A 72,089-nucleotide genomic window follows, 5' to 3' on the forward strand; every position below is an offset into this window, starting at 1 on the left:
GAGTGAGCTTCACCCCAAATCAGCATCTTAGCACCATTCTGGGGGCCCAGTGTTGCATGAACCCATGAAAGAAATACTCCACCAGCAGGAGCAATCCATTTGTCAGGCTACCCTCTTGGAATGAGGCCTGGCCATGGGGCCAAGAGCTCTTTGTGTCACGTGGTCCACTTCCAACATGGGTAGGGGGATTGGGGTAGAGAGTTAGTATGTTGGTGAACATCCCCAAAGGGGATGCAACAGAAACGAGGACCAACAAAGTTCCCTGTTTGGGCTCCTGCCTGGATGGTACTTGATTCTGGTTGTTCCCAGACATTGGAAGGGAGCTCAAAGGAGGCATTCCAAAATATAGGGATCCCTTGAGATGGGTCAGGTTCGAAGGGCAAGGCAGCACTGCTTCCAGCAACTAACCTGACCAAAGCTTAGCTTTCTTAGCCTTTATGTAATATCTCAGTAGAGTGTAGTTCAATGCCCTGTTAGAGTTTTCCCTGATTAGGCAGTGGCATGTGACAGCACAGAGGTTTCATTTCAGCCAGCCTTGGTTCAAAGTCCAGATATACTCCATATTGGCTGGATGACCTTGGACAAGATACTTAATCCCATGAGTCATAGTCTTTTCACCTGTATAGTAACATGAAGGCAATTATAGTGAACATTGGCACACAAAGGAATGACAGATATCATAGCTGCTTTACACCCCTATCTGCTTATTTCCACCACTAACACTGTGACGATCAAGGGAGATGGCATTTGTAAAAACACTTGGAATACAATAAGCATTCCATAACTTTCAACAACAAACATTAACTGAGCCTAGTGGTAGGCTGACAAATGTTTAACAACTGGCTCTCTGGGGGAGGAGAGGAGGAGGACTTGAAACATTTGTCAATTTCCATGGTGCACATACTCCCACGATGGCTAATTTTACACTACCAACATGGTGTCACTCATCAGGGAGTTGTGAAGTGATGCTAATAGTTGAGTCGCCTGGGAACGTGGGAGCCAGCTCTAGCACCCACTGGTTGGGCTTTTATTGTGTGCCAGGCACAGTGTTCATGCTGGAGACAGTCAGTGATGGAAATGATGGAGCTCATAGTTTTCTTCTTTGTTCTCTTCCCCTTTCCCAACCAAAAGTACAGTCCTCCAAAATACTTTGTAAATAAGTAGTTCTAGGTAGAGAAGCATGAACCCAGTAACCTCTCAAGGTGTCTCTCAGTTCTTGGCTGAACCAGTGGAGGAAGTGTTATTTCTGGCTTCTTTGCAAGCCATCAGTCTTGTTTCCATAGAGCTGAGTGGGGTATGATTAAGGCCAGAAATGCTGCTCCTCTCATTGGTTTGGGGTTTGGGGTTTGGTGGAGACGTTTCATTTCCTGGAGGCCCACTCAGCAACACTAGGAGGGGAAGGTGCTGGCTCATCCATTCATTGTTGTGGGGACTGAATGCCCCTGTGAGAACTGGAGTCATTTCCCAGTTGTATGGTGTCATACCCCCTAGCCATGCCCATGCTTCATTCTCCTGGGGCACTTCAAGGATGCCAGGGATTCCATTATGATTAGCATCTGGTAGTCTTAATAGGAAAGCAATGTAACTGTTTCAAAGTGGGAAAGATATTTTCTGAAGGTTGTAGAAGGAAACAGTTTGAAAAATGTCTATGTGGAGTACTTGGAAATGTGTAAACTGGTAAAACGAGAGACCAAGGAGAAGTAGGTTGTCTCTACCTCACCATCTTGAGTCACTGAACTCATATACTGTAAGTTGCATTATACCATTTCTCAGAAGCCAATCTCTTTTCTCAGGTTAAGTTTCCATGTAAGGTGATGATATTGGGGGGGGGGGGGAAGCACAATGCAAGCACTGTTGTTACTAGTGTTTTAAAAGGGGCCATTAAAAATAAGGTTAACATCTGCCCTGCTTAATACTACAACCAACTGAAAGGTAATATAAAAGCTGAGATCATGATGGTTTTCTTTGGTGTGTGTATCAACTTACCACAAAGTGTACTTGGGATATTTGAGATTTTATTTATTCATTGTTTTTAGCAGACCTGGAAAATTGAAATATGTATTCATGCTAAATACCCAAGTTTTAGAGTAAAGGACAAACTGTCAGAATTTCAGAATGGCTCTACAATATAAATAAAAAGAACAAAGTAAGACTCAAAGATGGTACAAAGGAGAAAAACAACTACAGTTTATTTTTGGAGCAGCATGGGTATGGGTGGGGGTGCTTTCATTTCACTAAGGCATAGGTGCCAGGTGGCTCATTTTTAAGTTTTTCCATTCTAGACAACTCTAATTGATTACTCATGTGTCGAGGAATTAGCATTGTTAGTTTCCAGAAGAACTTTTACATTTATTATAGAATAAAATATCTTCTTCCAGGTTGCAGCGTTTGGGTTCAATACAGCAAATGTGTGGTAAGAACCGGATCAATATTTTGCTCTATTTAAAAATATTTCACCCACTTTCTTTTTTTGAAGTATTATACAATTACAATATGAGGGCAAACATTTATTGAGTGCTTTCTGTATAGATATTATTACTTTTTGTTTCTGTTATGAAACTTTAAGGATAACAAGGCATTCTAGAAGTTGGCCTGTGCTGACAAGATCTGGGAACAGGGAAACATGGAGTTATGAGGTCAATGAATAGTATAAATTCAACTGAGAAAAATTAAGTTAAAATGCCAAAATGTGATTTTATGAGGATATGGTTATAGCCTTGAATGCTAGAGTAGGCTGCTTGTATTTTAAAATCATCAATGAATTTATTTTGCCTGAAAAACTTAAAGGTAATGATGGTGTGATATGATCAGAAGTATATTTTGGAGATATATATGGAAATATATAAAGGGGGTATTGTGACAAAGGGAGGATAAAAACATGATTTAGAACTGGGATCATCAGAAAAAGTACAGGAAGACCAGTTAAATTTAAATTTCAGACGAGCAATGAATATTTTTTAAGTATAGGTATGTCCCAGGCAATGTTTGGGAAATACTAAAAAAGTGTATGTACTTTACCTGAAATTCATACTTAATTGGGTACCCTATATTTTTTGTTTGCTATATCTGGCAACCCTATTTAGGAGGCTATTATAATAGTCCAAGTAAGAAGTAACAAAGGCTAACTTGGGCAGTGCAAAAAGAAGCTGATAGAAGGGTATGGATGTGAAAGAACTGGAAAGGAAAGATTGATGTGGCTTGCAATACTATAATGTGGTAAGATAAGCCAGGATCCAAAAGACTAATTTTCTTATAGAATATTCAGATATTTTAAGGAAAGAAAATTGGCCAACTTGACATAGAATAGTGATTCTGCAAATTGATAGCCTTGATTAGTACAGTGACACAAACATTAAAAGACATTATTGCAACTTTAAATTAAGTTGAATTAAAAATTTAATAAAAGTTATAGTCTTTGAAGAATAATTAACATTTTCGTAGATGTGTCACACAGTTTAAATATTTTATTAATAGCATTGGGGATATAAGTCTGCTTTTTCATAACCCAGATAAATAAAAGCTCATGGATCTTATTCTCCCAAGGCATTTAAAGTTGTACCCTAAATCAAACAACAGCTGTGCGTTTCATTTCTGCTGAGCCTTTGAAATGAATCTGTTATCAAGCTGGGCAAAATAACTTGTGTCTCATATCCACCAGTAGGATTAAAGGGTGTTTTACAAAATCCTACATCAAAACTATTAAACAATATTCTCATGTTATTTTAGCACAGTAAACTGGGCCATTATATATTTTAAGCCTTCAATTTCTAGATATACCTATTATTAAACATATATAGGCATATATCCTATTTCAAGATGGTAGAATAAATCAGAAATTATAAAGATGTCCCTTGAGACCCTTTACACTCTTGTAAAGTCCATTGACATTTTTCAATAAATATTTATTGGGTACCTTTGTGGACTTAGTTTCTACCAATTATGAGGAAGACAGATCCTCTTTGTCTTAAAGAACAAATAAATTATGGAGTAACTAACTTGGAACAGAAGCTTCAGAAAAAAAGCCTTGTTTCTCTTTTTTCTGTTACTCCTACCCCTGTCTGCTGTGGTGCTGCAGTAGCCACCTGTATCTGCCAGGGTCCAGTTAGGGGACAGAAACCACACTATTTTTTTTTAATATATGAAATTTATTGTCAAATTGGTTTCCATACAACACCCAGTGCTCATCCCAAAAGATGCCCTCTTCATTACCCATCACCCACCCTCCCCTACCTCCCACCCCCCATCAGCCCTCAATTTGTTCTCAGTTTTTAAGAGTCTCTTATGCTTTGGCTCTCTCCCACTCTAACCTCTCTCTCTCTCTCTCTCTCTCTCTTTTTTTTCTTCCTTCCCCTCCCCCATGGGTTCCTGTTAAGTTTCTCAGGATCCACATAAGAGTGAAAACATATGGTATCTGTCTTTCTCTGTATGGCTTTTTTCACTTAGCATAACACTCTCCAGTTCCATCCGTGTTGTTACAAAGGGCCATATTTCATTCTTTCTTATTGCCACGTAGTACTCCATTGTGTATATAAACCACAGTTTCTTTATCCATTCATCAGTGGATGGATATTTAGGCTCTTTCCATCATTTGGCTATTGTTGAGAGTGCTGCTATAAACATTGGGGTGCAAGTGCCCCTATGCATCAGTACTCCCATATCCCTTGGGTCAATTACTAGCAGGGCTATTGCTGGGTCATAGGGTAGGTCTATTTTTAATCTTTTGAGGTACCTCCACACAGTTTTCCAGAGAGGCTGCACCAGTTTGCATTCCCACCAACAGTGCAAGAGGGTTCCCGTTTCTCCACATCCTCTCCAGCATCTATAGTCTCCTGATTTGTTCATTTTGGCCACTCTGAAAAAACCACCCTATTTGAGCAGAGAGAATTTAACATAAGGAGTTTACCAGGCCTAGTGATGTGAACTAGGTAAATGAGAAGCAAAAAGAGAACTCCAATGTGCCAAGGAGATAGCAACTGCAACTACCACCCAGGGCAGGGTGAACAAGATGAAGAGGTTAGAATCACTAAAGCTTAGGTACTTACAGAAGGACCCTTATTTGTCTGGGACCCAGACCTCTGAGGAGGGGTCTCCAGTTGGTTAGTGCTGGTATCTCTGAGGAGTAGGGGTGAGAGCAGTGGAGCTGGCTCTGCAAGTGTTGGAAAAAAATTCAAAGTGGATCCAGCTGATGCTCATGGAAGAAACTGCAGCTGCAAAAGCAAAGTGAATCTTGGGTGATGTTCACACAAACATGGAGCAGACAGGAAAAACCAAGTCCCTTCTTCCTGCTTCAGCCTTGCAGTCTCCTTTAACACCTTCTATTGACAGAGCCTAGCACGGATCCCATTGTTGAATGTAGAAATATTTGCAGACTCTCAGCCTCAGCATCACATTGGGTAGTATAGAAGAGTCGATGTGAGATGAGAGACCATAACTTAATGGCCAGCACGCCTCTTAAATGCTTCTCTTGAATCACCTCTTGCTTTTTCCAATGGGAGCTCTGTCCTGCACTGGAGTGTGATCTTTCCAAAGCTCTTCAAAGTTTCTTACCATCTCAAAATAAAGGCAAAGATTTCTACTATGACCCATAAACTCTGCATCAGTTGACTCCTAGACCTCTTTGTTGCCTGGTTGGTCTCCCTTCCAGTCCTAGAATGTGCCATGTCCTTTCCCCCTCCTGGGCTTTTGTCCATACTACTCCCTGTACCTGGAATGTTCCTCCCTTCCTCTTTGTGGAGTTTAGTCCTGTTCAATGTTGAGATCTCAGCTCAGGAATAATTACTCTCTTTAGGAGAGACTCCTTTGCTCCCTAAACTAGATGATGCTTTTCTGTTAAATGCTTCCAGGGCTTCCTTGCTTTTTCATGATTTTAAATGGCATTGTTGTATTTAACTAATGTTTGTTCCCTTACTATATTGTGAGCAACACAAGTTAGGGATAATGTCTGTTTTGCTGACCACTATTTTCTCAGTGTCTACAAGGTGTCTGGCATATAGTAGGTATTCGACAAATATTTATCGCATGACTGAGTGGCTGAATGAAATTCTTTTGTGAAGATGAAGGATTTATGTTCACACTTGAGGATGCCATTGTCATAGTTACTGTCATTTTATTATAAAGAAAAACTGTTGGTAAGGAGCACTCTGAAAACATGTTGGTTTTTCAGGGTCCAGGTTCAAGGCAGTGAGTCCCGAGTAGTGGAAGACTTTTCTTTTGCAGCTCATTCCAAGGTCCAGTTTTCCAGGGCTTTTTTATTTCCTAGATTGGCCTATTTCTAAATGAGGTCACCTTTATCCACGGGATTGATTACAGACAACAGAACATAATAGGCCAGTATTGTTACAGATAATGCACATACAGTGGTATATGTATGTGGGTAAGTGTGTGTTTGTGTATTTATTATTCCTTTCTGAATCCCAAAATTAAAGGGCAGATTGCTTGCTTGCTTGTTTACTTAGTTAATTTAAATCTTTCTCAGAGTTTAGGTCACTCAGGCTTTAGTAACACACAAGTTGGATTGTAATCTTAGAGTTCTGATTGCATGCCACCAGGCCCAGGGCAGTTTACTTTAACATGAAATGAAACTGGGTCTGTATACCCTTCATTTTCAAGGTCCCAGCAACAGATTTTCTGCATGCGTCTCTTCATACAAAACACTGCTCCATGAGAATAAGGGCAAGTGTGCAGACCCAGCATCATCCAAGTTCATTCTTAGAAAAGAAACATTTCTTCAAAGGAAACATGGTCTGCTTACCCTACAGACAACCTTTCACATTCTCAGAAGAGCAGTGTGTGACATTATCTGGTGTGACATTATCTCAGATATGTGTATTTATGATTAGGGTCTTTGTTCTATAAATGAAAAGCCTACTTGAACAATTTTATGGTCTGTATCAAAGATTTGAGTCTCCACCTCGCAAGACAGAAAAGTGCTTACAACCTTGAAATGGTGGTTCCAGTTTGTTTACCCTTCCCATCAATGCCTCAAAGATGTGAAGACTAAGTTACGGTCAGGGCTTAGGTTTAAAGTACCATGAGTAACACATCCCCCCACAGTCTCTGCAGAAAGAAAGTTTCTTACAAGCACATTTATCCATTCAGTCATCCACTCATTCAACACCCATTTACTGAGTGTTTACTATGTATGAGGCATTGTTTTGGGCACAGAAACTATTGAGTTGATGAGAAGAGAAGATCATAAATAAATAAGATAATGTCAGGTAATGATGAGAACCATGCTGAAAATAGAGTGATTTGTGGCCCTTCATTAAGATAGGTGCCGTTGATATCATTGATGACACCACTACTTAAGAGGAAATCTGAATGATAAGAAGGAACCAATCTTACCAAGATATGGGGGAAGAGTCCTTCAGGCAGAGGGGACAGAATGTGCTAAAACCCTCATGTGGGAATGAATATGGCTCAGCATGCATACAGCGTAGGGAGTGGGAGTCCTGGGAAGAAGAACCCAACCCAGAGATTATGGCAGAAAGGTGACTTCCCGCTTCTACACTCTGTATCACGTTGCCTTTACCCTGTGCTGGAGTTATTGCATTTTCTGTTATGTCCAGTCATGATTTCTGCTTAGGTTCAGCTGGATCATCCAGTTGCTTTACTACCATACACTGTCAGTTAAACTTCAAAAATATTTTCAGAAAATGATAATACAGTTCTAAGCTCAATCTTGAAATATTTTGTAAGGTAGCTACTACATTATACACTTGGGATATTGGAAAATAAGATTAAAACTAGCTATGGGACCACGTATTCTGCTCAGTACCCGCCCCCCCCCCTTGCCCAACTTTAATAGAATTACTTCATTTATAAACGTTATAAAAACCTAAATAACAATGAGATATAACTACATGTCTTTTATAATGATTTAAAAAAAGTGCTAATGATACCAAGTGGTGGTGAAGAGGCAGAGCAACCGGAACTTTCATACATTGCTGGTGGGAAAGCCAAATGGTTCAGCCAGTTTGACAGCACCTTATGAAGAGAACATACACTTTCCATATGACCCAGCAAATCCTACACCTGGGTATTTACCATAGAGAAATGAAAACTTATGTTCACACAAAAATCTGTACTTAAATGTTCATAGCAGCTCTATTCATAGCCACTTAAAAATAGAAACAACCTAAATATCCTTCAGTGGGTAAATGGGTAAATTATGATACATCCATCCAATGGAATACCACTTAGCAATAAAAAGGAACAAATGTTCATACACACAACCTGGATGAATCTAAAAAGCATTATGTTAAGTGAAAGAGGCCAGTCTTAAAAAGTGTATGATGCCATTTATTTGGCATTCTCCAAAAGACAAAACTATAGTCCTAGAGCAAGTGGGTGCCAGTGATCAGGGCTGAAGAAAGGCATGAAAATAAAGGATAGCATGAGACAGTTTTTTGGGATGGTGGAATTGTTCTGTACTCTGATGATAGTGGTGGTCTATATACGTGTAAAAACTCATAGAATTGAACACGAAGTAGAAAAAGAGTAGATTTTATTGTGTGTTAATTTAATAAATCAGATTAAAATAAAAACCTAAGCAACAATCATTAAGTATGTTGGTGTGTCTGAAAAAGAAAGCACAAATCTTTTAATTGATAGGCAACAGAGAAAAATCTTAAAATCTTGGTTGTAATCATTTCTGCATATAGTAAGTTGTTAATCTTTCCAAGCTGAAAGGTCATCACATTGATGTGAATTCAAAAGTACTATTTACCCTACAGCCAAAAAATTCTTATCTATTAATGAAATATAATCAGATTCACATAAATTAAAAAACTACAACATAGTCAAACTTGGACCAGTTCAATTGACTAGCACATGCTATACGGTGTTAAGTAAAGGTACTTCAAGGAATAAAAAACAAGTAAGATTTATCTTGGCTCCCAAGTAGCTTGTGATCTCATAGGGAGATGACAAGAAGACAAATAACAGCAATACAAGGCAGTTTAGGAACTCAATGAAATAAGGATGCTAAGAGAAGCACAAAGTACAAAGTATCCCTGGATGTTGAAAGAAGAGGTCGTATCAGATTGGGGATCAGACGTCCAACTGAACTGTTGATTTACTGATCTTATTTTCTGTAGTCCACCCTTGGGAGAAAGAGGTAAACAATAAGTTCATGTCAGAGATTTTATTAAAAAAATAAAAAAGAATTATTCATACGGTATCTTTGAGACATTATGGAGTAAACCCTATCTCCAGGGAAGATTATTTTTTATGGAATATCTAGTGGGTCTAAAACACTTTGGGAAATTTTGGGAAATTAAGGCTCAGACAACTTTCAAAAGTAGTTTTCTGAACATTTTGATCCTGGTGAGTATCAGGAAATAGAGAAGAGGTTTGGGCTAATGCTGAGGATTGATCTTCACCAGAGGAAGGGAAAGGGAAAGTGGGTCACTGACCCAAAGATCGGAGAGAATGGTCTCAAGAGGAACTAGGCTCTCATGCCAACTTCAGCTCCATTTTGGGACATGGACTGCAGGTTGCTAATTCTCTACTAGATTTTACAGCCCATAAGAATAAATTCACATGGTTATTAAGCCTTCATCAAAGCTGCTCAATGACTTCCCAGCTTACCCTAGAACCGAAGAGCCTGGGTTGGGATGATTCTCAGAGGTCATCTAAGAATCTACACCAATGTCCCTTTAATTCAGATATTGTTTTATATCCTGATGAATGATCATCCTGCCTTTGCTTACCGTACCCAGTGCTATTGTCTGTTTTTTGAGGAGGCAGCTCATCTCATTGTTGGATAGCTCTGGTTATTAATACAAAGAATGCTTTCTAAGTTGAATTCTTCCACCCTATCTTTTACCTGTTGGGCCTCATTACACCCTCAGAGCCTTCATGGATGTCTTATATGCTATAGGGAATTACTTCATTTTTTGAACCTTACTTCTACAAAACCAGGGCAGTAATAACTACTCTGGTTATTCTGGTTACTCTGTGAGGAGTAATGAGATAATATACATTATTCATCTGGCATGGTAGCTGGTATAGTAGACATTCAATATATTTTAGTTTCTTCTCCCTCTATGGACATAATCGACTTTCAAATAGTCATTATTAGGTGTCCATGTTTTCTCTCTGTAATAAAATATTTCCTTGTTTATTCACTTACCCATTCATTCATTCATTCATTCATGTGTTCATTTTACAAATATTCGTTGAACAGCTACTTTATGAAAGCCCCAATGTAGGCACTGAAGGTACAGTGGGGAGCAGAACAGAAAGTGCTCCTCCTTATCCTAGTCTCATGGGCGTCTTAAGACAGGCAAATAAATGATATTAATTGAGTGCTGTAAGTTCTGTACCAGGTGTGTCATGGAGAAGGAAGGAAGAACTTTTCCAGGTTGGAGAGTGTATTAATTTTTTAAGGTTTTAACAAATTACCACATAAACTTTGCGGCTTAAAACAACAGAAACGGATTCTTTCATAGTTCTGGAGGCTAGAAATCCAGCTGGGCTGCTCTCCTTCTAGGGATCATAAGGGAGAATCAGTTCTTTGTTATCTTCCAGCTTCTGGCAACTGCCCTGGCATTCCTGGGTTTGTGGCTACATCACTCCAACACCTTCCTTCATCGTCATGTGGCTGGGTCCTCTGTGTTATCTCCCTTTGTCTCTCTTATAAGGACACTTGTATGCCCACATGGACAATCTAAGGTAATATTCTTATCATCATAAGATCCTTAATTACATCTGCAAAGACCCTTTTTCCAAATAAGGAAATTCCAGGGATTAGGACATAATATCTTTGGGTGGCCATTATTCAACCTACTATGGAGGGGTAAGGATGAAGGAAGGCTTCTTAGAATAAAGCAATGTCTAAACCAAGACATAAAAGATAAGTAGAAGTTCTTCAAATGGGGAGATGCCAAGAGTGGTCCAAAAGGTTCCACAAAGAAGAAACTGTGTGGTAAAGGCCTAGAAGTGACAGGGGATGGTGATTCTGAGAATGTGAGTGGAGTGTGGTTATAACTGGAGAACACAGTAGATGTGCATGCATATTTGGAGGAAGGCTGGAGAGAGGAGGGGTAATAGGGGAGTCTGAAGACATAAAAACACTCGGTAGAGGGGCCTTGATGGCCGTGCTTAAGTTTTTGGATTTTGTCAATGTAATGGAGATCCTAGAAGGGGTTTAAGAAGTCTTCTCGCATGATCATATTTGTGCCAGCCTCTGGAGGAGAGGTGAGTGGCATGAACAGATGCTGCCGCAGACATTGCTGCCCCTTCTATCATGATTCCAGACGCACCACAATCCTTGTTCAGAAATCAGACCTCATTTACCACTGTTGTTGTTGTTCCTACTCATCCTTGAAAGAGGTGAAGTGACAGGGTCACAGAATACTAAGACAGTCCACTATTATTTGGTTTCCAAAAAGCCATGGGATTCTAAGCTTAACTGTAGAAGAGAAGCTTACTCAAAGATTCCATAAATGACACTTCTCTATGTCTATGTCAGCCCCTTGCCAGCATCATACCAAAGACAGGGGTGAGAAGCAGGGGTGGAGAGAAGGCTACTCAATGAGACAAACAAAATAGGAACTTCCCAGTATGTTTTCTGCCCTTTTTCATCGGAAGTATGGTCTAAGTGAACACACACACACACACACTCACTCACTCACTCAAAGGCATATGTAAAATTGGAGTTAGGTTAAAATTTTATTAGAGGACCTTGGGAAGGATCCTTCTGTCACAAGTCTGTCTCAAATGCTTGGTTGTTCTCAAAACCAGTAGAGGTGTTAAGCCTGGGTGTTTCTGTTGAATTATATACATTGGCCTGTCTTATGGCTAAGAATCCATAAGTACCAAATTCTTTACTTTAGATCGCTTGGACCTAGAAGCAGACCTTTATATATTCCTCTCAAAATAGGGCAGGGTTTCCATAGGGTGGGGGTTACAAATATTGAGAAAAAGTGAAAATATGCTTGTAATATGCTGTAGTTTGGCAAAATGGTGATTCTCATACTGGGATCTCTCCACTCCATTGCAGACAAATCACCTTGGATCATTTTTAAGTGTGCAGATTCTCATGACTCACTTCAGTCAAATGAATTCAGATTTCTAGGGGAAGGGCTCAGGAGTGTGAATTTTTAACAAGGTCTTCAGGAAAGTATAATGCTCACAAAAGCTTGAGAACACCTCTATGAAAGCTCAAGGAAAAGGAGAAACAAAGGAATGAGCAATAGTCCTGATGAAGAAGGAGGGAGGAAAGGCCACCTGTCAGTGAGCTCAGACAGAAAAGGAATCCGTTATGTAAATTTTAGTATAAATGTGTGGGGGATAAGCTTAGGAATCCCCCGGGCCTACACCAATGGGTTAACAAGGCACAAAGAAACACAAAGTCCTAAAATGCTCACACCCGAGTTTGGGTAACCAGATTGGCACTCCAAGAATAGGTAGGCACCAAGGTGCCAAGAATAGGGAAGTGCAAAGGCACCCCAAAATAGGGAGGGGGTGCTGAACCCCCAAAAATATATAGAGAGAGGCAAAGGCCTGAAATAGAATAGGCGCAAAGGTGCCCAATACATAGGAATAACAAGATTAGATACTTAGGGTGAAAGCACCCCAAGTTTAGTACTACAGCAGAAAGCTGCTTTCATAGGAGAATAGGGCCAGGGCAGTAAATTGGTGAACTGGACTTTGGACCACTGCACTGCAGGCAAAGCAGCCCAGAGCAGAGATGGTTAACAAAAGAAAAGGTGTCTTGTTAACCCTGAGGTTATTCCCCCTGTCTGCCTCATCCCCTAGGCTGGCAAAGATAAACAGGCACGGCGCCTCCTGTCTGCTGTTAACAGCCATCTACCCATCTGCCCAGCGCCTGGAATTTGTTTTATATTGACCCAAACCCCAAACACTGTATATCTTCAAAATCCCCTTTTCCCCCCTCACATCCACAAGTTAATGTCCCTAGTTTCTTTGTCTCTTTGTACATGTCCATCACGTTTGCAAGCCTTCTGATCTGAATAAATACAGGGCAAGGACCCTTATTTGGGGTTCTTGTCTTTTCCCCAGACATTAGCCATCTCCCTTTTTAATCCTGTGTCTGCTCTTTTGCTAGACAAAAGAGAACTTTAGACTTAGAGTCTACGACATAAATGACCATCATAAAATACAGCAAATAATGCTGTAGATGAATATATGTTGACACAAAAATATGTTTATAATATACTGTCAAATGCAAAATAGTATGCATGGGTTAATTCCATTTAATATGTATAAATGCATAGAAAAATATCACAAATCCAATCATCTTAAGAATATTGAGTTAACAGTGGTGAGCAAGACTAATAGAGTCCTTTGTCCACAGTCTAGTATGTATACATCTATCATAGTGTTAGCATACTATTTATTGGGATATAGGAATTTCTAGTTTATATGTGGTTATCATGCATTGTTTTTATAATAAAAATGAATATACATTGCCTTGATTTTATAAATCATGTTCTAGGCTGGTACATAAATTTTTAACAGAGTGTTTTTCTGCCCTCATCTTCTTTCAGTTTTTCTTCTTCTTTTTTTCAATCATGATCTACTCTTTCTTTTTTATATCTGACTTATCAGCCATATTCCAGAAGCTTTATGTGAAGAAAAATCAAGTTCATTTCATTTATTGCCCACATACTATGTATGTGGATATAAATATCTGGTTGCATAAGTATTATTTATGACATCTTTCCTATAGTCTCTTCTTCTCTACGGTGCTTTTTTTTTTTTTTTCTAGCTCAGACTACCTGCTACACAAATGAGTAATAATTCTTGATAAAGAGGGTAGGAGTCAGGGGCGATACATCTCAGTGTATTTCAGGTAGGTCTGTAGAGTGTGAGCACTCCCTCCAGTTTTATGTTCAACTTGAACTAGACCCTCTTCTAGGACTAAACAAGGCTGGACAGGAACTAACAGTAATCAAGTGACTTTAGCAGGGAAACACCTTCAACTCAACTGTCCTGGCTGGGAGGGGCCATAGAGAAAAGGGGAGAAAGAGGAATTATGTCAGGCAGACCTTCTTCCTTCCCCTTCCCACCTGACATGACTTGGTTTAAAGATTCTCTTTTGTTTCATAGACATAGTATCAAAAATCCTGAATTTTACAAGCTATAGAAAGACTGAATAGGTGCATTTCTTTTCAATTAAACTTTATTGGAGCCTGAAACCTGAGGAAGCCTATTGGACAAAAATTCAGTTACTCCAGATGATACAAATCAAGAAATGAAAAACACATTTTCTTTCCTTTTTCCTTCTTTCTGGCTTAGCAAAACCCCTGAAATTCTAGGTTACCATGTTGTAATATGTTTTCAACATATTTTCAGCTCACAAATAAATGCCTTTGATTGCTTTTCTTCCAGTAGACCCAGTTCCTCCTGCATTTCTAATGCTAAGTCAAGCATATAATAAGTTTTAGGTTTCTTCTGGACCCGTGTGAGGGCTTAAAACTGTGGGACAATGTAGGTGGAAAGGGGGTGGTGTTTCTTCTTGGAGCCTCCCTCCCATACTCCATGCTCACTGTTCTGGGAATGAGAGAGAACATTGCTGAGATGTTTTCTGTGTGACCAGGTTGTGTGCATGTATGTGTTCACGGGAGTTACAACTTCACTTCAGGGTTGCTTTCACCTGTAAAAAGATTGTGATGTGGGCATCTTAAGAATATCGTTCTATTATTGTTGAATTCATTTCTCAGTCCAAACTATTGAAAGTCCCTTTCCGTGGACATCTGGAACCCATTTGGGATCTTCTCCTTATGCATATTGGAGGCTCAGCAAGTGCGTCAACTCTAATGCACTTTGGAAACTGCAAATTCATGAGAGCAGCTGTGATCCTTAATAACATTCCTTCCAGCTTCCTAGTGAAAGTAGGGCTGTGTCCAGACCAAGATGGAAAGTTCTGATTTGGCATCCACATGCTTTTTCAATTTGACATTCCAGATCTAGATTTTTAAGAAGTCTAGGTGCATGACTGTTAGAATACTTGTTGTGATTTTTGATACCTGTATGGAACCTCCAAATCATGTGAACTCAGACTAATTACTCTTTTGGAAAGGTTTGATTGTTGCCATTGACAAGCCACCATAATGGAGGTCAGCCTGATAGGGTGGATGGACACCTGAATGTGCTGATTGATCAAAGAAAAGAAATGCAAAGAGGACATAAAAGGAGGAAAAAAAAAGAATATAAAGGTATGTTACTTTACCCCCCTCTCCTCTCAGAGATAATCTTGAAGCATTTTATGTGTTCATTACATATACACTCGTCATTCGAAATGCTGATGACATTAAGACAAAAGTGATATGATCTCTGCCTTTAAGGAATAGAATATGGGGAGAAGACCTGAAAATTATGAAAGCCAGTGGAGCATTGTGGATGCTGATAGAAGTATCTATAAGGTACAGCAGTGGCAAAAGCAATGGTAAATCTATTGGGGTAGAAATAAGGGAGGAGGGAAAATGTATTCATGGGAAAAGTAGGCACTTGCCAGGCTAATGAAAAGGTAGGGCAGCCCAGGCAGAAGGGGGTCACATAAGGAAAATCAAAGTTTCAAAGATTCTGGTAGGTTCAGTGGATTCTTCAGACCAAAGAGCAGGGTGCAAAAGGACAGAAGATTCAAGAGCAGGCAGCAACTTCAGAGAAGTGGATTCTCCATCCTCCTGGCCATTCTGGGCAAAATTATTGAACATTTCCCAGACACCAGCACCCCAGGTTGCTGTTGCTCTTTAATCAGTTAATGCTCAGTTTTATGACCAAAAACTAACTAAAAAAACAGATTAAAATAATGCAAAAATGTTCACATTTATGAAATTAGCAGATATAGCAAGAAAAAAGCTAGAAGTGCCAGAAAAGCTGCAGGATTTGTATCTTTACGATGGGAATACAAAGCAATACATTTGGTTAGGACTTTATATACGTATATCAAACGCCATAAAGTTTGTTGACTCAAGATCCCGTTCCTGGCAATTAATCTTAAAGAATAAAACTAACCTGTAATTTTAAGACAAAATCTAGGATTTAGTTTTTTTTGCTTAAGTTTAGGAACATGAATGACTGTTACATCACCCTTGAAGTGGAGATCATAAAAATTATGTCTTGCTATTTGTGGGAAGTTTCAAGGAAGCCTACACGTGAGTGCATGGAGTTTGAATCAGAACTACCTGCGTGGAAATAAGTAACCCAGACCAAGGAAATAACATTAAAAGTAGTCTTTCTCTGGTAAAACACTTAAGATTCAGCAGAAGCAAATGAGAAACTGCTTGATGGGGACGTCTTCGCGCCTGAAAACCCTGGGATGCCAATAGTAAAAAATTTCAGTGAAGATGATGAGCTCATGTAAAACAAACAAACAAAAAATCACACAATTCTAGGCTTCAAGACCTTCAACTACAAGGAGCATAATTGATGAAGGTTCTTACATTCTGTACTCTGAATCTATCACTCTTCCTAAAGCCATGCTTCCCAAGGGCAACTCCCGGCCGATGACTGAGTGTGGCAGAGATACTGGGGCAGGCCACTTCTTGAAAGACACAGGACCTTTGATAGCTCTCTTTAGAGTGCAGATTTCCCAGAGGTTTTTCTGAACCCCCACCCCCCTTCAGACTATGGAACCATTGGGAAAGCATCCATTCAGCCTTCCTTCCCTCCCTTCTTTACTCATGGTTAAGGTTGCGTAATAGTCTGATGGTTCTCCCAGCATTCTCCAGCTCCTAAGTTGTATTAATGGCCTGCAGGAAGATATAGGCAGACTGAGGACTGTTAGGAAGCACTATTGCTAAGTGTGAGAGTCAGAGAATTTCTGTGGTAGCTCTCAAAGAGGCCTTTATCCCTTGCAGTAGAGGAACAGATATAGCTAAGAGGCAGACTGAGACCTAATCATTAGAGTCTCAGAGCCAGAGACATTTGAATGTTCAGCCAAGGCAGGTCTATTCAGGGATCTGGTGTGGAAATGTACAATACTGAAATGTGGGATAAAGATATCTGGATGATGCCTCAAGGATGTTGACTCTGCAACTTTCCCAAACCTCTGGGCTTGTGAGGTGGCCCACCTTCCCTAATAAGGGCTAGTAGTTCTATGGTGCTGGAATATGCTGTAGAAACATCACCTCCATTACAGATGCCACCTTCAGGACCACCCTCATCTCCTCTCCTTTGGGTTAAGCCATTAACTAGGATTAAGCCCCAGTGTACTATGGCTGAGGTTATGCTGGGCCTGGTAAGTAAAGAGACTCAATAGCCAAAGAACTGCAATAATTAGTCACCATATATTTGCAGGAGTCAGGAGAATTCTCCTGGGATTGGATTTTGAGGAGCCTTGATAAAGGGGCTGGAATATAAGCTGGGATAAGATAGAATTAATTGACTTAAGAGCACTTTCTTGAGGCAGGGGATTTAATACCCTACTGAAGTTGTTAAGGGATGTGGCAAACTCACTGCTGGGGTGCCTCTTAGAAGACTGGATAATGCAGTGCCCCAAACTCATGAAGTAGAAATACCTGAGTTGCCCTGGCACATGGAAAGGAAGGAATAAAAAAAAAAACAGGAGGTCGGCATGCTGGAATGGATATATTCTATGAGACCAGAAGAACCATCAGAGGATGCTATTCCATCAGAGAGGCCAGAGAATAGCCAAGGCTATGATATGCTGGGAGAGGGGCATCAACATCTCAGTGGTTGCCTCCTCTGTATACCAGAGATTATGGTAAAAGAGGGAGTCACAGTGCTGGGGTTATTGACATACTTAGGGGTGATGGAGCCCTGGAAAGCTATGCAACTGCAAGAAAAACAAAGGCAACAGCGGAGGATCAGGAAACTGAGGAAAATTACCGCCATAAAAGGTCACAATCCCTTGCTCAATTCCTCAAATGATCTAATTTTCAGATCTGGAACCTGCTGACTGAAGAGGTGACCAGGTGCTTAGGAAGATGGACCCATTAGCACCATGGCAAGAATATACTAGGACAATTCCTTCAGTTCTTTCCTTGAGAGACTAGGACCACTTACTCAAATGGGGGAAGGGGAATAACCAGACATATTGAGAATTAATGGGCACAGAGTCTGAGATGACATCAATATTTGGAGTCCCAAAGTGTCATCATGGCATCCTTTGTTAGAGTGAGAGCCTATGGAAGCCAAGGGATAAATAGAATCCTGGAGGATTGCAAAATTGGAGTTGATATACTTGGAAATTGGAGAAACCCTCCATAGGGGATTTATGGTCTGTGGAATGAGTTATCTTTGGAAGGCCATGTAGAAATCTTAAAATTTCCCAACCTTCTTCTTCCCCATCCAAGATAGTAGACCCCGAAAATATTATATCTTGGGGTGAAGGAATGGTGGAGATTAGTGCCATCATGAAAGATATAACGAATGCAGATCTAAATGTCTCCATTTAATTCACCAGTCTAGCCCCTTCAGAAACTGGATGGATTCCAATAGTTCTATAGACTACTATGGCAGTAGCAGCCCCAAGTACAGCTGCAGTACCAGATAAGGAGTCATTCCTAGAGCAGACTGTAAGGGCTGAGGCTCAAGGTAGGCAGCCATTGTTTTGATAAACACATTCTTTTTCATTCTAATTAGAAAAGAGGGTCGGTGGGGCGCCTGGGTGGCGCAGTCGGTTAAGCCTCCGACTTCAGCCAGGTCACGATCTCGCGGTCCGGGAGTTCGAGCCCCGCGTCGGGCTCTGGGCTGATGGCTCGGAGCCTGGAGCCTGTTTCCGATTCTGTGTCTCCCTCTCTCTCTGCCCCTCCCCCGTTCATGCTGTGTGTCTCTCTCTGTCCCCCCCAAAAAAAAATAAATAAATAAATAAACGTTGAAAAAAAAATTAAAAAAAAAAAAAGAAAAGAGGGTCGGAAACAGTTTGCATTCTCATGGGGTGGAAAATAATATTCACTTGCAATTTAGCCTCAGTTCTATGTTTTTCTCACCCTCTGATATGGTATAGTCTGAAGAGGCCTTGACTACCTGGGCATCCCACAAAACATCACACTGATTTATTTCATAGATGACATCATGATATCATGATGACATCATGACAGGTTGAACAAGAGGTGACTAGTATGCAGGCCTTTGGTAAACCATGTATGCTCTAGTGGGTATGAAGATTCAGGGTCAGGCACTTCAGTGAAGATTTTAGGGGTCCAGTACTCAGGGGCATGCTGGAATAGCTCCTTGAAAGCGAAAGACAAATTGCTGTATCTTGTATTTTCTATCACACGAACACAAAAGAAAATGAAAAAAAGAAAGAAAGAAAGGAACAGCATTTGGTAGGACTCTTTGAGTTCTAGAGGCAACTCACCCCACATCTAGGGATATTGCTCTTACCCCTGTATCAGGGATATGGAAAGCTGCTAGCTTCGAGTGCAGTTCAGTGCAGAGAAGTATACTATATCACATCTAGAATGTGGTGCAATCGGCCCTGCCACTTGTGTCATATCACTCAGGAGACCCTGTGGTGGAGAAGGGATCACTGGTGGAAAAAGATGCAGTATGGAGTTTATTCCACACTCTAGCAGGAGAACCATAATGCAGACCTCTGGGATTCTGAAGTAAGGCCATGGCATTTGCAGCATTACCTTTTGAAAAATAGAGAAATAGTTCTTGGCTTGTTACTGGACCCAAACAGACATAGGACAGTTTACCGTGGGACTCTAAGTGACTGTGCATCTGGAACGGCCAACAATGAGCAGGGTTCTACTAGAGCCACCAGATTATAAAGTCACATGGCCCCAAATCAGTCTATTACAAGATGGAAATGGTATATCTGGGATTGAGCCTAAGAAGAGCTGGAGGCCATGAGTAAGCTGCATGATCAGATGGCTCAGATCCCATGTCATCCACCACGTTCATACCAGTGCCTCTCTCCCAGCTTGTACCTATTGCCAAATGAGTTGCTTATGGGTGGCTCTGCCTGTACTTGCGTGCAAGCTGAATGTTGACAGTGGCTGCTTTATAGCTTCATTTAGTATGGCCCTGGAAGACAGTGGGGGGAAAGAATCTTTCCAGTGGACCGATCTGTGAGCTTTCCTTCATCTTGTGGAAAGTAAAGTGGCCTAAAGTGGGAATATGGATCCTGGCAGGTGGCCGATGGCCTGGACATCTGATAAAGGACTTAGAAAAAAAGGATTGGGAGATTGGAGAAAAGGAAGTCTGGGGTAGAGTCTTGAGGCTAAACATTTGGAAGTGGGCACAAAGCACAAAATTTTGTTTCATACATTAATGCCCATCAGAAAGCATTCACCATGGAAGAAGAGGCACTGAACAACTAAGAGGATACAATTATTTGGGCAGTTGACATTAGCCAGCCTTCATCATTGGTGGAAGAAATGGAGGCAACATATTCGTCCAGTAGTATGGACTTCTTACCAGTGTAGATAGCTAATGCTATCTATGAATGTCCAAATTATTAGCAACACCATGCCTCCCATATGGCACTATTCCTTTAGAAGACCAACTGGCTACTTGGGGGCAAGTTGACCACATTGAAACTTTTCCATCCCAGACAGGCCAGAGGTTCATTCTCACAGGAACAGATACCTGTTCTTAGGAAGACTTGCTTTATCTGCCTGTAAAGCTTCCTATCAACACTACTATCCAGGGACTTCTAGCATGCCTGATCTACATGCAGAGTATTCATTCTGAATATCATGTGACCAGGGAATCCACTTCACATCGAAGGAGGTGTTGGAATGTACTCAGGTCCATTGGTTGTATCACATATTGTACCCAGACGCTGTCAGCCTCATAGACTGTGGTAATGTCCTTTGAAAGCAACAGAAGTGCCAGCTTGGAAAAAACACTCTGGGAGGATGGAGTGACTTCCTTTAGTATGCAATGCATTTACTAAATCAGAGCCTCCTATTTGGTGCTGTGTACCCAGTAGAAAGGGAACATGAGTCAAAGAATGAAGGGGTGGAAGAGGAAGTGAGCCCATTTACCACCACTCCCATTGACCCATTAGAAGATTTTGTGCTTTCGGTCTCTGCTACTGATGAGGAACACTTTCTTGCTAGAAGACACAGAAAGACTCCCCAAGAACTACAGATTATGGCTGCCATGAGGATGCCTTGGAGTCCTCTGTCCCAGGATCAGCAGGCAAAAAGAAATTTCACCACACTGGTAGAGGTAATTGACAATGATCACAGGAGGAGATAAGGCTGCTTCTACACAATGGGACAGGGAGGATTACATGTGGCACACAGATGATCTACTTGGATGTTTCCTGGTACTCTTGACCTATTTTAACTATGAACAAACATGTGTAGCTACCCAGAACTGTGAAGGATATGATTTTCAAGGGCTCAGATAATCAGAAATGAAGGTTTGGGTCACATCAGGAGGTAACTCACCCAGGTCTACTGAAGTGATAGCTAAGAATGTGGGGAAGGCATTTAGAATGAAGACTGGGGGAGGATGAGGAGGAAGACTCGTTATGGTCTTGAGGTCAATTGCAATGATGAGGGTTGTTGTTCATCCATTAACTTCCCTCTTTTGAGTTTTCCCTCAGGAAGAAAGGCTCATAGGAAAAGTGGAAGAGAAGCTGCCTGAACCTAAGTGGAAAAGTGGATCCATGTGGCACAAGGGGTGGATTATGAAAATAAACCTCACAAATCCCCTACTGTAAGGAGGGTAATGGACCAAAGACCCAAGCTGGGGCACTCTGACATCCATAGCCCTGTTTATACTGAGGCATTGCCTCCCATGGGCTGCTCCTAGCCAATAACTCTGAGTGGCAAAAATTCTAAAGCAAGCCTGTTCCAGATGGTTCACCTTGGCTCAAGGACCACTGACACTCTTGCCAAACCTCTCCTAGACTGTATAGGGGTCTAGCATGTTTCCACCCAACCTTCCCTCCCACTCTCCTTCCGTTAGGGGCCAGCTTTGCATAAATATCTGATGGTTCTTCCAGCTTTCCCCATCTCCCTCCCCATTTTCTTTCATAGATACTTCTCCTAATAAGACCTTTGCATGCTTAATCCCATTTTGGTAAAAAGTGTCAATAGTTCTGAAGTTGAGAAACTTTGGCTTACAGAGATAATAACAGCAGGAGCTGAGTATCAATATTAGCTCAACTACTTTGTGATTCCCTGGAGATAGAGCTCCTGAGGATTGGGCCAGATGGCAGATGCTGCACCAAGAAAAATGATATTTCTGAGAAGCAGTTGGACTAAGATTAACAGTATTCTGCTTCCAAGGGGTTTGGTCAGAACTGACTTTCTCTGAGAAACCATGGTCTTAACAACCCTTGTCCACTCTGGCTTCCCTCCTTCCTTCCTCCCTTTCTTCTTTCGTTGTTTCATTCCTTAATCCCCATACCCCTTCTCTCTTCTCTTTCTTTTTCTCCCCTTCTCTCTTTTCTGGCCCCAGTGACTTTTTGTCTCTTGCCTTAATATTGTATAGTTAGTAAATGACAATGATTACTCAATAGTTCCATCATGAAAACACAATTCTCATGCAAGCAGTTTACAATGACTTTTAGTTTGAAATTTCTCATGGTTCGGTTTCGGATAAAAGGTGAATGTTCTTGGAAAGTTTGAACTTAATCAGAAAAGTTATTTTAGAATTATGATCTTAGGGTAATTGCTGGGCTTTTAGATCTGGAAATATTTTCTTACCAGTTATTGTCCACTGATTGCAAGGAAATTTGGGTTAATAAATTTATCACTTAATAATTTTTTCCTCCTCTTCAGTTCTTACGCATTTGCACATATTCAGTTTCACTTCTACGGTTAGCACTGCACCCCCAAATTAAAGCCGATTTTAGTCCAACGTCAGGTTCTAACTGGGTCAGGTTTGCTAAGAATCAAGCCCACTTTTGTCAATTCTTTTCATAAAATTGGTCTGGGTTTCAAGAACATAATGAAACCAGAATGTGGGGGAGTTTAGAATATAGTCTGGTCTCAATTCGTCTGCTCTTTGAAAACCACGGTCTGGTTTCAACCCAACTAAACTTGGATAGTTTAATTTAAAAAAAGTAGTGACTAGAAAATCCCATCAATCCATGGAGCACAATAGCACTCTTCTAAGGACACTAAACCCAGAAGAAAAGGAAGCATGGAAGTTTTCTTGTTAGGTTTGCCAATAAAGTGATAGATATTCTAAAATAATGTTTCAGAATTTATAAGTGATAGCCTCTTCAGAAAGTGATCTTGGGTATGCAGTCAGCCCTATTTATGTCTCATATCTCTATATTGATCAGTTTTCTTCATCTGTGTTCCCAAATGTCTTGCCTCACCTGCAGGCCCTGTTTTTCCTAACTGAAGTTTTAAGGGTTTTAAAATTCTCAGTTCTTCACTGAATGAGGCTTGCATTAGTCACTATCCAAGACTTAGATCCAATGAAGTTCTGACCATGGGACTGTCACTTTGGAAAATGGCCACTGGGCTCCTGCCATACTCAGGTAAGACTTAGATTTCCTCTAAGTCCCTTTGTCTGCATCTCAGAGGACGGAGTTTCTGCTTTGAGACTTTTGAGTGTCTTGCTCTGTCTTGCCCTTCCTCTGGGGCCAGAAACCCTGACCTGATCTCCATCTTTGTATCTTGGAGCCTGGGGCTCATCAGTATGTGGACAGGCTTTCTGAATAAAGAAGTATCAGGCTACTAGCTGCCTGGAGTCCTACTTTTTGTGCTCTACTCACTGTGTACAATCTCTTTTCTGTGGGCTCCAGTGCTGTTACTTAAATTGTGCCCTGCGAAGGTTTGGCATAACTCACCATCTAGTCCCCCGGGGCCTGAAGTTCAGCTGCAGTTCTGCAGTAGTGATGGCTCATGAGAGAATCAGCTTTCCTCCCCATGTTACACTTGCTTTTTGTGGCCATGGAGTAGGGTCATGACTCCCACTCGAATCTAAGATGTTCATCCCTGTTCTAGTGCTGCCACCATTACTGAAAATGTTCTTGGTATTTGAAGGCCTGTATATAGCACAATCCTTCCAACATCTTCAAAGGTAACACTTATTTATATGAATAATAATTTGATATTCCTTCCCACCGACAACAATTTCCTCATTATCTGAGGGATGTTGGTGGTTAAAACACCAAGATATGACCATACAGTAATAAGACACTGCATTTTTCCCCCTCCATAAAAATGAGAATAATTCCAAAAGTGGCATCCCAGGGATTTTCTGAACAATGACAGTATCACTGGAAAAATATAACCTTCCAAGACGACATATTTGAAGGGCTGCAGTCATTCGAGTTTACAATTTTAGATAAAGCGATTGAACCTTTTATCACTGAAAGTTTTTGTTTTGTTTTGCTTTTTAACTATAATGAGTTGTGGGAAGCCAGTCAGCCTTACATTTCCTTGGAATTCTCTTTGTGACATAGTGGAGCATCGCCTTGAATGTAGGGCCCCAAGAAGAACTTCTCTTTCTCTTGCTTCCTTCTGCCAGGGAAGAGGCTGGCATGGTTAGGAGCCTTCAACTGGACTCCCATAGCACATCAAAAGATACTTTTAAGTAGGAATTCTGACATAGAGGAATTGGCCAGATAATTTTAAAAATGCTTAAGGTTAGTTCTTGAATTTTCTGTCTTTGTATGCTAAGTATCGTGTCTAATTTATATTACTGAATATCTGATTCTGACAGATTTTCCCCATGACACCTGAAGTCCATGTTCAACTGAGAGTGATCTGTTTGAATGACCTGCATGGTATGTCTTGAATGATTTCTGTCAAGTTGGAAACCAAGGACATACACTTAGAGAGTGCAAAGTCTGCAGATGATATGAAGCCAGGCCTAACCATCTGCCTGTGAGGATCACTTTCTCTTTTTCACAATCAGAGGGCAAGAGATGGACCTTAAAGTTCTGATTCCCATATTCAGGATCTCAGTATATTAGGGCCTGGATAACTTAGACTACTTCCTCTTCTAAAATTTACCGCACTAATGTCTTTCTCCTATACTGGTCACACAATCCATTTATTTGCATGTCCAATTAACCATATCCAACACATTACTTACATTTGGGAAAAGGAGTGTGTTTCTGAACGTATACGATGTTCTAGGAAAATTAACACAAGAAGTGCTTTCAGAGTATTGTGATGCCAATGCGGTCACAAAAGTAGAGAAGCTGATGCTACAATACGTTGTGCTGGTGAAATTGCTTCTTTGGTTGATATTTCAGAAACCAGAGTTCTTGTATAAACTCATCTTATATTTCAAATGTCTGCATGAATCTTCTTTCAATTTTTTTCCCCCAAAATAGGAATGTTCAAGCTCTGATGAACGGGTATATACTTAGTGTTCTATAAACAATAAAGACTTTAATTTATATGGCTTGTAATATCTTATTTTTCTAGTCACAAATAATACATATACATTCAGAAAGATGGAAAATAGAGGTAAGATAAGAGAATAAAAATTCTATAATCACTGGTAGCATGTTGCTGTATATAATTCTGCATGTATTTTCACTTTATTTTTACAAAATGAATCATATTCTAAATACAGTTTTCTAACCTGCTTTTTCCATTTACATATCATGAAGGGAAAATATGCTTTTAATTAAAAATTATTTAGGGCTGAAAGTTAGAGTTTCTTTCTAATTGAGCCTCCTCATTTTCACAGATGAGAAAATTAAACTAGCGAGATTATATAATTAAACTGATTTCCATTTAGGTAGCATTAGAACCACATCTATAATTCAAAACTCTTAAATCCCATGTCACCATTTTATGCATTTTACTCCTTATTTGCTACAACCAACCCTGAAACAATAAATCAGAGTTAGAGAGTGTGAGAAAATCATATCTTCCCCTGATATGTTTTAGCTGGGCTAAATGTTTGCTGGAAAACACAGTGGTAAAGGTCAATTGTCTCAGAATTTATTGAAAATATCTTATAGAAAACAATTTGTAGATTTTACTAATTAGTTTTCAATCTTTAAAGCTTCAAATTGAAATCCGGGTACTGGAACAACAGGGCTTGAGGCAGTGAATCTAGGTGACATCCCAAACTGCTAGAAGTCTATAAAAAATTATTGTCTAACCAGTGTCATAGAAATATGGCTAAATCTAAGTAAGAGTTTCCTGACTTTTAAGTTGGTGACTTAAAAAAAAAAACAAAACATTTATGCTGCAGCAATTTGAGTTAAAGACTTTTAAAACCGGTTCTATGAGTCTTATCAATCACAATCATTTTATTTGCTAAATTTAGTACTAGAATGACATTATCTGCACATTCTTTGTATAAAAACATCTAGCAGAGCATCTTTTTAGGGGCTTTGTGATTTCAAGAGGTTTTTGGAATTTTATGAAAGTTCCACCCACAATCAAAACAAATGTTCTCTTATGGTTGATTAATTCTGTCAGATGGGTCGGAATTGATATTTCTTTGAATATATGCAAATTATCCTTCATTTAAAGTTTCTGCTTTGTCTTTTTTTTTTCTCTGCTCCATTTGCTTCTCATTTCTCTTATTCTTTCTTCTCATTTTCCTCTTTACTTCCATTCTCTTAAATTAAAAAATCTTGTGGATTTCCCTTCCAGTTTATTTTTTTGATATAGGAGATATTGAAGTCCTTGAATATATTCAGATTTACAAAGGACATTCACTTACATAGACAGTTTATGATGCTAATTAAAAGAAGGCCTGCATATCTAGACAGAGTCAGATGATTTGCAAGTAATTTGTTTTCTCAAATAAAAACGGTGGTTCCAAGTGGTAAGAAAAAAAATTGCATTTGCTCAATATATTTATCACCACAAACTTGGTTCCTGAATTTGTCTTACAAATCAGGATAGTAAATTCCAGTAGCAAAGATTTAATTTTGAAAAATCATAACTTCCTTTAACTTTCTTGTATCATCATGAATTAAAAATTTCTAACAACCTCATATGTTCTTCAGTACACATCGTCTATCTTATCCAAAAGGTAAAATGCAGGGGATACAGTTGACTGATGTTTCTTGACCTGCTTATGTTTTGGGAGGACAGGAAACAAATGTTTGTGGTATATTCTACTTGTCAGTATTTTTTAACCAGATAACACAAATGACCAGAACTGCAAAGTTTGCATGTAGGGTAAGAACTGTATGTGATCAGACTGAACTCAAATAATGTTGAGAAATAACAAAAATGATAAGCAATGGATTCCTCAGGATTTTAAAGTCAGTGTCATTTCTGTAACAGGATTCTCTTAGATGGGCATGGAAGCTGGGCTCTATGTATGTGCCAGACAAAGACTGCAGACCCTGGGTTTTCATTTCAGTGCATTACTCTTACTGCCTTCAGCAGGCCCTGATGTGCTCATGTAAGTGCAATTATTCAGTTTCCTGCTCATGGATGAAGCTCTGGGACAGAGATTTTCCTCTTAGAGCATAATCCATGGTATGGGGCCTGCTAAGGAAAGCTGCTAAATGCAACCAGCTGCTCTCAAATTATATTCTCCTAAAACATGCTTGAATCATATAGTTCACTGAGCCAAAATTTCCTACATGGCCTCTCTCCATCTCATTTAGTTATTCCACAACTGAGTAACCTGTTAGAAAACTGTGCCCAGGGAAAGGCAAAGCCAAATGATCCATATCTCAGATTCTTGCTGGTTATGATTCAGTGTGATGTGTGGTCAGAATTGTAGATGATGAGGAAAAACAAGAACGTTTCTCCCTTGCCTCAGCCAGTTAATGATGCATTTACCACTTCATTCTTTTTATACTTGGAGTATAGTCAACTTGGCTATAGATTTTGTCTAGATTACATTCAGAGAAGAGCAAAACGTATGGTCAACACATATCGTAAGACCAGTGGTATGCTTTCTAAGATGGTTAATGCCAATTGAATCCATCATCATAACCATATTGTATATGTATATATGTGTGGTAAAGGACACATAAAATTACCATTTTAAACATTTAAAAGTATATAATTCAGTGGTATTTAATACATTCATTATGTTGTGCAACCATCACCACTATCTAATTCAAGAATGTTTTCATCACCCCCAAAAGAAATCCTGTACCATCAAATAGCCACTTTCCATTCCCACCTCCCCACAATACCTGGCAGTCAATGGTCTGCTTTCTGTCTCTAAGGACTTGCCTATTCTGGGTATTTCATATAAATGGACCAGACAATATGTGGCCTTTTGTGTCTGGCTTCTTTCACACAGCATGATGTTTTCAAGGTTTATCCATATTCAAGCATGTGTCAGTACTTCATTTCTTTTTATGGCTGTATAATATTCTATTGAGTGGATGTAGCACATTTTCTTTATCCATTTGTTAGTTGATGGTCACTTGGGTTGTTTCCATCTTTTGTCTGTTGTTTTTGGTATTGCCGTAAGACCATAATTTTCAATTTTTACTCAAAATCTGACTTGCTGATTTGTGTTTGTCAGTACCTAAAACCTATGAGGAAGTTTGTTGGGGCTGGGCTTCAAGTTGTAAACTTGCAGGAAATTAAAACCAGAAGTCATGTTAATTTAAGAGGTCTTGGGAAGATGGTGGATGGTAGTGAAGGCATAGTGAGAAGAGACTTTAAGTTAAGGACTTTGGGGCCTCATTTTGGTTCTGCCACCAATAGGCTATGCATGTAATTTGGGGTAGATCACTTCACCTCCCCGGGTCTTTCTTTCGTCCTCTGTAAAATGGGAGAGCAAAACTAACGTTTCTTCTAGGATTCAATGCCTGTAATAGGCTGTGCAAATACACTGTGCTCCTTATTATCTAATACACATTTCTCCACCATCATAGCTGCTAATGCTCACACTGCAAAGGAGCAAAGACACTCCTTTTCTATGCTTAAGGTGTGAACATAAAAGTTTCCTATGAACTGGAGGTGTGAAGGAGGTCATGGCCTGAAATCATTCAAATGCTACGATGGCAGCAGGGCTAGAAATAACACAGCTCAAAATGTGAAAACAGTGATTGCCTCTGTAACCAAGAAACTGAAATAAGTTCTTGAAGCTCAGATTATACAGGCCACAAATATCATTAGAGAAATGGATTCCATCAAATGTTTGGTACTTCCAATGTTACTCTTTAGAGAGAGCTTGTAACTCTTTGAGGTTGGGTGGTTATTCAGCATTAAAGACAATTTTCAGTCACACTCTGAGCTTGCACTAGGACAAGAAAACATTAGTGACTTGTGACATTTCTGCTTTTGTAAAATGGAAATAATCCTGGGCTATCTCAACTTGTTCCAAATGGGAATCGGGTGTACTCTGGGTTTATCATTCAGGTGGGGTGAGCTGGGGTGCATCATAGGTCAAATACAAGGCTATTTACCCTTCCCTTTTTATTTTTTCTTTTTATTTCTTCTTGATGATAAAGAAATAAGACCTACATGCACAGGGATAAACCCTAAATGTGTGATATTGGGCAAGTCAATTAACTTTCAACATCAGTTCTCTGATCCGTAAAATAAAGAGGTTACCTATTTTGAAAATGTCTATTCCTGGCTTTTGATAAAGTCCCTCACCCAAATTATTCATGGTTGGCTACGTTGCAACAGGGGTGAAGGATTAAGACTAAAGCCCAATCCAAATTTAATCTTAGTTTTAGGTGTGAGAAGTTAAGGAGATTGAGGGAAAATCAGAGATGATAATGGCTAAATCAGAAATATAATAAGAGACCATTATATATAAATGGAGATAAGATATTCAAAAAGGTTTAATCATATAAAGTAAGGAGCTTAGGCAATTGGAACGTAGATTCTTCCTACAAACGACTTTGTCATTTATTCATTCAAAAATATTTGTTTTCATCTCTACGTAAGTGAAGCTCTGACAGACAGGATTAACCTTCAACTGAAGTGGTTTCAGCATTTCATTTTGTCATTAAGATCAGCAAATAAAACGTAGCTTCCCTGACAACCCTTTTCACTTTACCCTCAGCAAGGTGGCAATGTAGACTGAAAGGACAGCAGTAATCTATTTCCCCACAAAGGGGCTGTCAGAAGGTCCACAGCTCAGAAGCATCCATTTTTACCTGACTTTATGATGTAGATTACAGCTCCCTAGGGACTGAAAATTAATCTACCACATTTATTTAAGTGAGTTCTTGCCCAGCCCATATTTTCACCCTTTAATGGTAATGAAGCTAAAATTTCTTTCCAGTCACTTTGCATATCGTTTCCTTTCTCTTAGCTCTCTTTCGAAGTGAGATGATTGATAGGTCCTTCTTTAGCAATCACTTGAGTAGATGATTTTCTTTTTCCTTTGAAGTCAATTTTGAAAGGAGTTGTACTGTGATGAGCTAATTAGCACAAAAACAGAGTATATAACCTTAATTAGGCATGATAATAGGCTCAACGTAATGGGATGTCCTGAAACTGCAGGCTATGCAAATATTAGATTTTTCATTCCTCCCATTACATCTGAAACCATCAAGCAAAGGATGTTTTGCAGTGTGTACCGCAGTCAATGCCAGGTGCACATCTTTCAACAAAAGGTTGGTTTTGGGGTAAGCTAGTTGGGGAAAGGATAATAGGAGGAGGGTTAGGGAAAAAAAAGCTTAATAAAACTGAAAAGTCCAATTAATCTCAGAATGAGCTTTATAAATTCAGAGGAGTTTTATAATTAAGTAAAATAATGCAGTTACCCTACCCAAACTATATCTCATCTGGAATTCTGAAGACACCCACTGTAGGCATCACTTGAAATTATGCAAATCTTGAGAGATCTTTCAAATCCAGTAACCACTAAGAGTACTACAAAACCAGTCTGGGGTTTACTCAAACTAGTAGGATACAGGAAGATAGTGAGGAAATGAAATCACAGTGAATCCCCGAGCCCTAATTTTAGCCAATTATTTTCATTTCCTCTACCACCAACCTTTTTTGTTGTTGTTGTTGGAGTGGTAAAAGTAAATAACAAAACCGAGTTTCCCCTTTCTACCCTGAAATGAAAATATCCAAGGATGTAGTACCCCCAGACATCTGAGTATTCAAGCACTGAATAACTGAGAGCTTACAATATCCTTAGGTTATGTCTAATGTGAGTTATAATAAGCTATTTGGTTTCAGATACTGATGGGAACACCGATAGCAGAAATTTAGTAAGTATGTGAGTATTAGAATAGTCAGTCCCTGGTTTAAGTCTGATGTACCACTCATTCATCAGAGATGATAATGAAAGGGTTTATATAACAGCTGAAGTTTGTAACCCATAGTTTTCTCCGTATTTAACCTATAAGCTAACATTTACTGAGCACATACTATAGTCTAGGCAGAGTTTTCAACATTTTATTGGCATAGTCTCACTGAATCATCACAATAACCCTATAAGATAGCTACCATAATTAGCTATATTTATTTTACAGATGAGGAAGCTCAGGATCAAAGAAGTTCAAAAACTGTACCTAAGATCACACATCATGCAGTAGAGTTAGGATTTGAACTCCAGTCATACTCTTCACCACTGTGCTGGGCTTGTTAGTATCTGTCAGTCCCCTGATTGAATCCTTACTTACTAGCCCTTTTCCCAGAGCTGGAAATGAGATGCCAGAAACATAAAATGGGTTGAGACCTAAACTGAAATGCAGAAATTCTCTATCACCTATTATGTACAAAGGAGGCCCTAGTTAGATGCTAGGGTGAATGTGTGAGTGCCGTGGAAATAGAATTTGATATAGGTGAGATAGAAGAATTGCACAGAATTGACTGTAATAAATATGTTATTATTGTACATGAGATAATAGGGAAAAAGTAAGTACTGGATGGGAATGAGACCAGAATTTAAATCCAGTTTTTGCTGCTTATCAGCTGTGGGACTAAATCAACCAGGGACTCTACAGCAAACAGGTGGTTCAAATGAGAGATTCAGCAAAAGGACTATTTTAAGAGGTATTAGGAGGGTCAGGAATAGAAGATGTTAATGCACACAGATGCTAGCAACCCTGGAAGGTGGTCCACTCCCAATACTGAAAGGACCGGGGAAAGAAATAGTGAGAATTGGCTCATAGAAGGGGCAGGCGGTACTCAACAAAAGCTGTAGCTGTGCAGAGCTACTGTTACTGCCAGAGATAAGGTCCTGAATCTGGGAGACAGAAGAAATATCCTGATCTCTGCCCTCCTTCCTTTGGATCTTCTTCAGGTGCTTCCCATCTGCTGGTCCCTCCCAGAAGCCAATCTGCCAGGGAACCCAGTTGTCCCTGTGGGTCTGCCTCCCAGGTGGAAAATGGATGTAAGGAAGGGGGGTGGAGAATAACCTTGGGCAAGTCACTTCCTTTCTCTAAATTTCAGTCTGCTTATCTGTGGTATAGTGCCTTCCATAGTAATAGTGGTTCTACAATTTTTGCGTTCAGCTTTTTATTTTGAAAAACTTCAGTCTTGCAAAGAATTTTTAAGAATGTATCATGAACACACAGATATACTCTTCACTTAGCTTCACCAATTGTTAATATTTTGTCTCTGTTGTTTTATTCTTTTTCTCTCTGGGCTAACACAAGCATACACCCGTATTTTTGTTGAGCCATTTGAGGGTTACTTACTGACATCCTGAGACTTTATCCCTGAATGCTTAAGCAAACATCATATAAAAACAGAATGTTTCCCTACAAAACCCCAGTTAAATGATCACACTCAGCAAATTTAACATTAATACAATCCTATTGTCAAATATAGTCTAAATTCAAATTTCCCCAAGTGTCTCTATAACGTGCTATGTAGTTATTATTTTTAAATCAAGGATCACACATTGGATTTTATCATCATGTCTCCTTAGTCTCCTTTAATCTAGAACAATTTTCAAGGTTTTTTCTTCTTAAAATCTTTCACGATATTGACATTTTTGAAGAAGCAAAGGCCCATTTTGAAGGCCAGTTGTTTTGCAGAATGATCCCAACATGGATTTGCCTAATTGTTTTTTCACGATTAGATTCAATTTAACCCATTTTGGCAATACTACTACAGATGTGTCGTGTTCTTCTCAGTGCGTTATATCTGGAGTCACATGATGTCAAAATGTCTCATCATGGGTGATCTTTAGTTTGATCACTTGGTTAAAGCAGTATCTGCTAGATTTATCCATTATCTTTTCCCCTTTGTAATTATCAAATAATCTATGGGATGATACATGGGAAAAGAATATATCTTTTTCACCAACATTCTTTTTATCTAGTGTTTTTCAAAACAATCGAATTTTCTTGCTATTGCAGAAATAGTTTCATGAAAGTATAATTAGGGAACCTGGTAAGCTTCTTTGAAAGTTCCTATTACAACCTTCATGTCTTCTTATATTAAACTGTTTTCACTCCTTTATCTATTCATTTAACAAATGTTTATAGAGCGTTCACCTGAAACCTTGCCTGTGAAATTTTCATCAGTGGCTTCATGGTTGCCTAAACTAATGTCTTAACTCAGATCATTCTCCTGTGCTCCAGACCATATTAGCAATCGTTTTGGAGTCTTTCCCCCTTACATTCTGTAGATAAACTCAATGTACCCAAATGGAACTCATCATCTTTATTTCCTGATCTGCTTATGTTCCCTATTCCCGGAAATTGTACCTCTGTTTTCTCAATGAGCTTTCTTGAATGTCCAGATACCATAGTAGTTCTTTTATACATGCTATATGCATTATCTCATTTAATCCTTACAACAGCCTTGAGTTGTAGTCACTATTTTCTGGAAGACATTGGGCTCTGAGCCCCAGATCAACAGCTAGCAAGTCTTCATACTAGGATTCAAATCTAGTTCTCTTGGACATTAAAACCTTTTCTTTAGTGCAGTGATTAACAGCATTTCCCACTTCAGATCCTGGCTCTATGGGGGATTGGATAAATTCAAGTCTCAGTGCCTTGGTTTTATCTTTTATAAATTGAGAAAACCTATGATCCCTGCCTTGTTTTGAGACCTGAATGAGATAAAATTGACAAACATTTGAACTGTCACAGTACGACAGTACCTCTTAAGCTGTAAATTTGGTGTTCTCTATGCATTCACTGCCTTTGGAATAGTCCTCTTAGGAACCTGTCACCACTGCTGTCACTGCCTTACTTTACACCAGGAATTGGCAAACCATGGTCTGCAGGCCAAATCCAGCCTCCACCCATTTTTGTAAATAATGTTCTTTTTTTTTTTTTTAATTAGGGTATAATTGATATTGTGAATAATGTTTTATTGGAACATAGCCATGCCCTTTCATTTATGTATTTTCTGTGGCTATTTTCACCCTATAACAGTGGAGTTGAGTAGTGGCAACAGGGACCATATGACTTGCAAAGCCTAATATATTTACTGTCAGTCTTTTTACAGAAGAAGTTTGTCAATTCCTGGTTGCCTGGGGTATCGCAATAGCCTCCTTTTTGGTTTTCCTGGTTACATCTTACTTCTTCTTGAACTTATCCTCCCCATCCTTTCTCCCGTGCGAGTGGGAGTTCCCCTAAAATGTGAACTCAGCCATGCCAATTTGCTCCTTTTTGGTGCATTCGCCCTCAGTGCTAAGAGCATCAGCTTCCACCTACTGTGGATTCCCATACTTGTCTTGTCCTCTGGCCATAATGAGTGCTTTATGCCCTTTCCAATCTTGGCACATATTGTTCTTTTTGTTTCAATACCCAGCCCTTGCTCTTGTCCTCAATAATAAGCTCAGGTTTTACTTTCTCTGAGAAGCCCTTTCTGACTTCCACAGGTTGAACCAACGGCTTCTGCTCCTCTATGGCTGTGCAAGATACTTCAATTCCAGCATTTCTCTATTCTGTCATGATCATGGGTGTAACTATCTCCCACTCCTTCTGCTGTGTCTCCTCTCAAGGGCAGGAACATACAATTTTCACTTTTGTATCTTCAGTGACCTATCTGGGATCTGGCCCCTAGTAAAAGCCCATTAGGTTGCTCTTGCCTGTTGGCATCTCAGCTGGGTTGGAAGGCTTATATAAGGTGGTAGGGGAGTACAGAAAAAGGCCTCAGGAGAGGCTGTCATGTTGGTTAACTCCTGGATGATGAGAAGGAGGATTAGATATTGGGAGAAAATAGGCATTGGAACCGCATAAAGTTGATGAGACCCAAAAGAGGTGTTTTGGAGAAAGGACAAACGGAAGAAGGGGTCATGTGTGGGAATGCTGGAAGACAGGCTCACAGAGGCATTAGGTCCATATTCTATAAAGCCTCCTCTGCTGTGCTGAGCTGTATGGACAATGGGAAACCGTGAAGGGCTGGAATAGGCAAACATCATATTCATGCTGTAACTGTCTGTTTGCATGTCAATCTCCTAGAAGTCCCTTAAGGTATTAATTGTGTTTTGTCTGGTCCCCATTCAATCTAAATGCACATACTATATAACTGGCATAGGTTTTCAATAAATGTCTCTTTTGTTATTGAAGTATATGAAAACTCATCAGTTTTAATGTAGGTGGCTCCAATGTTTAGTATTCTCTTATAGGATGAACACTTGTACTGTTTACAGCTTTCATACATTTAGGAACTTCAGTCATATTTAACCTTAGTTCTTGGATTTTATACTTGAAAAATTCTCTTTTTTTTAATTTTTTTTCAACGTTTTTTATTTATTTTTGGGACAGAGAGAGACAGAGCATGAACAGGGGAGGGGCAGAGAGAGAGGGAGACACAGAATTGGAAACAGGCTCCAGGCTCCGAGCCATCAGCCCAGAGCCTGACGCGGGGCTCGAACTCCCGGACCGCGAGATCGTGACCGGGCTGAAGTCGGACGCTCAACCAACTGCGCCACCCAGGCGCCCTGAAAAATTCTCTTTAGAAAAAAAATGTCCATCTTCTTATGGAAGAATCTCTTGGATCATTTTGGCTGATGTTTGCTGGAATGTCTCCAACTCTATTTTGTCTTTGTTAAGGCTTTCGAGAGTACCCGAATTCTTTCCTAATTTGCAAACCAGAAGCAAAATCATTCATTTCTTGTGATTTTGGTATTTTCTCTCAACAAAATGCTCAATGGAGCTTGGAGAAATAAACTCTTATTTGTAAACTTGCCAGAGATGGTGAATACAGAGCTTTTATTAATAATGTCTACAGACTACTGCTGTCATTGGGTCAAGGGCTCAGAACCAGCAGCTTCATAGTTTTGGAGATGTGAATGAAGTGAATTGGGTGGTAAAAGATGCCTAGATAATTGGACATAATTGGGACTTAGGGAGACTCCTGCACTCCAGGAAATTCTCCAAGTCTCCACTTATCCTCAAAGTGAGCAAGAAGCTTCAGTTTCAAATTGAGTGCATTTTCCATCCATGGATTGGCTTGTTTTGTTCAGTTTTACTTTGAGTGTTTGAGGTTATCTTTTCGACGTAACAGCTAAACCCACGACTTCCTTTCTCGTAAAACCAAAACAAAAAGGCTTTCTATTCAGGTGCCTCTTGTGTGTGCACATGTATAGTACATACCTGGGATCAAAGCCAACTATATAAAGTCCTTGATTCTGTGTGGGTTCAAACACATTTCAAAGCTTCAGGATCCTGAAAGGTTTCACTCTGCTTCCTGAAGACCTGAACACTGCTCCCATAAAGCCATGGCTTGCTTTGGATTCCGGAGGCATGGGGCTCAGCTGGACCTGGCTTCTAGGACCTGGCCCTGCACTGCTCTGTTTTCTCTTCTCTTTATGCCCGTCTTCTCCAAAGGTGAGTGAGGCTTTTGGAGCATGAAGGTGGAGGAGGTGTTTCTCCCACCTGGGTTTCATTTCTTTCAGCAGTCAAGGGCAGTGATTTATAACAAAGCCAGAAGCTAAAGGTAAAACTCCAAACTTCTGGCTTGGATAACTCTGTATTCCAAGACAGCAAAGGGGACAGCTGGCAGCAGCAAATGAGCAGAGATACAGCTCATAGCAGAGTCCCAGGCACTGACTAGGAGCTTAATAGATACATCTGAGTTGGTTTGGGAGACAAGCAATTTCATACACTTCTGTATGATTGGAAGAAATTACTGTAAAGTTAAGTGAGTTAAGAGGAAAGATCTCCACAGTCCTTAATATATTTGAGCTTGGAATCAGGGTGAGCTGAAGATTTTCCTTTTTCAAAAACATTGATTTAAGCAAAACATATCAAGTTTCTTTCCTACCCGATTTGAGATTTTAAGATCCTCGAGTTCACTTTTATAAATGAATCGGCTTAGTTAAAATTTAAGCCTTCTTTACTCAATTCAAAGTCTTAAGGTCTTCAGTCAATTCTATAAACTAGTTAGCTAATTATTTAAAAAATGAAAGCAGTTTGAAACCATAACACACACACACACACACACACACACACACACACACACACAAAGAGAAAGAAATAAATAAAAGGAAGAAGAGAAGAAAGAACACCATCAGTCTGTTTAGCCTAAGATACTTAATTGCCACCTGACCTATCTGTGGATTTCAGATGCAGATTCCCCAGTTTTCAGATGAAATAAAGCTCTTTACAGGTTGATTCTAGGTTTGCTACATATAAAATGATGAGCATTCTCACTGAATTTCAACCTTATCTCTCTCTAGACCATATCAGTTAAGAAACCATGTGGTTTGTACGATATATCTTGGATGCTCAAAGGTATTCCATAATTAAATTATTACCAATAATATTATAAGAAATAGTTATATACATTTTCTTATTCTACATGTTTTGAACATGTAAAGATTAAATACTCTTAGAAGTAATTACCTTTACTTTGTAGAAAATTTATCTCCACCTGTTACTGAGATTCTCCCGCTGAAAAATCGAGTGTGACCAGATTTACTGGTGATAATTGGGAATTTGCCTGGGGGTTGGGGGGAGGGCAGGAAACTTGGTCTTTAGGCTTAGCATCAATACAACAAAGATTATTGGGTGCTCATATGGGCAGATTATAATGGCCGCTCCTAGGAGTTATAAGCCAAAGGCGGAAGCTGCAAATTAGTGCGCAAAAAAACTTTAATACAGGATAGAACTTGATTAAATACTGTGACGGATTTATAACAGTGCAAAAGATGCTCAGAGGATGCTCAGGGGATGCTCTGATAGACTGAGATGAGGGTTGGGGAAGAAGACTGTTATCTAGCCAGCCAGGGCTGCTGGATTAACTCTGGCAAGGGCTGCTACCATGTTGTTCTCTCTTGTGAGGACAGACGTTGTCCAGTTCAGGTACTTGGGAGAAAGGACTAGTGATAGAGCGATTTCTATAGAGTCACTTATACATAGGAAGAGGTGTCCTGGAAACTCAGACTGGAGTGATAGGTTGGGATTAGATCATAGAGGACATAAATGCCACTTATTTCATTTGTTTTTGCAGTCAATGGTATGCAAGGCATCAAAGTGTTTGAGCAGAATTAATTAGTGGCATGGTTCATCCAAGTGTTGAGTGTCACTTGTATGATCGACTGGAGAGGGGCTGAGTTAGTTGCAGGAAGGTAGTTTGACATGAAGCTAAAGTTTTTTTAGATGATGCAAGCCTTTTTGAATGGAGAGCTGGCTTCCTTTATCCTGTAGAAGCCAGAGAGAGAAAGAACAAAGGAGCACGGGAGTGTTCAAGTGGAGGAGAGAGTGGCGGAAGAGGTGGTGGTGGCGGCAGGGGAAGCCCACAGAAGTTAATAGCAGGGTTGCCTCAACCTAGAGAGGAAACGACCCGGTGCCCTCTGCTCTGTGGCTTCCTTCATCTAGCAGCGTCCCTCCTTCTGATAATAATGCTAGGAAAGGTGACGTCCGGTGCAGTGACCTGGGGCTCAGCCTCTCTGGCCAGGTAAATATAGGCAGAGGTTTGTGACGTATGCATTGAGAGGTAAGGTGAAATTCTGTACCTCAACCTCCAAAATTTCCCCTACTGCTCATTAAAGTTCCTGTAGTTCTGTGATAACCATAGAATATCAGAGGTGGAAGGCACTCTGTTCTCATCTGACCTAATCCTCTCTTAGTACATGTGAAGGAAAATGAAGGCTACAGGGGAGGCATGACTCACCCCAAATCAAGTATATTTCATGGTAGAGCCTGGCCTTCAGTTTGTCACATCAATGTTCTTCCTGCTACAACCAACTGCCTTCAAGAAACTCTGTTCTGTAAGGAAACACCTTCATGGAGATGGGCTGGAAGTCAGCTGAGTGTTGGAGGGGATGGATGGGGAGAGAAGGGAAGGGATGAAGAGTATTGGCTGAAGGGAGGGAAGGGCTGGAAGGTGAAGCTGGAGAGTGTCCATCAAAGATCCACTTCCCTCAGCCAGAGATTTTGCCTGAGCCTGGTCGCGGGTGAGCAGGAGTTCACTGAGTTCCCTCTAATTTTCCCTTGTTAGGGATGCATGTGGCCCAGCCTGCAGTGGTGCTGGCCAGCAGCCGAGGTGTCGCCAGCTTCGTGTGTGAATATGGGTCTTCAGGCAATGCCGCCGAAATCCGAGTGACTGTGCTGAGGCAGACTGGCAGCCAGATGACTGAAGTCTGTGCTGCGACATACACAGTGGAGAATGAGTTGGCCTTCCTAGATGATTCCACCTGCACTGGCATCTCCAGCGGAAACAAAGTGAACCTCACCATCCAAGGGTTGAGGGCCATGGACACGGGACTCTACATCTGCAAGGTGGAGCTCATGTACCCACCACCCTACTATGCAGGCATGGGCAATGGAACCCAGATTTATGTCATCGGTGAGCAAAACCTTATCACTAAGCTTACACCTTTTGCATTGCTGTCTTCTTTGCATGAAAACAGTTTTGTTCCTCAACTTCAGGTGGTTCATTTTTAGGATTATGGAAATTCTCCTTAAGAGTTCTTTGGCATACTGCATGGGAGTCTGGTTAATGGGTGGTGACCCAAACAGCGTTCTGACTAAAACTAAAATGGGTTGGGGATAGTGTTTTTTTCTACTGGAGGTTGGGGCACTTACTCTGGAGTGATAAGCACTGTGAAATTTGACTTTGGGCCTTTGATAGGACATTCCTGTAGAAGTGGCCCCCAGCAGTCAGACTTACTTAGGGGTGGACACCAAGGTCTGGAAGCTCTTTTTTTCACTAATGGGGGGGGGTAGTAGGGCCCTTAAGTTTAAAGAGAGTCTCAAGGAAGCTGTGCTTTGTCTTCTGTTGCAGATCCTGAACCTTGCCCAGATTCTGACTTCCTCCTCTGGATCCTCGCAGCAGTCAGTTCAGGATTGTTTTTTTATAGCTTCCTTATCACAGCTGTTTCTTTGAGCAAAATGGTGAGTGCAATGTTGACAACACAACACTTCTGGTGGGGATGCCTCCAGTGATAGCAACTGACCGAATGATGCTGTTGAGTTCAGTTTTCTGGAGATGAAGCAATAAATGCAGAACAGTGGTAAAGGAAGGGCAGTGGTAAAGAACACGCTAGAACCCTTGGCATTGGCCTTTGAGGTTTCAGGATGACTAACATTTTAGATGAGTGTGTTTGACATTGAATGTTTGTGTGCTTCTGAACAGGGTTTCAGTTTGAGTAACCATTTGAACAACACGGGGCAGCTGTTTTGCACTTTATCTTCAAGACAATTGTACTTAAAAACTCTGAAATGTAAGATTAAGTTGGACAAAATGCTGCTATAGAAGACCACTGGATGGATTTTAGTCTTCCCCTCCATGTCACTCCACTTCACCTGGAAGCCATCCCTTGGTGCCACCCTGCTTGTGCCTTGCTTGTCCAAGCTGTAGCTGTCCACCCAATACCTGTCCAGGGCTCCCTGTTATCCAGTCTGCTCAAATGGAGAGTCTTGCCCTCCCCTCTAGCCCAGTGAATGAGAATACAAGGTTTTATTTATTGCAGTGTTGGTGGAAGAGATGGAAATATGGAATCAGGCCTCTTATCGGGATTTCTTTTTGGTGGTTCCTTTCATCTACCTCTGTCTATGGCTTGCTTTTGTCAACACAAATTTCTTCCCTGCTTCTCTTTCTCTCCCTGGCTTCCTGTCTTCCCCTTCCTCTCCTTCTCTCCCTCCCCTTGCCCCTCACTGGATTCCAAGATCCTCTACTCAACCTGTTCAATTGCTGTAGATTCTTCTCACCTCATTTTCTAGAAACTGCCACATGGACACAGAATCTCAATTTACGGAGGTGATAAAAAATGGGCACTAATGTGGGCAAAAAGTTATAAAGAGTATATGAGGAGTGGATATGAGAAATACAGCTCTTGAACAGAGTAACTGAAGTTTATTATCTTATCAAGCTCCTCCCCTCACAGATAAGATGTGGTCGATCACCATAGGCATTTTGGGTGTCCTTTTTAAAGCTTTCTCAAAGTCTCTTACTCCTCTCTTGCAGTCAGGGAAAATGATTGCCATTTTACATCAATAGCACAGAGTTATTTACCTAAAGTGAGTTGTAATAGCTGAATCAAGAAAATCTTCTGGGGCTTATAATTCTGTATGTGGTGAACATTCATTTTTCAACAGGGTAGGGACCCAGTATTTGGTGAGTCCTATTATGTCTAGAAATGGCTTCTGTATTTCTCAATAATAATTACTGTTTCTTTTTTGCATTTGGCAGCTAAAGAAAAGAAGCCCTCTTACTACAGGGGTCTATGTGAAAATGCCCCCAACAGAGCCAGAATGTGAAAAGCAATTTCAGCCTTATTTTATTCCCATCAATTGACACACCGTTATGAAGAAGGAAGAACATTGTCCAATTTCTAAGAGCTGAGGCAATTCTAACTTTTTGCTATCCAGCTATGTTGCTTATTTGTGTATTTTGGGGGGGGATTCATCTCTCTTTAATATAAAGCTGGATGCAAAATCCAGATGAAGTGTACTACAATTTGAAGCAAAGGTGCAGGAAAACAGAGCCAGGATGTTTCTGTCACATCAGATCCAATTTTAGTAAAAGCATCACTCGGGAGCAATATAGGGATGCAGTCTTATGTTGTAGGTGAAGGATATGGGTTAGGGGGTGGTGCTGTCCAAAGAATACAAAGGAAGAGAGTCAGGGAGAGGATGATATTGTACACACTTTGTATTTACACATGAGAAGTTTATAGCTGAAGTGATGTTTTCAAGTTAAAGTTTTGTGCTGTTATTTTTCTTAAATGTGGAATTACATGAAGACTTTAAAAATACTCACGTGGCTATATTTTAGCCAGTGATTCCAAAGGTTGTATTGTACCAATATGTATTTTTTTTTATTTGATAGTATTGTGCATGGGGGCCACATGTGCTTTTGTGTATTTGCTGATGGTTTTAATATAAACACTATATGGCAGTGTCTTCCCACCATGGGTTCAGGGGAAGTTTTATGGAGGGGCTCAGGACACTAATACACCAGGTAGAATACAAAGTCACTTGGTAACTGGCTTGGAAACTGGCTGAGGTCATAACTGATTCTTATAGACACGTTGAGCTGAATTGGTGTTGACATGTGCTTTGGGCTTTTATGTTAGCTCCTTTCAAAGGTTTGCAAGGGAGTCCAGACTGGTGTATCTGATGTAACTCAATAGAACACCAACCTCAAGAAAATGGCTCACTCCAGGGGCCTTGTAGGTATGAACTTCAAGGAAGCTCTAGTTTCACAAGGGCCCCAATTCCTAACACATGGTTCATGCCATGGACAGAAAAAAGCAGCAGGTGGCAGAACGGGGTGATGAAAGTTTCTAAAAACTAACACTGTTGGTGTTTTTTAACTCATTATTTTCCATGAAAATGCAACAACATGTATAATATTTTTAATTAAATAAAAATCTGTGGTGGTCATTTTCCAGAGTTGTCTTTATCTTCCTTATATTTGAATATTGTGTTTCAGGGTTTTTTTAATGTTTTTATTTTTGAGAGAGAGAGAGCGCGCAAGCATGAGCATGGGAGGGGCAGAGAGAGAGGGAGACATAGAATCTGAAGCAGGCTCCAGGCTCTGAGCCGTCAGCACAGAGCTCGACGTGGGGCTGGAACTCACGAACTGTGAGATCATGACCAGAGCCGTAGTCAGACGCTCAACAAACTGAGCCACCCAGATGCCCTGTTTGAGTTTGTTTTTAATTGATCCATTCAGCTGTCAGTGAAGTCTCCATTATTAGGAATATTGGGAACAAATTGATAAAAAGGCAAATAATGCTTCATGAGTCAGCTGTCCATCAGCCATTATCTGCAAGCCATTTTTGGAAGGAACCCCTCCTCTGTCCGTTTGGTTTCTTTACAACTATTTGAGATACAAAGGGGTTAGTGCAGATACAGCAGCGTTTATAAGTCACACAGCATTCTCTTTAGCATAAGTTCTCCATCTCCCCTTTCTTGCCCACGCATGACTTCCTCAGCGTGGCTCCTACGGTTGCCATGGCAACTCCTCTGTTGTCTATTGTGTTCCTCGCAGCCATTTTGATATGCTTCCAAAGTAAATGGAGCTTTTTCTTGTGGCTTCCAAATGGACTATTTCACAAATGTGGGGAAAACATACCTGTGGTCCCGTGTTTTGCTATCAGCTGGCAGACGGGGGCCTGACCCACTGAGCACTCTGTGATTCTTGGTTAACCAATATGTGGCCTCAGTCTGCTTGGTTTCCTCTCAAGGTTTCTTATTCTTGACCTCTATATCCTGTTATTGTCTTGTGAAATGATTGTCAGTGTGGCCAGGGACCACCTGTAACTGAATCAACTGGGTCACTTAGTAAAAATGTTAATTCAAGTGCTTAACCTCAGATGCATTGAATCAGAAGCTTTGGGTGACAGGACCAGGAGTGTGCTCTCCCAGCAAGCTCCCCAGTGCTTCTTATACTCATCAAATTTTGACAATCACTGTGCAGGCAGCCCCCTCACCCTCTTGCTACCCATAGCGCGCTCTCTCTCTCTCTCTTTTTTCAGCAGGTGCTAACAAACAAATAGGACAGCACATATGAGAATTTCACAAAGATTTTAAAAATAAAAATGAATTTGTCTTTCAAAATATGTAGTCACAATTACCTAGAAAGAGCTCCTACTAGGTCAAAGACTGTACTTCTTGCCCTCTTAGGCTTTGATTGGAAGCCATGGAGAAACACACAATTTAGAAGCCCCAGTGGAGAGAGTGATACTATTTCTACTTCTTTAAATGTCTTTAGAGAGAAAATTCTTTGCCATCTTTGATGGCAAATTTAAATGACAAAGGGCCTTAGATGAAGGACCTCTCAGGTATCTTTCAGACAACATTAGACCATGGACTACTTTATATAAGCTTAATACCTGAAATTCTGCCATTAGCTATTGAGTTAAGCATCACCCTCTCTATTCAGTATTAGCTTAAAAAAAATCTTCCTTAACTCAAAAAAGTTTCCTTTGAGGCAGAGGAAAAGGGCAAGAAAGACTGGGACCTGGGCTTCCACTGGAAGGGGAGATAGAAAATATAGAGGTTTTTGGGCATCAAATGAAAGCCTCTTCTGATCCCCATTTTTTTTTTCTGAGGATAGATCCTTTACCTGCAATAATCAGAGAGATTCATTGCCCCCAAATCAGAGGACCAACTTTTTCATGGCATGTCAAACGTCATCACTATTTCCAACTCTGGCATCAGGGTCCTGGGGAAGCCCAAGGACTCCACTCATCTCAATAGGGCTTGGTTCACCATGGAGAGGAAGGCTGGGTACCATAACACTTTTCCCTTGAACCACTGCTCCCAGGTAGGAATGTGGATGACAAAGGGAACATGCTGGAGCTACCAGCGCTGCCTGGATCAGCCCCGACTCCAGCATCTCCCGGAACATACCTCTGCTCCCCTCCCTTCTTCCAACATGACACTCTCCTTTCTGCTACTTCTTATTTCCCTATTTCTCACCCCCAAATATCTTTAGCCCTCATTTTCACATCCAAAAAGATTCATTTCAAATTCTTCATCCAGCATCAGATTTGCTGACACGTCAAGCCCACGTTGATCTCTCCCCTTCTGTTTCACAGCTATGCTTGGTTTCATCTCTAATAATTTCAAGTGTGCATGTCTTTTCTCCCTAGCTTCACTGGGAACGTCTCCAAAATAGGAAACAACACAGCTTCAGGCACCCAGAAGACGCTCAAGTCGACATATTGAAAAGTTGGGAAGCTAGGACATCTGGGACTGTGAGAGGACAACTGCCTTCCATGTTTTCTTGGTCTCAGTCTAATCTCTTTCCCATTTGACCAGAAGAATTGTGTGTGGGTCAGTCTATCACTTGGCTTCAACCTTGAAGACTCTGGAGTGTGAGCTCCAGCTGGCTGCCCTGCTTCAAAAATTTCACTTTTATCTCAATCCAGCCTTCCAATAATTTCTTCTTCTTTTTTTTTTTTCTTTTGAGAGGGGAAAGGAGATGAGTCTCGTTGTTACTGCCTTTCTTTTTTAAACCGTAGGTTGTTGCTAGAACAGACTATATTTTTATACTGTGTCTGAGCCTTCTTCCACCCTCACAGTTGATACACAACTTACTTGGGACAGAACTTGCAAAATGTTGATGTCACTGTGCTGTTAATTGGAGCAAAGCCAGCTAAAAAACTTAAGAAGTTACACATTTAAGTTGTTGTTTTGGCAGGTCTCAAAGCAAAAGAGAAAATGGCTTTCTCTGGAAAGTTATTCCCATTGCCTCACTTCTCTTTTGCACCTGCTGCCCTGGGGTCCTTGTTTCATTTATTCTTTATTTTGTCTTATCTTAGGCCAACTTTTTCTGTTCACACCAGAAGGATGACACATTCTATTAATGGAGAGAGAGAAAAGGTTTTTTCCTTTTTCCTTGATGTGACTTTGGCTGCAGGCTGGGATAGGAGTTTATAGGTAGATTTGCCAGATTCAGCCAACCCCCCACCAAACAAAAAGCCACAAACCCCAAAAACAGGATGCTTTATGTTTGATCTGACAACCCTATCAGCAGGAAAGTTAATACCTCTAATGTGGTGTGAATAAAACGTGCTGGAGACCTTCCGCAGAAGTTTCTGGGCAGGAACAACCTGAGAATGACTGCTTTTTCAATTCTAACACTCTGCCTCTCCTGTTCCCATTCCTGGGCATGTGTGGGACTGCTACTTAGTGTTGTTGGGGGCAACAAAGACGGGGCAGCTATTAGTTTTCCAAATGTTTTTCTTAGAAGAATTCAACCCACTCTGGTCTATAAGGTCAGAAGTCCAACATTCAGACCCTTCTTGGAAATCTTTGCTTTCCTGGGTACACTCTATTATAGGTATTGTTGTATTTATTGTGTTTGGTAATTATTTGGAGCATTTAGAAAAAATGCGGATTGAGGTGCCTCAGACCCAGAGCTTCGCATTTATAAGATTAGAGACAAGACCTAGGGATTTTGGTTATCCAGCAAGTCGTGGCATCATACTTTCAGCAGTCCTGGTCTAACTCAGGATCCTACAGTAACAGATGATTAAGATTGGAGAAGGGACTTGGGGAATTATCTTTACGTTTCAGAAGAAAATGAGGCTCAGAGACATTAGCAACCTTGTTCTCCAAGTCCCCAGGGGAAGACAGGGTTTGAACCAGGCTGAGAATCAGGTCTCTAGGTTTTCACATCAAGGCTGTGCATTGGGTGACACTATGAACCTTTCTGCCCAGGGGCTGTGTTTTTCAGGCTGCCTTGGAGTGTCACTATCACCATTCCAGCCTGCCCCCAGAAAACCTGCTTTTCCTCCCACCTCCACCCCAGCTGCTCTGGTAAGCCTCTTTGTGATCGTTACTGCTGTTTCCCATCTTGGCTGTTATCTTTTCTAGCTCTCCCTTAACTTTCCAGGGCAGTAGCAACAGAGTCTCAGATGCAGCCTGTCCTTAGCAAAGCTACAGAAGAATGCAGCAGAGGCAAACAGAAAGCACACCACGGCCAAGATTCTGCCAGCAAAGCCAACAGTATGCTGAGAAAGCTTCCAAATTCTGCGGGAAGTCATGTAACAGCCCAGTGAAAGGATACGTGCTCTTTTTATCACACGCAATCAGGTCGCCATAGCAACCAACAGTGTTTTAAAAACACGATATTAGTCCTACAAAAGAATCTTATCTAGTCGAACAACAAGAGGAGGCTTTCTCCGGGAGGAATTGTAGGAAACATATCTCAGGAGGCAATTTCGCATTTTAGAAAGCAACACAAATGATTTCTCATGAACAGCACTTTTCTGAGGATGTTTCCTTCCTCTTAGCGCTTCACCTTGACATTTTAGCCTGTGCTGCAGTCATCCCACTGTTAGCTTATTTTTTTTTTCAACTTGTTGAAAATAAATCTTGCTTTCCTTCTTTGTAGTTAACTTGCAACTCAGACAAGGTCTCGAGTTTCCTATGAACATCCTTTTTCTGGCCCTGGCACATCGAAGTGACCTCTAACCAAGACTGGACATTGAAGACAGGAAACTTGGGTTTGTGCAGAAAGAGCAGCATTCTCTAGTATTGCTCTCCTGTAGAGGAAGCTGCCATGGTGGCTATACTTCACGAGGTCCTTATTCTGAATGAAGAGCGAAAAGAAACCAACTTGTGAAGCCATTAACACCACGTGGGTATACACTGGCCTAAGTAATTCTCATGACATCTCTGCAGAGGAGGGACTGCCAGCATTCTCATTTTACAGATGAGAAAACTGAGGTTCACAAAGGTTTTATTACTTCATGATGTTTTACCAAAGGCACATAACTAGTAAGCAGCAGAGTCAGGATGAGAAACGATGGTGAATCCCAAAGCCCGCTTTCTTTTCCAACAACCGTTATCTTAATTCTGGGGGTTACCTGTGAAAGGAAGACGGCAACACGGAACGTAAATGGGGATTGGAGTGCTAGGGAAGTATAAAGCGTGTATCATGGGGTCTACAAATGGGTGTCAGAATAAGTAAATATGCTGGACAAATGTTTGAAAAGATTTTTTGAAGGTGCTCAATTATAAGATTAGCTCTAGCAGCTAAGTTGTAACCAGAGAGAGGAAAACAGGAAATCGAAGACATTTAACAGTGGTTGCTGGTTCGAATCCACAGTTGTAGCAGTAGCTGATTTCCCGTTCACTGGCGCTGAAGTTAAGTATGACAACATTGCTGGCTGATCGCAGGTGTTATAGCTTCTCACTCGGAGATGAGGGAAAACGGAAACCATTTTTTACAACCAGTGGGGAGGGTTGATCTTCACGTAACTGTGGTGTGCTCCCTGAAAATGGGATCATTCCGCGTTGAAAACAGGCTGATAATAGAAGGCAATGACCAGTGGAAGTCAGTAGGACCCACCCTGCATGTATCTCTATGACCCGTGGAATGGGGCTGGTTTGTGAAAGAATAATAATCAGTCCGGAGCAGAAGGGAAGGTTGGGGGTGAGAGTAAAGAGAAGCGAGAGTCTCTGAGTTGAAGGTGAGGGGTGCTGGAAAATAGCAACAAGTCCCTTTGAGGTAAAAAAAAAAAAAAAAATAGAGAACAAAGGCAGAAGACAGGGGCCTGAGGATCCCCTCCAGAGGGCAAACAAAGTGGACCAGTATTCTGGGATCAAAATTATAGAGCATGGCCCAAGGCCACAGGCCACATGGAAGAGTGAGAGAAACCCATGTCAGAACAAGGGCACTATCTAGGCAAGGTCGTGACAGAGGTAGGTGCGTAATTTCTACCAGAAGTTGATGTGTGGGAGCACCTGGGCCCAGAAACAGAAAAAGGCTTTCCCTGCCAAGAATGGGCATTAAAGGCAATGGTTCCACTTTGGATGGACGGTGGTGGAGGCAGATGTGTGTGGTGTGGGAGTAAGTACTGCACAGGGGTAAAAGCTCGTTGTGAGAGAGCAGCAAGGACGATCACAAAGGAACTGCTAAGTACTTTGAGCCTGCACAAAGCTAAGTAGCACGGATTGTAGTTGTGCCAATTTGAGCGTTTACAGTGTTTGTAAACTGTGCTTGAGAAGATGGTTCAAGGAAGGCGTGAGAAATGTTTTCAAGATGTGAAGGGTTATCATATGTAGATAGAATTAAATTTGCTTTGTGGGCTTCCTAGAGCACTCAGCCCCAGTGTTCCACAGGGGCACATGGTAGAATAGGGGATCAGCATGATTTTTCTTCCTATATGTAGGCATGGGTTCAGCCCAGGGAGAGTACATTTTATTGGGTCATATTGCAGATTGGCTCAAGGCAGGCCTGCTGAGTCCTCATCAACATCAGCTGGTGGGGAAGGGGAAGGCCAGGAGATTGGGTGGGGCAGGGCATTGAGGAAATAGACCCCGTTGAGGAACTAGCCCCTGCTGGGTAGGCAGCTCTCCTATGGGCTGCATCTGAGACCTGAGATGGGTTCAGGCTTCATTCAGGCAGGCGTCACTGTCCATAGACGCTAACTTGGCAGGTGAGCGCCATGGCACGAAGTGATATGGTAGGAAATACCCAAAGCCAGATGGTCATTGCTCTTCTGGAGGGTCAGTTGCTTCACATTAAGACGCCTCCAGCTATTTGGGGGTACAGAGATTAGGATACCATGCTTGGGGTGGGGGCTAGGAAGGGTGTCAGGAAGAATTGGCATGCTGGGCAATTAAATGGAGGCCAGAGTCCAGTTGAACTTCATTAATCAAGGAGGGCCCTATTTTCCTGGAGATCTCGCCTAGAGGTATGGCCATAGACTAGCTCTGGGATTAACCTGTAGGCCATTGATCCCAGGTACCATCTCAGAATCCTTTTCAGTACAGTTCTCTGGGAAATTATGTTCATGACAGATGGCATTCAAGATGTTATTGATCACCCCAGGGATTGTAGCCTCCCCTTCTGCCTTTTCCAAGACACAGCTCCAGTGTTCCTTCCTCTAAGAGCCTTCCTAAACCCTCACACTGGTTACCCTCACCATACTAGTCCTTCCCCCATTTAGCTTTCACCCCTCTGCAGTATCGTTTGGGTCTTCTCTAGATTGAGCTCACTTGTGGGCAATGGGAGAGTCCCTCTTACATTTGTCTACCTAGACTTTAATGATTTCTTTTTTTTTTCTTTCAACGTTTATTTATTTTTGGGACAGAGAGAGACAGAGCATGAACGGGGGAGGGGCAGAGAGAGAGGGAGACACAGAATCAGAAACAGGCTCCAGGCTCTGAGCCATCCGCCCAGAGCCCGACGCGGGGCTCGAACTCATGGACCGCGAGATCGTGACCTGGCTGAAGTCGGACGCTTAACCGACTGCGCCACCCAGGTGCCCCAAGTCTACCTAGACTTTAGATTGGAAGATATGACTTCAAGTTTTGTTAAATAACTTGCCCAAGATCTCATCACAGTAAGTGGCAGAGGGATTTGAGTTCAAGTCAGTTCAAGGTGTGCCTTTCAGCACCTTGGCACTGGCTTAGGTAGGAGGGGAACAAGGCTGCATTTGTGAGCATAGAGAGACATACGAAGAATTCCCTGGCTACCCTGGAAGCAGAGTCCCCAATTCCCCCCTTAAGAAATGCATCTTCTTTGGTGCACTATATACACTGGGATCAAAGTAGTGTGGATGAATTTGACTTTTGACAACCACCCTAGCACCTTTATTCAGTCGCAGCTGAGCTATCTCTTACTTGGCTGTCTAACATACAAATTTGTGCAAATTAGATGTATTTATGCCTACTGAAACTGAATTATTTTATAATCATACTCTCTGGAAAAAAAAGAGTCAATGGAAATTTTTAATAAAAAAGAATGTGGTAGAAGCACAATTTAAGTCATGAATTGGAAAACATGTGGCAAAATCTTTATCCACTAGACTGCGACCATCTGTGGAAACTCATAGGTATTAAATTAGATACACACTGGTTTTTCTGTTTGCAGAACCTAACAGAAACCTAATTGAAAACCACACAGCAACATCGTAAAACCAAATGTGATGTCTATTCCCTTCAAGGTCAAAATGCACGCGCAATGTAAAGAAAATAATTTGCTTTGTCCTTGAACAAAAGACCGCTCTGTTAGAAAAATGCAGTATTTAATAAAAATCCTGAGATAGTTAAGAAAGGAAATATAATCACCCACCGTGAGTCTAACTTAAATTCAAAAGTGGTGATAATAGACACAAAGTTGTAATGGACGAGGTTAGCCTTACTTTGCTTATATTCTATTATTTGAATGTTTTCCTGTGCATAGATTTATAGTTCTGTGTTCAATTCCTTAAAAATACTGGTCACTGGTTTTCCCAAAGAACCGTGAAGACGAATGCAGAAAAATTACTTCATTTGAGAGGAGAGCGTGTGTTTCCTGGCCTGAGGGCAGGAGGCTGGCCAAGGTGACCCTCTGGGGTCCCGTGGGGTGAAGTACCACATCTGTACTTTGGAACCCTGTTCCTAAGGAAATATCTCTGGAGCCCTGAAAAGCAAATTGTCAAGGGCAAGGGGACCAGCAGTCCTTGTTTAGAGAGCTGGGAGGCCTGGGATCTGTTGTTGGCTGTGTCCCAGCAGGTTAGCATTTCTGGGGTATGTGCTGTTTGATAGTCACCAGGTCACTCTGCTGATTGCTCCAGCCCCAGCTGAACCCTCATCCCTGGAACTTATTCTTGTGCTGTTTTGTATCTATATAATTTTTGATGTAATTGTTGTTTGACTCTCAAAATTAAGTTTTCGTACGTTAATATTACTTTCTCTCCAAATACATAATGAATTCCCTCAGGGACTGCTTTCACTTTCTAGAGGCCGTGTGCAGGAGAGGTTAAAGCATGAGCTCTGCTGTCAGGCAATTGGGGATAGTCCTGTTCAATACCACATGTCTCTGTTCCCTCACCTATAGAATGAGGCTGCAGATGAAAAACGTTGGTATATATAAGGGGCTTAGAATGGACTTGGCATAAGCTAAACATTATGTTATGTACTAATATACATAGCAAGTGTATTGCTACAGAATACTTTTATTATCTCTTCGTGACCCCCCAAAATACTTGGTAGAGTGCCTGGCACAGGAAAGTTCTGTTTTTCCAGTTTGTTTTCTTTTATCTTTCATTTCCCCTTCAGCAAATATTAGGCAAATGGAGCCTTGGCAATAAGACATATACTGGTTCAAATGGAGATGCTCTTTTTAATGTAGGTGTTGGGTGATCGAATTCACGATATCCACTGGTTATTCTTCTCCAAATCTATTCTCTATGCTTCCTGCCCTGCTGGAAGAAGGGGAGAAGCTGACCTGAATGGACCACATCACCTGTCTTCCTCTGTTTTTCCCTTTTCCTTAAGCCCTAGGGAAAGTAAAGAATTTTTGCTGTTGCTGGGATCTCAGTATCTGCTGTTTTCCCTGAACCCTGTCCGCAACTCTGTAAATAGTCCGTTTATTCCAGTTTCTTTAGGTGAACTATCAGAGGTGAATTGTGTTTAGTGCTGAGATCCTAACTAATACATCACGTATCCTTGGAAATGTCTCCTTGCATCCAGATCTCTGTTTCCTCCCTTATAGCATAAGGGGGTTGGGCGGACTTGCTATGTCCAAGGTCCCTTCGGTCTGAAAGCCTACAGAACTATCATTAGAATCCAGAGTAACCTTGATAAACTGCAGAGGTTTTCAGATACAAACAAGATGAATTTCAATTAAGAACAAGTGTAGAGAAGCACGCTTGGGGGAAAAACAAATGGTAGAAATGCCAGGTGATTAATGCCTGGCTGTGTGAGAGTACATGAGCAAAAAGACTCAGGGATGAGTAAGTAGTACATGATGTGGCTCAAATTGAGTAAATCTGGGGGATATTCACAGAGCGTGATCTGTAGGAAGTGCAAGGCAATCCGTGAGAGTAGCTTGTCACTGCACCAATCAGACCTGGGTGCTGTGATTTGATTTGGCTCAATAACTTAAAAGATAGGAACTTAAGAGAGACGCAAAGTTAGATTGGAAATGGAAAATGGCTTATACAAAGATCAATTGCTTTTTTTCTTTCTTCTTTCCTCCCTTTGTTAAGAGCCTAAGGGTAGAATTAAGGAACAGTCCTCATTCATATGGAAGGACGTCTCAAGTCCCTGTGTCCTGGACGTGAACTATGTTGAGCAAGTTGCATCTTGGCTAATTATGAGTATAATCCCAGACATAAATTACAATTGTCAGGGATTTGAGGTCATTTGTGGGTTTCTCAGTGCTGGTGTCAGGGTCTTGAAATATTTTCTTTCCACTCTGCCCGTTTTTTCAACCGTAACAGGTTGGACATTGAACAGTGACTGGCAAAGAGTAGGTGTTCAATGAATATCTCCAGTGGAATGAGTCCCTGATTGAATACGAAAAAGGGGCCAAGCATTGAAGAAACTTAAGATCAATATAAAGAAAAACCCTCAAGAGGTTGGAGAGCATTTGCTTGCTAGGTAAGAAGCTGTCATCTACTTCCCAGGGAGTGATATAAGAATAAATTGTATTCTGGAATTCTGCATATTTTAAGAACAAACCTCAAGCACAAAATTCCATTAACCCATTCCTCAGGTGGCTGGAAGCGGACCTGTGTCGAGGTACATGGGAGTAGGCAGAAGCCCACAGGCCTCCTTGGTGGATGACTTGGGGAGGAGGAGTATGTCATCCATAGAGGGACAACTTAGCGCCATGTCTGGGTGCTTCCCAAATGTTGTTTCAAAGCAGAATATTCAGTTATTTTAGAGGAGAACCCTTTAAGTAGGTCTGTTCTGCATTTTGATGTTACACTCTTTCAGTTCCTTTTGGGTGGTAAAGGCCTGAGTATAGTGCTTATTTCTAAAGCATGTTCTTTTAAAATGGTCATCTTGGATGGGTATTAAGGAGGGCACCCGTTGGGATGAGCACTGGGTGTTGTATGGAAGCCAATTTGCCAATAAATTTCCTACTAAAAAAATAAATTAAAAAAAATAAAAATTGTCATCTTGGTTTCACGATGGGTTCACAAGGAGAAATGGAAAAGGTAACAGGGTCTAGGGAGGAAATACTGCTAGACGATAAAGATGACTAGCCCTGAGTCCCAGAGACAGTACTATTTGGTTGCCCGTTTCATGCAAGTCATTTAACTTCTCTGAGTGTGAATTTTCTCAATACCTTCCATTTGAGGAATACATTTCTGTTTTAAAAGCATTTTCATGTACATTGCTGAAATGTAGCAGTGAGAGGAAATGGCAGTTCTTTGGACCATCATTACTGCCCTAAGAAGCAGGTGATGCCAGGCTGCTTGACTTATTTAGATGAGAAAGTCAAGGCTTAGAGATGTTAATTAACTTAGTTTAGCGACAGAGTCATATTAGGCCCAGAACTTCTTACAGAATGTTTTTACTATTCAGTCTCTTTTCAGCTTTATTTTATTATGGCACTACTTCTGGATATCTTTGTAAAAGAACATAAATGTTAATATAATTATTGTCCTGTATGATAGAAAACAAGCAAGTAAAACGTATTCAACACAGGCTGTTTTCCTAATACCTTCTTACTAGAATGCTAATTTTTATTATTGACCAAAAGGAAAGTCATGTGATTTTTAAAATAATGCCCTTCTTTCCTCCTCCTTCCCTGCCCCTAAACCTCAGAGCTCTGCTTTTTGGAAAGAACTCAATACATAAGCTCCACAACCCATTAGACTCTCAACAAATTAGACCGCACACTTGGAACAGTAAGAATGGGTTTGGTGAGGTGTGCTCATCAAGAGAGGAAAGAAGCACAATTCATTTCTGAATTGGTTATCAAATTCTTCTTGTAAGTGACACCATTGAAACTGCCAATTGGCTTTGCAACCTGCTGAGTTTATATTTCTACATCTGTGAAAGCTCAGCAAATGAGCCCTTCTCAGCAAAGCAAGAGGGTTTCGCCAGCAAGAAATTTGATGAGGTGTTGTACCGTGTGGCCAACCATTTCTCAAGAGACCTCTTTCTGTTTCACCCTATTGAATTCCTTTATGATTGACAGGCAGCTTTACTCATTACTCAGATTTTCCTTCATGTTATCTCCTTAGCAAATCTGGTCACCGGTAGATTTTTAAAAATACAGTCACATTACTATTATGGAATCATTCAACACTAGTGCTTGAAGAGACTCAAATCATTTAGCTAAAGTCCCTTCTCTCATTCTGTTTTCCCATGTTGAACTCTTATCAGGTGAACCCAACAATCCTCTGTTTATGTTGAAAGAACCCATCAGGAAGTGCTCTTTGAATTCTTTCCATAGTACCATTCTAAATCTTAGCCCTCCAGCACCACAAAATGATGCCTTAACTTAAATGAGAAGGTGTATTAAAAACTGTGATAAAAATATTCATTTCCTCTGAACAGGAGGATTTTGCTTATCATTTTTAGCATAATGGAGATGAACAGAAGCATGATTCTGACTTCTATAAAGGTGAGGCATCGTGTGAAGGTCTATCAACGTTTGAGGAATAAAGAATAGGAGCTCATCCACTTTGCCCCAGCCCTGGGGTAATGATCTTCTACTCTTTTGGTAACTACACCTTTCCTAAAGATGTTCTGAGGAGTATGATGTGTTTAATATTTGTGTAAGGGGCAAAGAGCATTCAGAAAAAAATGTTATATGCTTACTTTTTTTTTCGTCTGGGTGTTTTCCTTCCTTCCAGACATTATAAGTCTGTTTCAAAGACACACTTCTAATAACAGAACAGCTACAGCTAAATGAATAAACACATTGTCCATCTAAGAGAACACCATTCAGACTGCTGAAAACAGAGCCAAGTTAAACAATAGGTGCACAGAACCAGTAGAGTGGCATTTTGCCACTTAATGAATTACAAGAAACAGATGTGAGCTGTTTTTTTTTTTTTTTCTTACAGGGATGCATAGCCTGAACTTGGCCCATTTGTTAAGAATTAATGAAAGGACTTCAGATTCGTGAATCAGAGAAAAGCCATGAATTCATTTGTGTATACACATGCATTTGATGATCCCATCATATGATTTTATGGCTTTTCTCATTCAGAGACCCATGTATAATTGGAGATACCTAATGCTTTTGCTAGGCTGGGGGTGGGAAAATGAGGAATTTGTTTAGTACCTCTTGTTGTCACCATATTATGCCATAATATCATTCTCCACACATGGAATTTACTAGTCATCTTTTTCTTACAACATAGTATAGTGGGAGTCTGTCCTAAAAATAATTTCTAACTGGGAATTACAGCATCCTTGCTATAGAAATCTACTGCAGTCATAACCCTTGGTTGTCTGTTTGGCCTCAAGTCCTAGTAGAAGGGAAGAGGGCAAAGACAGAAGAGAGGAGACGACCACGGGGTCAGTTCTGTTGAGATTTAGGTATACTTTCAGACTCCCTGGAACAGCTTCTGTCAGTAAAGCTGTACCCGAAAAATCTTCTTTAGCCACCTCCTCACTGATAATCATCTAGTTGAAGAGCCCCAAGCGGTCTATGTCCAGCTGCAGAGTCAGCATTTTCTCCCATTGCTGGTAGGTTGGCAGAGAGGACTTTCACAGACTGAGAATGGAGGGATGGCTTCTGGGTCAATGGGGTATGCTTAGATTCAATTGTTATAGCTATGAGTTTCCTGTTGGTGGATGAAGAAACAGTAAGTGAGGTGGGTGATTACAAAGGCTGCCCTGTCCAAGAAACTTCAGGGAAAATGATAGTGAACTCACAAAACTAACAGAAGACCCTGACCAATAACACGTAATTAACCTACAGGTTCTAGAATAATCATGATTATAGCCATTGAATATGACATTTCTACAATATTGGCAAGTGGTATTTTTGTGTTTGCATATGTTTAAGAAAAACCATGAGAGTCTTCGGGGATAATAATTTACAAATATTTAGTGCTGGCTATGCACCAAAACTGTTCTGAAACTCCAACATTGAATTAATTTATTTTCATAAGATGAGGTAGGAACTGTTATTACTTTCACTTGGAAAATCAGAATTGGGGAGGTGGCATCACATAGACAGCTAAGATCTGAGTGATTGTGTGGGCATTTAGGGAAAGGGGAGTATTTCAAAGACAGGACAACTAATTTCAAATGACCTAAATAAACCTGTGGAAGAGAATCTAGGCTAGGTAGGCTGAGGGCATTCCTATCCTTGCCCCATAACCTATTTTCAGATTTCTGACTTGTTAGAAAATCTTGGGTCCATAACTTCCCCTTTTCAAGTTGGGGTTTGAAACTTAGAGACAGGAGGTTCTTGTTAGACATTTAGTTTCTGCACACCCTTTGCATTCTACTAGGAGTGAAGTGAATAGTCAAAGTTCATCTCACTCTTTCATTCTTTTTGCTCTGGGTTTAATGTATACCACTAAAATCATCTGTGCAGGGGGCTAAACGTAGCTAGGACTTAAAACTTCAGTAAGGAAGGCATTCACATCAGTGTTGATATTGAAATAAGACCTAGTATCACAACCTTGCCATTTGATTGAGTGTTAAAATCATGTCTCCCCTGTTTTCTTGCGTTATACTTCAGATTCCAAGTCCCATTAAAAACATGTTTTTTAAAACAAAGAAAGCAACAAAACAGGATTCATGGGTGGTGAGTTGGTACTTTTAAGTAGTGACTGTTAGAGATTTGAAACGTGAAACCATTTCTCTTTCATACAAGAAGAGATGTAGAAGCTGTTGTTTGGAAGTATGTCTGAGCCAGGGGGGGAGAATCTTCTGCAGCAAGACAGAATCCAATATGGCTGCCATTCAGAAGATGTCTGATGCCTTTGCTAGATTTTATCCTGAACTTCCAGTAAGGAGGTGGTTACTATTCAGCTATTTATTTCTCAAAATACATAACTCCCCTTCCACATTATCAGAAGGGAGAGGTTGAAGAATACTTTTGGCAATGTGAACTATAATGTTAAAAATAATGAAGACCTAAGGCTCTTGAAAGGCTATTTTCAATTTCAGTTAGCACCTGGCCATGCTTGGTTATAGCACAGCTGCCAAGGGTGAACTTCTCGCTCCAAAACACAGCATCCCAGATTTCACAGTAGTCCTAGAGCTTCAAAGCTGTTAATGCCTTTAGTTCCTGTAAGACCCCATATAGCAACTATCTGCTTCCCAGGTCAGTTCCCTGGTGAAAATGATTGAATTCTTGCAGGCTAGATCTTTGGAGTAATCTGAGGAAATGGATCTGGAAAAAGCTATTATTCAGGGCCTAATCTTAGGTCACATTTTACTAATTTGAATAGTCTCCTTTCTGTATTCAAACTAGCACAAGAAAATAAAGGAAAGGAGATGTATTAGTGCTTCATTATGTATGCTGGTTATTTAGATGACCAGATAGCCAGCAAGAAATATTCATAGAGGCTCCTGTATGACATAAACTGCTCCAGGTGCTTTAAAGGATGCCTAGTTTGCAAGAAATACTTAATAATAATTGGACTCCCCAATATTTTGGTTAATTCCTACTGGAGGTACTCATACAAGGCAATGTAATGTAACATTCTATGGATGTAGAGCCAAGATAATGTATATTTCAGTTCATTTTAGTAACTCAATTTCAGATTTTGATTTTTGACTGCAAGCTTCATTCTGCTAGGCTAGTGGAAAGAACTATTAACCTCAGTCCTTTCTGGGGTTTCCCCATCTCTCCCCAGGATTGTGTCATACTTTTGTATCTTGCAGTGTTAAGACATGGGGGTAAGCTGTCGTCAGATCCTCCCACACCTCTCCAATTCCATTATTTCTGTCTTCTTCAACCTTTAGGGATAGTGGCTCTCAGCCACTCTCAGGCTCAGCTTGGGGCAGGGGTGCCTTGGATGAGGCTGTCTCCAGTCCCTTTGGCATGTGTGCATCCTATAGCCATTCCCTTCCTTCTCTGAGGTCTTGCTGTTTTCCAGGTACTGGCAAAAGAGAGTGAAATATAGGTACTCTCTGCTTTCTGCTCTACCTCTTTCTCCCTCAGATCCCTGGGGGAGTCTCTTTGGGAGGGAGGAAAATCCTCTGTTCAGGCTCCTTTGATAGCTTCTCTTTCCCTGGGGACTTTCATTGGAAAAAGGGAGAGAGACTAATGGGAATAGTTCTGCCTTTTTCTCTGACACATTCTAATTGTTTAGGATTGGATGGCTCCAGTAGAATAGTGGGCAATGATTAAATGGCCTGTGGGGAAACTGGAATGTAGGATACTTTTTGAAGGGAAATGGACAAGTAGAAAGAGGGGAGGTAACATTTCTCTGAAGTCATTTTTCCTCCTACTTTGTGAAGATAGCACTAATACTCTGAGTCAGTGGTTCATAGAAAGATTGTTGGAGATCATATAGTTGTATCATTTAATTCTCTAAAGGATGGAAAACTCATAAAATTTGCCCCCAATTGTCTAGTCCATATTTAGTTCCATGGCAAGAATGGAACTAAACTTAAGCCATTGGGTCCTTTGTGTTCTCTAGAACATTCTTATATATTACAAAGCTATTCAACAATTAGGTTATTCTAAGGATAAGAACAAACTGAAAAAGCACATTTTCATCAATGCCAATGCAACACTATCTTAGTGGGTTTCAAGACAAAACCCTTTGCCAATATAACCATTCCTGGCAGTTTATTTCCAGGAACTGAAGATGTCATCTAAGGACTTGGCGTGCGCACAGTGAATCACCATTATATTCTCAGGCTCGGAAGTCCAGGCCAGCTGCATGGCCAGATGGCTCACTGGTCCCAGTGGGCCTATCCTTCTGGCCTGAGAACTAGAAGCAGAACAGAGAGAGAGAGAGAGAGAGAGAGAGAGAGAGAGATGGAGAGAAAGAGAAATTATAGTCAGTGGCTGCTGCAACTCCAGCTGTTGATGTGATTCCAGACATGAGCACAATGATGATCTGGTTGCCAAAAGAATAACACGTGTTCTGGTCAGAAAGACAACTGCCAAGGATCTGATGATTTGCTTCAATAAATGTCTTGTGTTGTGAGTACCCAGAAGATGAGTGAAACTCAGTTGGATTTTTTTCTTCAGTGTTATTCTAAGGGATATATTTTGTGATTTTGTGAGTTTGCTACTCAAAGTATGGTTCACGGACCAGCAGCATTGGTGTCACTTGGCATTAGAAATGTAGAATGTTGGGCTCCACTCCAAACCCAGTGACTCGGATTCTACATTTTCAACAAGATCCCCTGGAGATTTGCATGCACCTTAAGGTTAAGAGCACTGAAGGCAGACAGAGTCAAGTTGTAGGACTGGGTCAATAGGATTGGGTTGCAAATCTGGCTGTGGACAGCATTGAGGGATGTAAAGAAGACCAGATTGAAAGATGAGACCTGGTTCTAGACCCTATTCTGCCACTTTCCCTTGGTGTGATCCTGGGGGAAACACTCCCTTTCTGTAGGCATTGATTTCCTTTTCTTTAAAATGGAAGAATAGGGGCGCCTGGGTGGCGCAGTCGGTTAAGCGTCCGACTTCAGCCAGGTCACGATCTCGCGGTCCGTGAGTTTGAGCCCCGCGTCGGGCTCTGGGCTGATGGCTCAGAGCCTGGAGCCTGCTTCCGATTCTGTGTCTCCCTCTCTCTCTGCCCCTCCCCCGTTCATGCTCTGTCTCTCTCTGTCCCAAAAATAAAATAAACGTTGAAAAAAAATTTAAAAAAAAAAAAAAAGAAAAAATTTAAAATGGAAGAATAACATCTGATTTGTTTACCTGAGGATTGTGGTAAAGATGAAATGAGATACTACACCAAGAAAATGATCTGTAAAGTAGGATGCACTTTTCAAGTGCAAAAGGATGAAAATTTTTGTACTTGCTCAGATATAGCTAAAATAGAATTTGGGCTCTTTGACTTTTGAAATGAGTCATAGGACATTTAAGTCAATTATGATGAAAACATATGTGACCAGCAAGAGCAGCCCATGAATCAAGGAAACATCTCCTCTGAGCCACTTTCCTCAGATGAACATAGAGTTCTGACTCATAAAAATGGATACAGTAAGGCACTGTTTATAAAGTTAGCAGTGGTTCTTGGACCCAAGGTGTTCACTACAACCACTTGGGAGATCTTGTAAAAAACTATTGTTGCTTGGGTTCCAACTCAGAGCAATTGAATCAGAAACACCAGGGCTGGGATGCAGGCATTATGTTTTAAAAGCTTCCCAGGTGATTCTGATGTGTAGCCAGGGTTCAGTACCATAGATAAAGTTCTCATTAGAACAAGTTGCCCTGTGAAATTGAACATTTCTTGTCATGGCTAACTGTGGAATAAAACTAGGACAGGGAAATAGTTCTGTATTTCTTCCTGTTTCCAGACTTCTCATAAAGGAATTCATTTTAAAATGTGAACTTGGAGAACTGAGGAAGAAGCTAATGATCTCATTTTACAGCACCAGAAACTGAATATAAGACGTTCTTTGGGTTGTCTGTTATGATGTGATGTGGTCAAGTTGGGCATCACAGTTCCGGGTTACTAGGCTTTATCACTGATAAAGAAGGATGCTGAGAACTAAGGAATGGGCACTTAGACCAGAGGAAGCCCAGCAAAAAAGAAAATGTTAGGGTTAGGAAAAGACTGAGGACTGTGAACTAGGAAGGAAGACCCGCTTAAAGATTACCCAGCATTATCTGGGATGGCCACCATAAGTTACTTTGGAGCCACGTAAACCTTCTGAGGCCTTGTGTCTCTGCTCTGGGTCACTGAGGACATAGACTTTCAATACATCATTCGTGTTTCTTCACTCCAGGGACCACCTCTTTTCTGAGTAGAGCTTAGCTTAGCCAAGGATGTGACTGGCCTTTCTGACATCATTCCCAAGGAATGTGGTCAGAAAGACCATCTTTTTAGTATAAGCCAGTTCCTTAAGATGGAAGTGGTTTGCTAAGAGGAGGAACCAGAGTACAATGGTTAGATACTCTCTAACACCTAAATTTCGTTGTCTTCTGAAGCATGAGACATGGTGACATTGGCTTTATGAAGCGCCATTCCCTGTCTCATGTGTACAGAGAGATTTACTTCAGTTTCCTTTTCCTGAACAGCCTTTGCCTACCCCTCCAAATGCCTACTGAGGCCGCGACCTACTTGGCCATCCTTTGTCAATTAGCATTAGCTTGTCTTTCTGGTGAGGACCTCATCTCTTCACCCATCATCTGAACCTTGCTGGCCAAGAATCACATACTTCATCTTGTCCCTTTAACAGCTGGTGCTGGCTCATGGCACCAAACATACTAGACTTAGACCATCCAAAACAGAGGCAGGACATACATCCTTTCCTGCTAAGGGTTATTAATTTAGCCTCTCTCACAAGTCTTTTCTTATGGGAATATCTGTCACTGGATATCATGAAAACCAATGGGATTTGGGAGAGACATTTCTTTCAAAGTTGTCCTTAATGGAGCAAAAGAGAGCTATAGCTTAATTCTTCTCTGTACCTTTTACTTAGAAAAAAGAAAAAAATTAATAGATTAGCAGTTATTTTGAGGATTGTTTTAAAATGTAGAATATCATTAGCATTAGATTGCTTACATATGTTCATAGTAACTGCTAATAATACTTACAATACTTTCCTAGTGTCCAGGAGATTTAAAAAAATTATAGGAAAAAAATGAAACAAATGTCTTTTTAAGTTTCCTGTATTTTGCATCCTCTTCTCTCCCCTTTCCCAATTCTGAAGAAACGTATGATGGTACCTGGAAGGGACAAAGCCTCTAAACTCAGACAGCCTTATCTCCCAGCCAGGCTTATAAGTTAAAGACATTTTGATTTAATTATGAGTCTCATTTGCTTTTCTTATATAAAAGACAGAGAAGATAATTATGCCTACCAACCAATGTTATTGTGAGGTTTCAATGTAGTAATATCTTTGGCCTCATCAGTAGTTCTAAGAGTTTTAAGCAATCACAATACAAGCGATTCTTTTCTCATATATAATTTGAGCAATCATGTCTCCAAATATCAGAGCATTTAATTCTTATTTAAAAACCCTACAAAACCCTTATTCCCTGAGGTTAAAACAGATATATATATATCATTAATATTGTCTGGAAAGCCATTAGCCAAAATTCCTAACCCCACCCCCACCCTGCCTTACTATTTCTCTTCCCCTTGCTTAGGGCCTGCAGTTTGCTTCTGCTGGTCCCCAAGCTGTGTGACAGTTACAGTGGTGGAGAGACTGCTCCAGAAGGCTGAATCTAGAGAGGCTAACTCTGCTAAGCTGAGAATAATTCAGTTCCTGGACAACGGCCTAGACAGTAAACAAATACTGGGCATTTCTGCTTCTGTCTCTTTCATTTAATTTATAGCCCAGTTCTAAATATGTTGCTTCTAGTCTTTTACCCCTTGCCACAATTCTGAAGGAGGTCAGGAGAACAACATGCCATTTCTGGGGCCTCAAGAATCAAATACCCTTTCTCCCTTTTCCGGATCTGTCAGAAGGTAGAGAGATGAATTCTTAGGTGTGGGGTGGGGGATCACATGCACCCTTTGGGGAGGTTTCCAGGTACATTATTTGGTAGGAAGGCTTTCAGCCTGGAAGGGTGTAACCAGATTTGATCTCCAAAGTGTGGTAATTAACCAACCTCTCTTTAATTTTTTAAAAACAGGATATTGTTGCTCAGGTGTGTTACATTTGTGGTCTTATTGGGCGTTCTCCCTAGTATCGGTACTGGCACAAGCCATAGAAATAATGGCTAAACCTCCTTCCTGCCTCTGGTTGGACTCTAGGCTATGTAAGCCATTTGATGGCCTAAAAATTCAGTAAAGATGCAGTCCAGGCAGTGGAACTGCAAAATGTACTTTTCCTAAAAATAATCCCTGTTCATCACCCAAAAGTTTCAGAGGAAATTGTACTTAAGGTCGTGAAATAGAACCTTCATTTTCATGGGGCCACTCTTGATTTCTTTAAATAGTGAGTTCCTCATCGGTCTTTCACTTCCCATTAGAAAGTGCTGACATTGCTTCTACTCTTTTGCAAACTTACTACTCTGTGTGACTTATGTAGGGCTCCTTATTTTTTTCTTCCTATTATTTTGATTTTTGAATATTTACAAGGTATTAGGTGTCAACACCCATTACCACCAACTAGAGGCCTTTAGTCTTTTCATAGTGGGACTCCGAGATCTTTATAGCCCTTAACAGAGAGCTCTGTGGTTTGCCAAAATTCCAATCAGTAAGTAAAAGCTCCTCTTCCATTGTATTTTCTATTATGGCTTTTTTCCCTCCTCATTCCACTACACTTGTGAGCACAGGACTTTGGGGGAATGAAAATGGCTCCTTTTCATCAAAACTTGGTGGCTCTTGCTTTCAAGAAAGACCACAAAGATATAATGCTATTCTCATAAAACTCTCTGCCTTTCTAAAATCCTCCTTATGATTTAAGAGTAAATTTCTCTAAGCCATATCTTACGTTTTTATTCTTTTTCTCCATTTCATTCTTAAATGTCAGGATTTCCATTTCAAATTCTGCTGTAAATGAGGTTATTATTTTAGCTCTAGTTTATCCACCTTCTTACCCAGCTCCAAATGAATGGGCTCAGAAAGGAGGCCTTGGTACGTCCTCTTCCCCTGGCACCACAATCCTCCATAGCTTCTGGGCCAGGGGCAGTTGTCAAATATAGATGTGTTGGGAGCTATATGGGCGCCTTTGCCTCCCTTTTACCCAGACCCAGAAATCTCAGAAAGTCAGCGATGACAGATTATGATGGTTTATTTTATGTTACTTTGATTGGGCCGTAGCGTGCCCAGATAATTTGCTCAAACATCCAGGTGTGAATGTGAGGGTGTTTCTAGATTCGATTAACATTTAAATTGGTAAACTGAGAAAAGAAGATTGCCCTCCCTAAAGTGAGACCTTTTCAATCAGTTTAAGACCTGAATAGAACAAAAAGACTGACCCTCCTGCCAGTAAGAAGGAACTTTTCCTGCCTGATTGCCTCCAAACTGGAATGTTGGTTTTTTTCCAGCCTTCAGATTGAACTGAAACATGGATTCTTCCTTGGTTTCAAGCCTGCAAGCATTCCGACTGGAACAGTACATTGACTTTTTTGGGTCTTCAGCTTCCTGACTACTTGTCAGCCTCCGTAATGGGATAAGCCAATTCATTATAATCTCAATATTTCTCTTTCAACCTCTCTTTTTCTCAATCTCGCTCTCAATCTTCCTCCCTCCAACAATTTCTCATCCTATTGGTTGTATTTCTCTGTAGAACACTGACCAATACACAGATGTAGTGATTTTATGCCTGGGTATAACAAAATCTCTTGCTGTTCAAAAGAGAAAATCTTGATTTCTAGGTTTTCATGATAAGCACTGTTAGGAGACTTTATCTCCTAGTATATAGACCTTGGATCATATATTTTTGTGTGCAGACTTGGATTTGAGACCTGGTTTCTAATCGCATCTCTGCCACCAAGTAGTTGTGTGATTAGGGACAAATTAGTTCTCTCTGGGTTCCATTTTCTCATCTACTATAGGAAGGAATTAAAGCATATTATCCCTACTGTCTCTTTCGCCGCTAAAGTCCTATGGTTTTCAAAACTAAAGTAATTAATACTCATTCAGATCATCTTCATAAATAGAAATCTGAGAGAGGGCTGAAGAGAATAAAGGGAAAGACAGGACATCTAGGGAGCTGGGGAAACATCTTCCATCTTATCTCTTCAAGTATTCTCTTTGTTGCTCCTCTCATCTGCTCTGAAGTCGTTACCACCTGGATCCATTAGAATTTAGGCTTTGGGCTATAGGTAAATGGAAAATAATGATTTGGATTGGTTTAAACAGTGACAAAAGTTATTATCCTACATGGCAGTAAGTTCAGAGGCAGGATGGACTCTAGGCACAGTGCAGTTAGGATCTGATTTCACTTCCCTTGGCCCCCGGTTCTCCCTTCTCTGTGTTGATTCATATGGCAAGATAGCTGCAATCGTTTCTTGGTGGTGGTAGAGATGAGCCTTCTCTCAAGAACCCTCAACAGATTTTCCCCTGTATCTCATTGGTTAGAATTGGCCGTGCTCTCTTCGAAAGCAGCTACTGAAGGGGAATGAAATTATTTGACAGGCTAGACAAGGGATTGGCAAACTATAGCTTACGAGTTAAATCCAGCCTGTGGCCTATTTTTATATGACCCATGGTCTAAAAAGGGTTTGCACATTTTATTTTTTTTATTTTTTATTTTTTTTATATGCTAACTAATTTGGATGTAAATTAAAAAAAGGGGGTTTGTACATTTTAAGAGGGTTACAAAAAACAAAAACAAAGAAGAATGTGTGAGAGGGATTTATGTAGCTGAAAACCCTAAATTATTTACTATCTGGCCATTTAAAGTGAATGTTTGCTAACCCCTAGCTTAGATGAATCAAGATCTACCTCTAGAGCTGCAAATGGGGTCAATTGTCCCCTGAGTTGCATGACTAGGAGGTTAGATATCTGAACAAAATTGAGTCCTGTTAGAAGAAGGGAGAAATGGATGTCGGTTGTGTGGGCAGTCAACTGGGTCCACAATATTCCCTCTTCTCAGCTCCACTTCTCTCAGATGTGGGAGGTAGGTATACACTGTCACACTGAAGCACTGGCAACGATCTGTCAAATACAAACTCAGGAGATGCCATTTCTGAGAATTAAGTTCCCAAGTGGGAAGACGTATTTTCTCTCCTGCATGTTCTGCTTTCTCTGTATAAACACATTTTCAGGTAATGGTCAGCTCTTGTTTTTCTTGGTGGAGATCTGAACAGAGTATTTTCAGGACCTAGACACAGGGTGCCTGTGTGGCTCAGCTGGTTGAGCGTCTGGCTCTTGATCTTGGCTCAGATCGTGATCTTGCGGTTTGTGGGATTGAGCCCTCCATCAGCCTCTGTGCTGTCAGAGCAGAGCCTGTTTGGGATTCTTTCTCTCCTCTTCTCTGTGCCCCTTCCCCCTCAGAATAAAAAAAAAAAAAAAAAGAACCTAGACCCAGATACATTCTCTCACACACTCACTCACACATGTACACACACTGAAACATGCACATACGAAGAGATACCCGTCCTGAGTCACTCACTCAGATAGCACTAAATGAACATTTAAGAAATTAAACTTGTGCACGTGATTTGTACAGGGAAAGGCTAATTGCAGTTCCTGGTTAAGTTTTGGGTAAGCACAGGTTGTTAAATATACCCAGAAGCAAAGAAGACCCTGTAAACACCCTTTGCAAATGCTGGTCTTTGAGCATTGTTTATGACCCTAACAGAGCTTGTATTGGGAATTAGAATTCACAGACATGAAGAGCTGAATACTAATAAGCGTTCATTTTCTTTAAGCCCATTATTGACTTTGGCATAGCATTCTGTATTCTGCAGGTCTATAAATTCTTAAAACCAACTGAGGACACCGTCATCACAGCCTCTGCATAGCTGGCCAAGAATAGTGAGAGTGAAATACAGCCTGGCTGTGCCACCAGAAATTCATAGCTGAAATTTATTCTGCATGTGCTCAGCATGCCGAGCAAGGATATGGTTTTCCTTGCCCTCTGTTAAGACTTTCAAGGGGAAAGTAAATAGTAAAGCACTTTAAAGAGATTATTTATAAAGCAAAGAACCTTTAGTTATTTGTTCATTCATTCAATATTTTTTTTTCTGCACTGATATAGGACAGATCCAGTTCTAGGCTCTGTCAATGTCGTAGGAAAGAAGCAGGGAAGGATTCCTACCCTCATAGAGTTTACATTCTAGTAGTCTGGAAGTACAATTTGGGAGTTGTAGTATCTGTATAATATTTAAAGCATGAGACTGGATAAGATCACCAAGGAGTGAATGTAGATAGAAAAGAGATTTGTAGGGACAGAGGCATAGTAGCAACACATGGTAGGATAGATGAAGAAGACACTGAGAAAGAGCAGCCTGTGGGATGGAGGAAAGCCAGGGGAGTGAGCTATTATGCAAACTAAGTGGAATGTTTCAAAGAGGAGAAAATATACAGATGCATCAGATGCTGACAGGTTGAGCACAATGAGGGCTGAGAAATAACCAGAGAGTTTCATCATGGAGGTTATTGTTGATCCTGGCAAAAGCAATTTTGGTGCAAGGGTGGGGAGAAGGGATTTGACTGGAGTGTGTTCAAGGAAGAGTGAGAAGAAAAATAAATGGCCAGGGTGGGGGTGTAGGTGGAAAGCCCTCTAAAAGCAGTGTTCTGTAAGGGAGATTTCTTATCTGGTCTTTTTGTTCATTTGCTTTTCAATACCCAAATCATGGATAGAAATGAAAGCTGTAAGCTGATAGATAAAAATATTAACCTCCAACAATTTCAAAGTTTTTTTTTTTTAACTTGGAATTGTAGACAAAGATTGTATTAATTAGGATACTAGTTTGGCTGCTATAATAAAGACCAAAATAGCAGTGGAACAAGATAGAAACCTATTTCTCTATTACTTAATGGTCTGAGTGAAAAGATTCAGTGATGTCAGGGACCTGGGGTCCCTTTTTTCTGCCATGCTGGACACATGGCTTCCATCTTGTGGTCTGTGATGGCTGCTGTAACTTCCACCATGATTTCCACATTCCAACAAGCAGGAATAGGGAAGAGAGAAGAGTATACTGCTGTCTTTTTAAAGATATGACCTGTAAGTTGCATGTCACCTTTTCTAATTTCCTATTGGCCAGAATCTAGTCATATGCCATGCCTACGTGCAAAGATGGCTGAGAAGTGTAGGCTTTAGCTGTGTAGTTATGTGCCTAGATAAATCTTTCTATTACTAAAAAAGAAAAAGAAAGAAGGGGTGTGTGCCGGGGCGGGGTGGGGGGTGGGAGCGGGGGTTGGGTGGGAAAGATTGATTGAAAAACAACCGAACTATGACTAGGAATGAAAACTTTAAACATTTTTTTTCCTGTATAGTTAACTTCAGCATAATTATATTCAACAAACAATGAATAGCCAACAGTGGGGTTTTAATATTAATCTTCAAGTTTTCTCCATTAGGAATTAGCCATCAAGTCATGATGCTCATTTTCTGTGCTACAACAGTTATATCCTTGGGTCTAGCTTGCATTGTGTATCTACCTATTATATAAAATTCTTAGTTTCTGAAAATACATTTGTTTAGAGTATAGTCTACAAAATTCCTGCTGATAGTTATTTAATAAGGCACGACTTCTCTATTTTTCTATAATATCTTGAGATCTTTCTGTTAACTTCTGTCCATTGTTTCTTACATCAGTATCTTTCTAGATAACACTTCTTAACTCATTTTATGATGCCAGTATTACCCTAATACCAAAACCAGATACAGATATTACAGAAAACTACAGACCAATTTGTCCTATAAATACAGGAGATCAACAAAATACTGGCAAAGAAAATCCACCAGCATGTAAGAAGGTTTATATACCAGAATGAAATGGGATTTGTCCCAAGAATACAAAGTTGGTTCAACATACAAAAATCTATCAACGTAACGCACTATATTAATGGAATAAAAGACGGTCTCAGTAGTTGCAGAAAAAGCATTTGACAAAAACCTAACATTCTTTCATGATAAAAACACTCAACGACAAAGTAGTAATAAAAGGGAACTTCTTCAACCTGAAAAATGTTATCTACAAAAAACCCTAGCTAACGTGATACTTAATAGTGAAAGACTGAAAGCTTTTCTCTTCAGAACAGGAACAAGACAAGGATGTCTTTTCTAGCCCCTTCTAATCAACATCGTACTAGAGGTTTCAGTCAGCGAAATTAAGCAAGAAAGAGAAATAAAAGCACCCAGATTGGGAAGAAAGAAAGAAAGCTCACTGGCATAGGACATGACCATATATACAGTAAAACGTAAAGAATCCACAAAAAACAATTAGCCTTAATACACAAGTTCAGTGGGGTTGAAGAATACAAGAGCAATATGTGAAAATGGATTGTATCCACTCGAAACAAGATGGAGGTGGGTAGTTTGCCTCTTTTGGAAAATACAATCACTTTCTGTTAGGGGTTCAAACTAAGAAGGCTCTGAAGTTGCACATGCCAGGTGTTTGCTACATAAGTGCTATGAAACTACCCTGTGCTTGCAGTATCTTGGGCTCTTCTGTTCAATTTCATGTTCACAATGGAGTCGTCTAGTGGTTTTCACATGCCAGGGCCTACAAGGAGGAGTGTTTTTCTTTGACAAAGTTTCATTTGTCTGCAGTGAGATGAGAAAAACACAAGTGATGTAGTGCACTTTTCATTCCATTGAAAGAACTGTCATTATTTTGCGAATGTATGTTCTTCCTTACATTTCAGTGTCAAACATGCTTACTTTGTATGACTTTGTTATGGTAGTTTACAGTAGGATCTTTGTTGTTTTAAAGTGGATGTTTAAACTTAACGTTATTACTTGGTTAAGTGAAAAGCTAACAAAGTTCCCTGCTAATCAATTTAGCTTTGAACATTTACTTTGTGAAACTCAAGAGTCTGGGAACCACAGGTGGATGCTACACTAGCTTATCTTTATCCTTCCTGGACTCCTCTTCCTTTTTCTCTTCATCTTTTTAGTTACTCTAACAGGTTTTTCTCAATTATTTTGTCTGTTATGAACTAGAAAATCCTTGAAGGATTTGAGGTTGCTTAACTTGGAGTCTTTTTTTTTTTTATACTTTTTTTTTTTTTTTAGTATTTATTTATTATTTTGAGAGAGAGACAGAATGCGAGTCGGGGAGGGCCAGAGAGAGGAAGACACAGAATCTGAAGCAGGCTCCAGGCTCTGAGCTGTCAGTATAAACTCCCATGTGGGGCTCACGGACCTCGAGATCATGACCTGAGCCGGACTCGGACCCTTAACCGACTGAGCCATCCAGGTGACGCTTAGCTTGGAGTGTTAATATCATTCCTCAGAAATAGAGAAGTTGTAATGCAGAAGACATGGACCTTAAATATTTTTAGACAATAAAATAGGAAGAATTGGGTTAAAACTGTTGATCACATGGTTGAGCAATACAAAGGAATTCGTGAAATGGAGCCATTATTAGCCTTGGAACAGCCTAACAAGTTCCAGCTTGGAGTTTTTGTCCCTTTGGAACGCTGGCCACGTCAGTTCACATCTGCCCAAGTCTCGGATACTGAAGCTGGACCTGGTAACCCCTAAAGAATCATTCCAGCTATTTGATTACAAAACATTTTGATGACCTATGCAAAATTTCTGTATGATTTTTACATTGTAAAATACATAACTTTCCATCATAAAGAATTTTCCAAGTTCTTTATGTAAGTTCTACAAATCAGCACTGACCCACAGGCTTAAGAAATGTGCTTTGGCCAATGAAGTGACAAAAACAACAAAGCAAACAAAAACAAAAAACAAAAAAGTACTCATAGTTTGAACTACTTCATTTTTTTTTTTTTAATTTTTTTTTTTGACGTTTATTTATTTTTGAGACAGAGAGAGACAGAGCATGAACGGGGGAGGGGCAGAGAGAGAGGGAGACACAGAATCTGAAACAGGCTCCAGGCTCTGAGCCATCAGCACAGAGCCCGACGCGGGGCTCGAACTCACGGACCGCGAGATCGTGACCTGAGCCGAAGTCGGCCACTTAACCAACTGAGCCACCCAGGCGCCCCCGAACTACTTCATTTTTAATGTTCTAGTGAGTTCACTTATTTCATGATTACCTCATTCATAAAGATAAAAGCTGGTAAGCCTTCTGCAGGCAAGCCAATAAATTTTTGGAGAGCCTGGAGTGTTCTTTCAGTAAAAGAAATATTGCTACTCTACAAAGTTATGTATTTTTTCAACACCGGACTTAGAATCACAGAAATGTTTCCCTTACTCTGAATGGCACTCTGCTTTGCATTTTTTTTTTTTTTTAACTAAAAAATGTTCTTCAACTCTCTATTATTCATGCAGGAAAGGAACATAGACCCACAAAGGTTAACCATCTTGCTTAAAGCAAGGCAATTAGGTTTAGAAGCCAGATTTCCCAATTCCTAGCTAATTGTTCTTTTTCCACAGCATCACATTGTCTTTCTCAGGATTTCTGCTCTGAAAAAGTAGACTGTAAAGGGAAAGATTTAAGCAGGGTGAGAGAAATTATGGCTTTTCATTTTTGTTGGATGCTCTGATTTAGTTTGCAGAAAGGGAGCCCTGGCACTGTACATTTCAACAAGCGGTGTTATTTGATCAAACCGGATTGTGTTCACAGATCTGTGGGGTGTTGAAGCCTGGGGGACTTCGAAGATTGTCCAGTCTAGGAGCTTCCAAATGATTCAAAGCTGCGGAACTCTTTCTTTAAATAAAGCCTTCCATAAAAACCCACCATAAGAAGCAGTTCTGAGTGAAACTTCTCTCACTGAGGTAGGGGCAAAAGTTGCGATCTGTCCCTGGTACCCATGTTGTCCCTGGTACCCATGTTGTCCCCGGTGCCCCTGTTGGAACATTGTGCTCTGTGGTGAGCCATTTCAAGACCAAAGGCCTGGTCTTTGCTCTCATTTTGCCTCTGAGGAAATTGAAGACATACCTTTGCTTTCTTAAGTTATGTCCTCAAGTAAATTCTTTTTTTTTTTTTTTTTTTTTTTTTTTTTTTTTTTTAATGTTTATTTATTTTTGAGAGAGAGAGAGAGACAGAGACACAGACAGAACATGAGTGGGGGAGGGGCAGAGAGAGAGGGAGACGCAGAATCCAAAGCAG

General features: G+C 40.5%; 1 protein-coding gene and 1 long non-coding RNA gene across 3 annotated transcripts; both read left to right on the forward strand.

Moving 5' to 3' along the window:
• Positions 1–21,172: 21,172 nt before the first annotated feature.
• LOC115521470 lies at positions 21,173–27,283 on the forward strand. The gene is made up of 3 exons (XR_003971074.1): positions 21,173–23,398; positions 24,589–24,652; positions 27,132–27,283. It is a non-coding gene; the product is annotated as an uncharacterized LOC115521470 (long non-coding RNA).
• Positions 27,284–36,187: 8,904 nt separating this feature from the next.
• CTLA4 (cytotoxic T-lymphocyte associated protein 4) lies at positions 36,188–42,534 on the forward strand. Of its 2 annotated transcripts, XM_030326749.1 has the most exons (4): positions 36,203–36,526; positions 39,141–39,488; positions 39,927–40,036; positions 41,334–42,534. In XM_030326749.1, the coding sequence occupies exons 1-4, from the start codon at positions 36,418–36,420 to the stop codon at positions 41,436–41,438; spliced, it is 672 nt and encodes a 223-aa protein (XP_030182609.1). In that variant the 5' UTR covers positions 36,203–36,417; the 3' UTR covers positions 41,439–42,534. The 2 variants fall into 2 exon arrangements, with proteins under 2 accessions (XP_030182610.1, XP_030182609.1); XM_030326750.1 differs by lacking the exon at positions 39,927–40,036 and having other exon boundaries at positions 36,188–36,526; positions 41,334–41,401.
• The last annotated feature ends 29,555 nt before the right edge of the window (positions 42,535–72,089 follow it).

This window comes from Lynx canadensis, chromosome C1 (assembly GCF_007474595.2).
Source record: "Lynx canadensis isolate LIC74 chromosome C1, mLynCan4.pri.v2, whole genome shotgun sequence".
Classification (NCBI taxonomy): domain Eukaryota; kingdom Metazoa; phylum Chordata; class Mammalia; order Carnivora; family Felidae; genus Lynx; species Lynx canadensis.

Excerpts from the sequence above, each read along its gene's own strand:
- CTLA4 (XM_030326749.1), top strand. The coding sequence starts at position 36,418 with ATGGCTTGCTTTGGATTCCGGAGGCATGGGGCTCAGCTGGACCTGGCT. Across the intron at positions 36,527-39,140 it reads TATGCCCGTCTTCTCCAAAG|GGATGCATGTGGCCCAGCCT; the intron begins GTGAGTGAGGCT and ends TTCCCTTGTTAG. Across the intron at positions 40,037-41,333 it reads CTGTTTCTTTGAGCAAAATG|CTAAAGAAAAGAAGCCCTCT; the intron begins GTGAGTGCAATG and ends TGCATTTGGCAG.